Source organism: Athalia rosae, chromosome 7 (assembly GCF_917208135.1).
Source record: "Athalia rosae chromosome 7, iyAthRosa1.1, whole genome shotgun sequence".
NCBI classification, from domain to species: domain Eukaryota; kingdom Metazoa; phylum Arthropoda; class Insecta; order Hymenoptera; family Athaliidae; genus Athalia; species Athalia rosae.
This window is the reverse complement of record NC_064032.1, coordinates 3880918-3953006: the sequence shown is the minus strand read 5'-3', so window position 1 is coordinate 3953006 and position 72089 is coordinate 3880918. Positions and strand designations below refer to the sequence as shown.

At 46.5% G+C, this 72089-nt stretch overlaps 2 protein-coding genes across 2 annotated transcripts; both read left to right on the top strand.

Moving 5' to 3' along the window:
• Positions 1-30459: 30459 nt before the first annotated feature.
• LOC125501741 (proline-rich protein HaeIII subfamily 1-like) lies at positions 30460-52395 on the top strand. The gene is made up of 2 exons (XM_048658335.1): positions 30460-30739; positions 51728-52395. The coding sequence occupies exons 1-2, from the start codon at positions 30460-30462 to the stop codon at positions 52393-52395; spliced, it is 948 nt and encodes a 315-aa protein (XP_048514292.1).
• An 8884-nt stretch (positions 52396-61279) lies between these two features.
• Positions 61280-63484, top strand: LOC105694009 (zinc finger protein Noc-like). The gene is made up of 2 exons (XM_012414344.3): positions 61280-61802; positions 61913-63484. The coding sequence occupies exons 1-2, from the start codon at positions 61716-61718 to the stop codon at positions 63449-63451; spliced, it is 1626 nt and encodes a 541-aa protein (XP_012269767.2). The 5' UTR covers positions 61280-61715; the 3' UTR covers positions 63452-63484.
• Positions 63485-72089: the final 8605 nt, after the last annotated feature.

Below are 72089 nucleotides of genomic sequence, written 5' to 3'. Positions count from 1 at the left end.
CTTCGTCACGCCGTTTATTGTTCGCCTGCAATAATAATCGAGGAGGCACCGCTGCTTTTCCGCCTTTAGCACATTGCCGCAAAACTCGTGCAACGCGAAACCCCCGACGAAAATTAGGCGGATAGAGAACGCGAACGTGGAAAACAGCTAGAACGATCCCTTCGACCTCCGTTTTCGCCCGTTCGCGCGCACAATTCGCCGACTTGATTTACCGACCTTTGCCCGCCCCCCCCCCCCCGGCGAAAGCCGCGGGGCCGCAAACGCCACAACCATATCTTCGCGGTGCCGTAGAATTTTACCCCCGCGACAACAAAAATATATATATATATATATATAAACGCGATACCCTGTTACCGCCGTCAAAGGATCGTACCTTACCGTGTGCGAAGGCGACTCTCTCGTCCTCCTCACACTCCATCATTTTTCTCTATCTTGTTGTTTTTGTTTTTTTGTTTGTTTTCTTTTTTTTGAGCAACATTTTTTGAAATTCTTCCCTTATTTTCCGTATTTTTCGACAAGCCGAAAAGAGGGGAATGCGGTAACCGATCAGAAGGCAGTGAAAAAATGGACAATTTAGAAGGCGATGTCGAGATAAATTCGACGATTAAACTTCCACCGTGTATACAGCTGGGTGTATGTATATTATAGACGTGTGTCTGTGATCGGCAGCTGGGCGTACGTTGGCTGTAACCCCGTCGTCGTTGCCGTGGAACGACGGTCGTCGTACGATTAGAATCTAATTTAACGAGGACCTTTCATCTCGCGATCCAATATCCATTCGCTCCGGTGCCCTTATTCAATCCCTTTGGCCCTCGGCATGCTGTGTTGGCTATACACGTATTATTAACGGCTGCAGTTTCGACGTTGGAAACACTCGTCTTCGTACCATACAGGATAGACCGCGAAGCGGAATGATCGATCGACCATTGATTAACGCGCCGATCGATCGGATCCCTCCGTCTTTATTCGTCCTCCGAAAGACTGCCTACTACGATCCCCCCCCCCCCCCCCTTAAAAATTACGTACGGAACGAGGACACTACTGCGCATTTTCTTTGTATCGAAAAAAATAATTATTTTGTTTTTTTCGAAAATTCCCGTTCGCGCGACCGACGAACGTCGAACGAAATTACAACGAAGGAGTCTTGCGCGTCTCCTAGATTCCTTTTTTTTTTTTTTTCCTTGTTTTTTTTTTTTTGGATTCGTTCGCATTACGATGTTTACGAGAATGCGGGAATCGTGTAGCGAGGACCTTAACGGGGAGGGTGGGTGGTGGTGGTGGGTGGGTGGATGGGTCGGTACGAGGTCCCGGGGACCTTCTTTTTCAAGCCATAGAGAGGATCATAAACCGTCCCGTATAGGAGCACCCCGATGTCTCATACAACGGATATACGTACACCGTATATAAGGTTTTACCTTCTGAACCTTTTCGCCGATGTTTTTCTCACCTTTTTCCTCCCCTCCCCTTCCCCCCACCGTGCCGTCGCTAAACGGGAATCACGAGGTAATAATTTACTCGGGGCGCGTTTCTATTCTATTTTATCCTGATACGAAAAGACGCGGTGGTAAAAAGGGCTTCTATATCGATGACAAAGTTGAAATTACGAGGCAACGGTGCGAAAAGCTTTTTCTACAAAAAACTGTTCGGATCGTGCAACGTAGTTGTGGGGTAACACTACGTAAAATCGCGGGGTTTATTATTTCCTCCTTATTAAAGGAAGGATATCGAACGCGTCGGGGTGAAAGGAAAAAAAAAAAAAAAAAGAAAAAAAAGTTCGATGCGTGTCAAAGCGCGACGAAATTATTGTGGTGACAGAAAATCAAGTTGGTAACAACAATGAGGATCAGAAGGATAAAGGACCGGCTAAGGCAGATGAAAAATACGACGAAGGTAGGTAGGTTGGTAGGTAGGTAGGTACGTATACTTAAACGGGGACGACCCGCGGATACAAAGAGGGCATGAACGCCGACGGGAGAGAAGAAGAGAAAAAAAAAAAAAAGACAAAATCAACCCTCCCGTGCATAATCTCTAGCTGGCTTATTCGTAAGAATAAGTTGAAGAATTACAAGCGGACAAAGCAGCTGTTTATATTCACCGTTTGGCTCGCGGTGGTTTACCGAAGAAACCGACGAAGCGCGAACGTAATCGAGAGAACCGAAACCGAGTAGATCGTTTCCGAGAGGTGGTGCGTCTGATCGAAAAATCCGTGGCGAAAGCTCACCGTAATATAATAAGGTAGCTCACGTTATGCCAGCTCGTTCCTCCGGGGTTTTTTTTTTTTATTTTGCTGACAAAAATTTTCCTTTCCTTCTTTTATTTTTATTTTTTTTTTTTTCTTCTCTCTCTCTCTCAATCGGTTCACCGGACCGCGAATAATCGAACGTCTGACGCCGAGTCCGCGTCGTTGAATACAACATAATGGTGATTTTATAACGGGTCGGGTGTCAATATTGTACATTACACCCCGAGAATATCCTATACGGGTACATACGTGTATACGGAGCGAACGCGTGGATGAATTATTTCCTCTGGGTTTTTTTTTTTCTTTTTGCTTTTTTTCTCTCAATCCGAAAAAGGGGGCGCGAATCATAGAGAGGGATAGAAGAGAGAGGGGCGTAGAAAAATCGGCTTCCCTATTATTATGAATTATTGCGTTCGTTGAAAACCTCGGTGGTAAAATATATATATATATATATATATCATTTCTGCGATATACATAATGCGCGCATTCGTTGGTCTCTTTTATTTTGCCACCGCGGGTTCGTGGATCGCGGGGACGTGCCGCTGGGCCGTCGAAAGGGGTCCTTTATACTCCGTCGCCGTGGAGACCCGGGGCCCCGTGTAATTCGTTCCCATTATTAGGGACGAGGCTGTTGCCAATAAATTTATTCGAGCGGTCCCAGAGACCAGCGGTACAATATATACCGAACCACCCGGTTTCATAGTGCTACTCAAGTCGACTGTGAAACTATTTGAAAACTAATATCCCGTCCGCGCGCGATTTATCCCGCTCGCTCTCGATTTTCGAAGGGTTGAAAAATGAAAAAATAAAAAATAAAGAAGAAAAAGAGAAAAATAGCACAAAGAAACTAACCGCGGGTGACCGAGGGCGAAACCCACCGTAGGGTCGACTTCTCGCGTGTTAAACAACCACCGAAATAAACCACCCTTTGAAAATCATCATCGCCGAACGACTGCGCGAGAGTAAAAAATTCGCCTCTCTCTCTCTCTCTCTCAGCTGGTTACCGTCCTCCGAAACAATCGACGAAAAAGCGTGATTTCTCGCTCGAACGCAACGCTTCAAAATAAACATAAACACGAGCGCGCCTAGATGCCAAAAAAAAAAAATCGGACTTCCGAAAGCTCGTCGACGGTGGCGGTAGTAGTTTCGTAAGGGTCTTCGACCGCCGCGGTTATCATCATCATTATTATTCTGTCGTTGATATTGTTGTTATTGAGTAGCGACCGACTACTACTACTCCTCCTCCTCCTCCTCCTCCTCGTCGTCTTCTCGGAGGCGATAATGCGACGTACAGTGTAGATACACAGTAGCCGGAGTTACGGGTTTATGTTTACCTTGTCGTTTAACGCGTCGGACTCCAAGTGGCTACCGTAATGGGCAGGGTTGGTTGCTGCTGCTGCTGCGCCGCCGCCCGTGTGCCCCGCATCGTGTGTGTTTAGGAGTGTGGCTTACAATATATCGCGATTCGAACCCTATGAAATACACGGGTTGAGAGAGAGAGAGGAACGCGGTATTAACGCTGCCGACCGCAAATGGAGTCGAACGACCAAACTTGATGAACGTTAACCAAGTTAACGCAACGCTAAGTGACCCTCCCCCCTCCCCCTCCCCCTCCCCCTCCCCTATTTTCGGAGGCCAACGACGAGCGGACCCCGACGCTCTCGCCCCCGCCACGTCGGACCCAATTTTTGAGAAAAAAAAAAAAAGAAAAATTTACTTCCAATCCTCGATTTGGCACCGAGCTTTTTCCTTCGTCCCCCGTCAGAAACTGCGTTCGGGAAAACGGAGTCGCTGGGAACGGGAGAATTTCCGAGTGAGAGATAAAAAAAAGTGGAAAACCGAATCGTTCGCCCATTGTAAAAGGTGTTCCATGTTTTGTATCACCGACACGGTGGGTGTCTGACGTTGGGTCGTGGAATCGGCGCCGGTTTTGGGCCCGGCGCCACCACGAAAATTAGCGGCCAGTTACGGGGCACCACGGTCGTGTATACCCTTCGCCGGGCTCTGGCGGGCCACCACCGTATTCCTATCCCCAGGGATAATGGGACGTGGAAATGGAAAAAAAGAAAAAATAGAAAAAAGAAAGAAAAGAAAACCGGGAGATCGGGGCGTACCTCGGTTGTTCGGGGCAGCCGTACAGATACAACAGCCGCGGACGCGCCCGAGCGTCAGCTTCTCTCTATTTATTAGGTGTAGAATTTCGGTTGAGGGGGATGAGAATCATCGTTGGCAATTAGAAGCGCCGTGGCGTACCGTTGTTTGTTCGGCGGTACCCACCTCGGTCGGAGTTCCTCAGAATGAACGGTTTCTGGCTTCCAGAGCGAACAACACGTCACGGTTGCTTCGGGAGATCGGGGATGCTGGATGGGACGCTGCGACCGTCGACGTCACCACCGTCGCGTCTTCGATTTAATTCAGAGTCCTTCCATTTCGTTCCTTCGTGTCGTCCGAAAAAAAAGTGGGCGATAATCGGTGACAAAACCTATTCGAATAACGACGACGACGACGACGATCCCGAACGATCTACGAATCTCGTACGATAAATTCGGTACGCCGACGAGTCCGCGGCTCCACGGGAAAAACGGTAAACGATCGGTATCTCTTCGAAACGACCCGACGCGACGTGGGGTACGAACTACTTCCCCGGGCTTCGTTATTCGTGAGAAATTTCCGATGACTTGTTTTTTTTTTTTTTTTTTTATCGAGCCGCCGGTAAACTCGACGATGTTCCTGTTCAATTTAACGGTATAACCGAATTCGTTCGTCACCACCGTCTTACATACCCCCCGTTCGAATTGAGTCAAGTTTTACTCGTTCTTTCGGATTTGAGAACGTTTTGTGACCTTAACTCTTAACGACGCGATACTCACCTCCGATAAAGTCCTCCGCACCGTCGAGTGGGTTTTTCGAACGACGATCACGTGGAAAAAAAAAAACCAGCTCTAAGCTCGCTTCGACGGCGAAGTAAAAATAAGGGGGTCTCTACGCGGTTACTGTGTGCACAAAGGGGGGAAGGGGGTAGGGGGGGAAATTTGAATAGAAATCGTACAGTATACGCACGGGGGGGGGACCGGTATTGAAGGAGATCGTAAACCGCCGGGGCACGTAAATTAACAAACTCCATCGTGGCATTAACATAGCGACAATGAGGCGATGACGATATAACGGCCTCGAGAATGCCCGTGTATAATTATTTTTTATGGTCTTACCTAACACCGCCTTAGAAGAATAAAAAAAAAAAGATAAAACGAAACAAACGTAGGAACGTCGCAGTAGTCGGTATAGTCCACATTTTTCTTCCTCTTCCGTGTTCGTTGCCGATTGGTTTTTTGAGGCCCACGAAAATTCGCCCTCGTCGGTATCTCGATTAGAGCGGTTCTCTTTTCATTCTCCTCTCTCTCTCCTCTCTCTCTCTCTCTCTTTTCTCTCGGTTAGCCCGATATCGACGAATTATTTCTAACGCAGGTGCGCGCGGTTTTACCCGCTCGCGGGACTATAACGTGAACGACAAAAGACCTTAACAAACTACGACGTCGTGAAGCGGTTTTTTAAGGTCCCCGTGCGTTCGATCACATCGGATTATCAATTAACAGTCGTAGCCACGTCGGACGTGCCTTTCATAGCCGTTCGGAGTGACGCGGATTTGTCGCGGTCGTAAACTAGAATTAAATTTCGTAAGACCTCGGGCGCACGTTCGTCCTGCACATGTCGCGCCTTTACTCATAGACCGGTGGAAGTAAAAAAAAAGAAAAAAAAAGCAAAGCGAAGCAAAGGTCGTTAAAAATTTTCGAGGTTCTGGGGGTGACTCGAATTATCGAGCGACGATAGACTCCGATAGACGGGCTACCTGTGCTTCTCGAACGATTTTTTTCCTCACTTAGAAATCGTGTCGATTTTTTCGAACGCTATACTCGAAGAGACAAAAAAAAAACAAACAGGAAATGCGATCGGAGGAAGGAACGGAAACGTTGGGCGAATTATTATTTCGGAGCGACGATAAAATTTGGCCGCGTTGTCGTTGAACACACGTTGTGATATTCGCGGTGTTTGTCGAAAGTGGATGTCGGGGTGAGGCGAAGAGGAGGGGGGTGAAGGGAGGGGGTGGGAGGGTGGGAAGGGGGGGGGGGCGTTGAGTACGACGAAGGGGGTGTGTGTGGTTAACGGTGATTTATCCCTGACAGGTTGTAGGCACTGTGGATGGATTATCGTTCTGATTGCAAAGTATGAAATAATTAGGGAGACGATCTACGACCATCAATCATTCCGTTGCGATGCCCGGTTGGCAGCCAACGAACGTTCCATTCATCATACTCACTCGACTCGACTCGACTCTACTCTACGCTCGCTCGCTCGCTCGCTCGCTGTTCTCCTCTACACGCTTTCCTGTTCGCTGCTGCCTTGACACGCACTCACTCAACTCTAGCTAGCTAGCTTCACTCGCTAACACTAGCGTCGTTCACCGGCTCACCGCTGCTTTTGTCCGGATACCACGTTTGAAGAATAAAAATAAAAAAAAAAAATGAAAATTGAAAAATGAAAAACAGAACTGAAAATAAAATAAAGAAGACGCACAACGCGCGCGCACACCTTGCGGGCATCGCGATTACGCCGATGGACTTGTACCTTTGTTACGCGATACGTTCCATGAAATATTATTGTTCACAGATGATAGACCTGTCCTTATCGAAGTTCGCCGCTACCGATCACAATTCGCCCCCCTGGTTTTCGGCTTTTCGAACTTTTTAATGAAAGTCTGTACTACTGACCCTCTCTCCATTGGTACTATACAATTCCATTGGAATAGAGGCACGTTGTATCGTTGCGAATCGATAAAAAAAAAAAAGAAAAAAAAAAACTTACATATCGTTCACCGTCGACGGAATTTCATGACGACTAATTGATCGACTGGTGTCTGGTACTGGAGAATTTTCTACATCGATCTTGTAGGGAATGAGTAAGTATCTTTGTGCAATGTAGAGATTTCCTCTCGATTTTTTTTTTCTTTTGAAAATTTGTAGCCGGTATTCAGTCGAAGACCATGAAACTAGGGTGTGAAATTGTTTTGTGCCCAAAAACGAGCGTTGAGAAGCCACACGCGTGCTGAGAGTTTTTTTTCTTACGATCTGCGAATTTGTCCTATCGAAATGTACCGATATTTTTGCTCCAGGAAGCAAAAAATTAGCGATAACTCGATCAATTTTATAGATAGATCAATTTCACTTGCGAATTCGGATTCCTGGGATCAAAATACTCAGGAATAGCATAGGAAACCCGAAAAAAAAAATGTTGATTTTTTACCCCAAAATTGAAAAAACCTCTGAATTTTTTTCGATTTTTGGGTCAAAAATGAAGTATTTTTGAAATCGATTGCAGGACACATTTTTAACGTAATTTGACCCCAGGAACACGAATCCGTTGGTCAAATTAAGCTAGGAATTTTTCCCATCGAGATATCTCAATTTTTCTGCTCCGAAAAATTCAAAAATTGGCGATAACTCGATCAATTTCGTAAAAAGATCAATTCGGCTTCCGACTTCAGATTCCTGAGATCAAAATAGTCAAGAATACGATAGAAAACCCCAGAAAAAAGGATGTCAAATTTTGAGAAAAATGTAAGACTCCAATCTCAGCGTTTCTTCGGCTAGTTAGAATAGGACTATATAAAACGCGTGTCGTACGGACTCGATTAAATTATCCACGGGGCGCACTTTGCTCCGTTCCAGTTATTTTCTCTCCAAGCGAATTTCACGGCTTCGAAAGTAATATTCGTTGTGCACGTTACACGTCGCAGGAGAGGGTTTTTCGGGTTTTCGAAATAGGGTAAAATTTCGTACCGAGAGAGAGAGAGAGAGAGAGCGGCAGGTAAAAGTCCTCCCTCCCTCCCTTCCTCCCGCCGTCGCTGCGTCGTCGCGGTCGTTTTCGAAAAACGTCTGTGAAAAATTTATATTTATTGCCGACATAAAACCCACAAATTTCTCTTTTTCTTCGTCTCATTCATTTTCGAACCCCCATTGTATTTGTTTGACAGGTTGTCCAAACACAGTAAATACCCAACTTTTAGTTTGACGATTCCTTTGTTCGGCGTACTTCGCGCCGGTGTATGGGTACCCAAATTTCCATTCGTTTGTACCTGATGTATACGCGCTTGCGGTCCCGATATAGTTGCCTTACTTCGGAACAAGTAACTGCAGTTCTTCCACCTTTGGTTTCCGCAACAATAAGCAGAGAAACCACCCCATAAATTGACGACGACCGCCGCCGCCGCCACCTCGATCTACGCGCTCAATTTTCTACAATGGTATTTTTCACCCGTAACAACTACCGACTCTGCGAGACGACGACAACCCCCCCCAATTCCAAAAAAGGTTTCGTTCGCAGGCCGCCCTCGGTCGTAAAATCGAAAGCAACTATTTTCATTCCCTTATTCTTATTTTGGCTACGGTACTTTTATTCTCACACCGTCACAACCTGGAACAAAAAGCTCAATAAATTGCATATCGCTTCGAATCTCGTACACGTCCACTTGTCGTGTTCGAAAATAAATTATCCAAAGTGTGGAATATTTTCATTGACTTTTTTTTTCTATTTTGCTTCGGACGGAAAATTCACGTTTTTTACCAATTTTTTTTCATTTTTTTTTTTTTTCGACTACACCACGTACGTAGTTTTTCCCCTCCGGTATAGACGAGAGAGAAACAAATTTCCATCTGTCCAATAAAAGGCGAGCAAATAAATTCCTAATCCCTTTATTACACTCCAAGGTTGTAAAGGTCTTATTTTATGGTGACCTTCCACCCCGCGTTGGAAAATATATACGCGTACCCATAGATACTCGTAGGTATAAAATAGAGTCCGTGAGTCCGAAGTATACTTTCGGCAATTGAAATATATACAATTACATTGTACATGTGACGATGATATCGGACACGGGGATTGGGGATTTTTTTTTTCAGAAAACGAAAAAGTAGTCGCGCTATTAGAAAAAAAAAACAAAAAAAAAAAAAAACGTGATACGAGCTGTAAAGTGTTTCCGACTGCCTAACGATCGTAAAATAAATGAGAATAGAGTAGAGGAGAAAATAGTTTTCCACACAGTATCGCTTTCGGAGGTTGAAAATTTCCTAATTTTATGCCCAACGAATTCCGGGCTCGATTACAAATAGATATATAAGATCGGTATCTCGACCGCGATCGTAATAGCTGGAGTCACTACTACTATATGTCTATAATACATTCGAAAGTTGAGCAATAGGGAATTAAATTCCCTCTCACGCCGTTGATATCGACGATAAAACGGAAAAATAAAAAAGTAACCAAAATAAAATAAAATAAAAAAAATGGCAGCGCTCGGCTGAGAACGAACGCACAGACGACGGACTCCCAAATCAATCTACCGGGTGCACGGAAAATTCTGGAACGAGTTTGAAAAATTTGAAAAAATCAAAAAAGAACAAAAAAACGAACGTTATCCCTCGTCGCACGATACGAGTAACGCCGAAGAAGACGAGTACACGGAGAAATTGAACGAGTGTGCGTTCGTATATGATACGTACAAGCGCACGTATTATTTTCTCGACCCGCTCAGCATTTATATTCCGCATGCAATATCCCGTGGATGCGGTTCGACGAATGCATATCGAAGTAGCAGCAGAAGCAGCAGAAGAGGAGAAACGAAATCGCCATTGGCATCGCGATAGTTTTGTCGTTTCGTTTGTTATATTCGTCTCATCGCGAACACGCGCACACACAGAGAGAGAGAGAGAGAGATTATTTCTCGGGGGTTTTATTTTATCGCGTTACAGGTAAAACGTGCGGTGGCCGTGAGTCGTGTCCGAAAGCTTTTCACGGACGACGGAATATAAGTTTCCGTGGAACGGAGGAAGGTAAGTAAAAATAAAAGGAAAGCGAAAAGAAAAAGAAGAAAAAAAAAAGAAAAAGAAAAAAAGGTAGAGAGAAAATCGAAACTACAAAATAAAAAGGAGATGGCCGTGGAGCGATAGCCGAAAAGATTTACAACCTCTGGAGTCCGTCCCCCGGGGTACCCTCCCTACTCGCCCCGTCTCAATTGAGGGACAAATTTATCTCGTCTCTCGTGCGGTCAGCTTCCTTACCTCAATCTTTGTTCCGGTTTAAATATAATATATTGCCCGAAACTAATGGGCGCTCCACTCGGAATATTATAAAGGTCCTTTATTTTTTTTTCTGGCGTGTCCACGGGATACACGCCCGAGAAATCCGGTATTCGAGTTCACGGTGAAGTCGAGAACCGCAAATTTTAGGGGCTCTTTCAGAAATCTTTCGTTTTCGTTCTCATTATCTTCTTACGACGCTCGAATTTCCCGGTGTCGTAAATTTTCCGATCGCGCGCGAAAGAATCGAAATCGAGGATCTGGAATGAGAAAAAAATCGGCGAACCTACGGAGTCGATATAGGGAAATCGGATGACGTTACTTTTTCTCACCAGACCATCCGGGGGAATTTACGATCGTCGGATGGGAAAAGAAGTATAAAGCGGAGTAGCGGTTGCAGTCGTCGTTGCGGTCGCGGCGCGAGTGAATCGCAATTATATTCCTGTCCGTCCCTCGGTGGCGGGGGGAAAGTAGGTACGGGAGGAAGAACGCGGGGTACGCGGTACGCGGTAAGGAAGGAGGAAGGGAGAATCAGAAGCAGAAGCAGAAGCAGAAAGCGAGCGCGGTTATACGGCGGAGAGAGAGCTTCATTTCTGATTCAGAGTCCGCAGACGCGTGTGGAGAATGATACATTATTTCCCATGTGAATGTTTCTTTACGACGTAATGGGCGATAAATAACATAAATTAATGCCTTATTCTAGACATGTCGGTTATTTATGCCTCGGAATAACTTTATCGCGCCGCGTGATTACCGACAGACACGCAGCCCCCTTCGCGTTTTGCCGCTTTTATTCCATCGCCCTCTCCTCCTCCTCCACCTCCTCCTCCTCATCCTCGTCCTCCTCTTCCTCCTCCCATCTTTTATCCTCCTCTTATTTTTATTCTCCAAATTATTTTACCTCTCTTTCGTCCGCCCCGTACGACGACCGTCGAAAAGCCACAGGTTTCCGCGCTCCGACCGCATCCGAAACTAAAACGATACAATTTTACATATTTTCAATTTCAGAAAAAAAAAAAAAACGATTTTTGAAAAAATTCGCGTACAAACGTCACTTGGGCACCGCGAACGGATGTGACGAGCGTATTCTCTTCCGGAGCGAAATGACCCGATGAAAGAAAAAAAAGAAATAAAAACAGAAATTGTAAAAATTCTTTCCAGATGGCGAAGAGAATGGAGGTCCGGTAGCGGCGGTCGGTCTGTCGGCAGCCAGGACGTCTCATTACCCACGGGATGGAAGGGGGATGAGAGCGGAGGCGATGTTTCTCGCCCCGGCAAGACACGAAGGGGGGAGACAGAGAAAAAGGAGACTAAAGAAAGAGCGGCAGAAAGGAAAGAGGATAAAATCGTGGGGTGGGAATCGGGAGGAGGGGGAGCGGAGGGGACGACCGAAGGGGAACTCGCGGACACGAAGTAACTCCTTGGTCGCACGGCATGTGGGACTGTAGAGTATGGGATTTAATACGTATGGTAGTCCGCGGCGCTCATTGCTGCCGGTTGGTGCTGTTGCAGTGAGTTATGGACTCGAGGAACCGATAGGACCGGAGCAACATTAATTGGGCCTATCGCCCGACTAACACATGTACGATACCGACGTTATAGGGTACGTTTGTCTTGTGGTGTGCGCCGCACCGCCGATGGATACATCACGAATTTATGTACCGGGCATTTAACGTAAAAGCTAGTCGCCACTTTTTATACCATCCTTTTTTTTTCTACCATTTTCGTATCGACGCACCCGTTCTCCTACAACCCGTGTGTGTGTACAACCAGCCGCATTTGCCCGGGCGAACGATTTTTTGGCGCAGAAAAAAATTTGACGCCAATTTTTAATTTCTTCTTTTTAGTTTTTTTTCACACCTTTCTCTCGTCAATTTTCACGTCGACTCGAACCGCAGCGAAATGGGGCTCTCTGTCGAGTTCAATTTTGAAAAATTTTTCGGAGGAGAGGGAATAATATTTTTTTCGGTGTAACTCCGGGTAAAATTTTGACATGCTTGTCGAAAGGTTGGGACGTGGAATTTTCGTCGAAATGCCCCATAGGCGTTATCGGAGTTGGATTACGGAAAGTCCGACGGGGTGTACAAATGTGCGGGTCCGCGGAGAGGGGGGGGGGTTAGCGGAGCGGAGGAAGGAGACCGAACGAATAAATGACTAAATAAAAATGTAATAAATTGAAACAACTCCTTTGCTTCATTAATCAACGATTAAGCCTTGCGAGTCCGTATACCGGGTGCTTCCTTTTATGAATAATGATGATACCACATCTCGTGACATCGCCATCAGTCACGACCTGCCCCGTCTATCTCCGCGCGACTATCTCTTCTCCTCGGTTCTCAGACACCGACATGTTTACATCTATCTCCGTCATCTTTTCAACGCGTTTGATTTATTTCGCAAGCATTATCACGTGACACCTTGACATTTCGTTTAAATGGATACTCCACGGTATATACACCTTAGCCAGTTCGCGTCATCATCGTCTCACTTACCTTATACCTACCCATCCATCCGTTCGGATTTTCACTTCCCGTATATATACATCTACGATTGCAGTCGAAATCTCGCAGCGAACGATAAATTTTCAATTTCGATTCATTGTTTTTCTCCTTCTTATTTTATCGTTTGAATAATTTTTTTTTTGTTTTAAAAAAAAAGAAAGATAGAAAACACAAAAAAGATTCCGTACGTCTGGAAAGGTTGAGTGCGAATACATGTAAAGTTTGCGAAGAGCGAAAATTGAAAAAAAAAAAAAAAAAATACTTCGCGCACATGGTCGGAATTTTTTTATCGGAGATTCCAATTAGCAGATGAAAAATGACCGGGGGCCGATGCTAATGAAACGAAAGAGAGTCAATGCGTGATTGTTTCGTGTGTGTGTATATATATATATGTACGTACTTTATTAGCGACGATGGTCGATAGAATCTACGAGATAAATCTAACGCGTTTTGAAATAAAATGAAAAAAAAATCTGACATTTCAGATTGACAGTGCTTATCAATCATATATTATATACGCTGTATTAGAGATTTTATTTTTCAATCTAGCTCTCAATGCCGCACAAGTGATATATCCACTTGAATCCATACTCGATAGATTATTAATGTAATCAACGCGAATGTGACTCACGATTAGTCATAATTTTTATTTATAAAGATTGTTCGAGCAATTACTTTTTTTTTTTCCTTCCTTTGGATATATTGCGATAACTTCGATATACGACGGTAACCGTACGTTACACGCGAAATTATCTCACCTGGTAAGAAAAAGTGTCTCGACCAATTTCGAGATTAAATCTTTCTCGAAAGCGAGCGGGCGACGGTTTTTTTTTTCTTTTATTTTCGTCATCTCGTTCGTTTTAACATGAAATCGAACATGACAACCGGCGCTCGTGTGTCAGAAAAATATTCGAAAGATCAAATCGCACACGACGTGTCTACAGATTGACCGGCAACTAATTTCCTTCTTTTTTTTTTTCGGCTTCACTCATTACATTCGTCACATTCATCTCGCATCCCGACGTTTCGCACGTCTTTTCTACGGAACGAATAATTTTTATGTGAAAAAAAAAAATAGACACAATTTACCCAGAAGAAACCTTTCGATTCAGAGATAGTACGGATACGCTATAAAAACTTTTGGGCGCGTCACGTGGGCGTATAATATTTATTTATAAGCACGTCTCCTTTATTTTATTTATTTAATATTTAATATTTCTGTGTTAATCCCCTCGATAAATCTGTCGTTATAAATAATAATAAAGATAAGTTACGGCCCGGTTACGGCAATGAGCTAATAAAAGCAATGGTCGGTGTGTGTATATATATATATAGGAGGAGTTAATACCGGGTGGATTAATGCTAATCAAGCATAAATTACGTTCACATTAGCCACAATGACGCTCATATTTTACGCTCACCGATTTTCTTTCAGCTAACAGCTCGCGCGTCCCGCTGGATTACTACACACGCACGTATCCCCCGAGTCGATTCTATCGTCTAATTTATTGGAAAAATTCGAAGATCGAAAAAAAAAGGATACACAATCCCCCCCTCCCCCTCTATGTATAAATTTAAGATCTGACTCGAAATCGCGTTCCCCAAAAATTGTCCCCGCGTCTAATCCCATATTTTATTGAATCCTCTGGTCCTTTTTTTTTTTTTTTTCTCTACCTCCTTCGGATCTCCGAGTTCCAAAAGTTTGTACGTGATAAAGTGACCGAAAAAAAAAAAAAAGAAATGAAAATATGTAAATAAAAAAATTAGAGGAAACGAGAATCCGACTCCCGTTTTATACGTCCTCGTCGTCGTACGGGGAGGTTCTATGAGCGGCGACGTTTAAACGCGACTAGATACTCCCGATGCCGACATACGGTGACCATATATTCGAGGATCAACTTGTCGAATGTATTACGAGGGCCCCCCCCCCCCCCCCCCTCCCCTATCTGTACCGGTTGTTGTAACACCCTCGCGGCTCCTGCGGCAGCATCGCCGAGCGGTAGAGAGCACCAAACTTATCTCGAATAGACGATCGCCACTCCCTACCGCACTCGCATAAGTTAACCACCGAAGCATAAATTCAATAAAAATTATCCCCGCGGAGACACACCTGTCTCACGTGTAGCAAATGACCGTCCGATTCACGGAGCGTTTACGGATTAATATTTTCTCTTATTATTCATCGTCTTCGGATGAGCGCGAGGAAGCGAGTCCGAGGATCGAAACGACGGGGTACGAGACGGGGAAAATGGGATGGAACGGAAAAGAACACCCGGTAGACGATAGAACGCGATCGCGGGCTCTCTGTTGTAATACAATTTTCGGGGGGTTCTCGCGGGACGTCGCTTATTTACTTAAGCCCGAGGCTAACGCGGAGCGGCTCGCCGCTGGACGTCGGGTCGGTGTCTTTCATCTGACCGCCCGCCGCACAAAGACCAGAGAGATAACCTCGGCCGTGATCCACGGCTTACGCTACTTCCCGGCCGCGAGAAAAAAAAAACAAGCCCGGAACGGAACGGAGCGCGACCGACGAGAACCGAAAATTCTGTCGGCTTCGCAGGCGTCGCGGAACTCCGACGGAAACGGACGGGACCCTTCGGATCCTCCAACCGGAACTAAAATTGGCGGAGGATTAAAATTTTTTCTCGTTCGAGATCGACGTCCTGATTTTTTTCTCCCTCTCTACGGGGTGAAACGGAAGGGAGTGGTTCGTTTGGACAGAAATCGTTTGGACAGAAGTCGTTTGGACAGAAGTCGTTTGGACAGAAGTCGTTTGGACAGAAATCGTTTGGACAGAAGTCGTTTGGATAGAAGTCGTTTGGACAGAAGTCGTTGCTCTAGAGAAAATTTTAGACAGAAGTCGTTTCTACAGAGGAAATTTTGGACAGAAGTTGTTTCAATAGAGAATATTTTGGACAGAAGTCGCTTCTATAGAGAAAATTTTGGACAGAAGTCGTTTCTATGGAGAAAATTTTGGACAGAAGTCGTGTTTATAGAGAAAATTTTAGACAGAAGTCGTTTCTATATGGACAGAAAATTTTCTCTATAGAAACGACTTCTGTCCAAACGAACTTCACTCAAACGGAACGAAGAGTGAACTCGATATTGCGGGGGTCAGTGAAAATTCCTCGGCGAAGTCTGTTTCCCCGTTTTACCGTCAGTCAATAATTCAAACAATTCGAGTATAACGGAGATTCGGCAAATACAGCGGTGCAGTCCGCGGTCGTTTAAAGCCGTAGCACTCGGAAATCGGTGGAATTTCGCAAAGTGGTTGCTCGCTACGCGCGGACCTTAGCATCCGATCTGCGGTGCGAGAAATTCCCTCCTCCCTTCCTCCTCCTACTAGCCGAGGAATTCCTCCGCGGAGTAGTGTACACGCGCTACCTCGAAGGAGTTTCCGACCAGATTACACGCGATCGCTGCCCGACCTTTGCGCCGCACGGATTCGCCCCAGCGTCGAGTCCTCCGCTGCGCTTTTCGGGGGTCCTTCCGAACGAATCAGATTCCAATTACGCGAGACAATTTTTCATCGCGAGCGGACCGGAAACGCGACATAGGGAGGGAAGACGGTTTTACAACATACTCCGAAACTATAACGCCGCGTCGCGTCGTTGTTTAAGTTAGCCGGCTGAAAGCGGGTAGCGCATTGTGTTTTCTGGAACGAATTCCTCCCGCGGTCGTCACTTCTGCCCGAGGAGAAGCGCGACGCGGTTACGAACACGACGACGGTGGCCAACGTCGTCACAGGAAACATTCGTTACGGCACACCTCGCGACTACTTTACGGAATCCGACGTAACGCACTCCGGTAACACTTCCGTACGAGGACTCGCTCGATAAACTACTGTAGGGAGGAAAAGAAGAAGGGGGGGGGGGGGGGGGAAAGGAGAGAAGAGGAGGAGCGGATCTTCGGATGGGTTTCATCCCCGGAGAAAAACGACAATTATTCGAAGTCCGGATTTCACGAGTCTGAAATCCGCTCGCTCGGAGTATGACGAACAAGTTTCATTCATCCAGATCGGACTCTCATTCACTCTGCCCTCCGGTTTTTTTTCCCTCCGTCCCGTTACGAAGTTTTTCAAGGATTCTTCTCTCATTGGCTTCTCCCAAACACGTGACGCCAGGCTGTCGGCAGGCGTGGATTTCGGGACATTAGCGGCTTCTTTGTTATATTCAAAAACGTAGCTTCGCCCAGCCCGGATCCTTAGGGGTGGCTGGAGCTCCGAAGGACCTCGTGCGGCTCTCGAAATTGATGGTTTGAGTTCGTTATTAAACATACGTATCCAGACACCGCTAACGGTCCCGAACAAACCGGCCAAGAAAAATCTCGAAAACACACCCCGTAATTTTCGGATCGCTGTACGCGTTTTGTCGCCGTTGTTCGAAAGGGTTTTACGGGGCAACGCGAGGACGTAACGGATAACGACGATCACGGGAGGGGGGTGGGGGGACGAAATACTTTTTTTCCATCTCCGTTCCGCGTTGGCGAGCTTTCGACGCTTGGCGAAGTTTAATGTCCGGCGCCACGTTATAAGCCGGGGGTAGAACGTGCAATAAACGCTCGTTCGTAGTAAATCAGGATAAAGAGCCATACCCCACCAGGTACGTCGTTGTAACCTAAGCGTAATGGCCCCACATTAGGCGAATAACTCACTTTTGGTAAAACGATCGGCGAACGCCATTTTTCCATCCCCGAAGATTTTCTCGGCACGATCGAAATTTCAGTTTTGAGGGAGGGAAGAATTTTTTTTTTTTCTTCTCCCCTCCTCCTCTGCTCGATTTTCCCCCGGAGGAGGAGGAGGGGGGGGGGGGGATGAGGATCCGGAAGACGGGAGCACCTCGTATACCTCAGGGGGGATGGTGGTGGTGGGTGGGCAGGGGGGAAGTTTGCGCGCTCGGTGAAAATAGTCGGGTGATATTTTCGCGCCTTTGGTATAACGCGCGGTGGTCGTATATCGTCGATTACGGCTTCCTTCCTATTTTTCCTCTCTCTCTCCGCTCTCTCTCTCCGCTCTCTCTCTCTTTCTCGCTCCCCGCCGTTTTCCCCTCGGTCGTGAGGCACCCCGATAGCTGTTTATTAAAAGTGTATAGCCTGCCGGGGAGAAGATAGTGGGAAAACAAGCATAAGAATGTAGAACCAAGGAATATATTTATAGCTGCCCCAGCTATTAAGATAATTTATCGGGGCCATTACTGAACAAACGAGGGCATTAATCTATTCTAGCTTCATAAAGTGAACTTCAACGGCGATTTTGTAGCCTCCGCGGGCGAAACGAGCACTTTCGAATAAAATAACTCTGATGGATCTTTTCCCCCTCCCTCCCCCCCCCTTATATACATCTACAAGGGGTGCATCGGATCGGGTGCCGAACTTGTGCACACACGTATATACACACACTCGTTTATATCGGTAAATAAAATTATCATCGCGTATAACACGGGCGACCCGAGCCGAGCCGAGCGAAAATAAGAAAATCGCGGAGTCCGTAATAAAAATGACGACCGTGACACGCGTTGAATTGCGGGCGTGTTCTGCGTTCGCTTCGCGTGCGTATAAGAAGCGACGAAATGACACGCCGGCGTTTCCGGTAACGTCCGCGGTATACCGTAACATCGAGCGATATTCGGATATATCGAACGATTTTTCATCGCGTCATTCGCTCTTTTTCTGTTTTTTTTTTTTTTTTCCCGGCGAGAAAGAATCCTCCGTATCGCGAAACGGCGTTGCGAAAAAGGTCTCACCTCGTAATGGCCGCGTCAGTTAAAGTCAAACAGGTAAATAGAGGTGGAAGATTTACGGGGCGTCGGGTCGAACGCACAATACGCTCGGTAACGCTGCAAATCGGCGTCCCTTATTCGTTCGCTCTTTCGTTGGCCGGGGTATACGTATACGTATACTTGTACACACGTATTATACACGCAGAGAGTATTACCCGGTAGAGCAGTTTTCAGCCTCCCGCAGGAACAGCGTGACCGGGAGGGCCGGAGCCCTCCCGACGTTCGTAGGACGACGCGTCGCGTTCCTTCCATCTCACCGTATACGACGTCGAACAACAATAAATTCGAGTAGGATTTACGAGCGACGATTCAACGAAGCGTGGCGTCTATTGTGGAAGCAAACCGACGACGAGTATCGCGCAGCGGGTGCAAAGATCACATAACCCACCCCCGAAGCTCGTGAGTTTCGTTTGCTGTACGGTCGCTTGCGAACTTTACCTACTTTCGCCAACGTTCGCCGCGCACCTCGTCGTCAGCCACCCGACGCTACGACGCTCCGACGGAGAACTCGAAGAGCGGAAAACGACGCTTTCTGAGCCGGCGTCGCGGACGTCGGGACGGCCCGCGGTCGTTAACGTCGCAACGGATTTCGTTTGAGAAACGGTCGACCGGTGCCGGTCCGTTCCGGGGACGCGGGGGACGCGGAAGGAGGAGGGCAGGGCGGCAAAATTAATCTCGTCCGAACCGCGAGGTATATAATATACGTCATCGAGCGGCGTTTCGTGTCGGTCGGTCGTGCTGTACCGCGACACCAGCCGTTACCTACGATTCCGGATTACGTCGTTCTTCGCGCTTTTTTCCTTCAACCTCCGGCTTTTCTCGGTCGTCCTTTTTTCGAACGAAATTTTCTACAGATTTCCGAGCAGAGGGGCGCCGCGGTCGGTCTTCGAGCGTCCTTGAGCCGGTGTCCGAAAGCTACGGGGTGTCCGAATAGGTAGGTTTTTCCCCCGGAAACCTCGGAGATAAATATTCTCGCGTTGTACACGCGAGCCGCGTTTCATTTTCGCCAGGACTTGAAAAACGTCACGCGCGCGCGTCCTCCCGACCCCGAGACTTGGGAGGTCTTTATACGTTGTACCGTTCTCTCGGTCGAAGGACGAGGTAGTTCGGTAAGTTTTTCGGTGACCTTGGGCGCCCTTCGAGCACACCTCCGAAAAAGTCAACGGGGGATGCTGCCGCCGCCGCCGCTGCGGCAAAAGGGGATTTCCATCTTCGCCACGTTGTCCACAATGAAACCGAAACCGTATAACGCCAAGACGAACGGCCCGAGGGGTTCCATTTCTATTTCAGTGTTGGGCGCGGGTAGTCCGGATGATTTATGCGGGGCAAGTGCGCGACGGGAGTCGCGCCCGTAAACTGTGGGATACACACCAGACACCGTCGGAAGAAGTCAGAAGAAGAATATCGCTTTCAGCGCGCCGTCGTACCACCGATTTCACGACGACGGTACTCTCCTCTCTCGCGCGCGCTCTTTTTCTTCTTCTCCTCTCCTCTTCCTCTCCTGCTTCCTACGGGTCGTCGCGAGCTTTTTCGAAAATTTCGAAAAAATCGGCGGCGTGTGGAAAATAAAATTGAAAAAAACGGCGAAGGACCTCGCGGCGGCGGCGGCGGCGGCGGCGGCGGCGGCATCGGGGGAATCGGGATCGCTCCAAATTACCTTCGATGAGTAGACGTTGCAACAAAGCCGTGTGTTTTGCTTCTTCACGGGGAGGCCATTTATCTTAGCGGGTGTACAATGGGGCCCCGGATTTGACACATCTATCAGCGCACAATGCGCCCGGCTGTTCGACCCCGTGCGCCCCCATTCTTTAGTTTACCGCCCCGCCTTTCCTGCGAGGTACGAGCGTACGCAACGCGTAGCTAGGTAGGTAGGTAGGTAGGTAGGTCGTCCCGCAGGAACGTGATGATGCTGCGGTAGCTCACCCCATCCGAGGTGGAACCGGTGAGTGAAATATATTTTACGGGGCACCGAACGACGATCGGTACCTACAAAACCTATAACAACCCTACGAAAGATTGAACACCGTGACCGATACACGCTGCCGGAGAATCTCTTCTTCTACCTCCTCCTCGTGTATACACACACACACGCACGCATGCACACGCACACCGGTAATTGCTGTTTTTCTACGTCACGTTGTGTCGTACCTCGGAGGTGGTGGTTTATCTGGAAAAAATTCGGGAGACGGACGAACCGCCGCGAACGTGTGAGTGAATCTATCACAATTAATTCCGGAGAAACCGAGCCGCGGAATATCGAGGCGGATAATTATTTTCATACCCAAGTCGAAGGTTTACCGTTTACCTCGCTCTTTCTACTACTTGAGCGAAAAATACATATCGGATACAAAATTACAAGGAGTTCTATTTTTTTTTTTTTTTTTCTTTCACAAGAGAGTCGTTTTTATACTTTCGATAATTTATCGGAGCGGTTATTATATTCCGGTCGTCGTTAGTCCCGCGGGTAATAAAACTTCGTGTAAAGGGAGTAACGAGTAGTTCGTGCTGCAGGCGACCCGAAGGCCGTCATCAGCTGCCGCGGTGCGGAGAAAAGTGAGAGGGAACTGCGTTAAATGAGAATAAAAGGAAAAGAAAAAGAAATCATCAGAAACAAAAAAGGGGAAAAAAAAAGGAGAAAGGCTCGGAGAAGGAGCGAGAAAGAAAAATGTGAGGAAGAGTGCGCCCGGTAGATACTCGGGACGGGTTAATGACGAGGCGTTAATTTCATGGCACGAGAGAAATATCTGCGGCCAGCCGAGCTAGTCACCCTGACTCCTGAGCCCGCGATGGGCGCCCATGCATCAGGGTGATGAACGATGTCTCGTGGGCCGTAGGACGACGCGAGGACGAGAGAGACAGAGAGAGAGAGAGAGAGAGAGAGAGAAAACAAAAAACAAGGAATATAACAAGGAGAACGAGGAGGAAAGAGAAAAGAGAGAGAGGAGAGGGGAAAAAAAAAAAAAAGCAACTGGCATCTGCACGCGATACGTGAATCAGTTCGATATCCTTCAACGCCGTCGGTTTGAAAAGTTCTCGTTTATTACCGCGAGGATCAGAACGACATTGGGTAAACTATGATAATTTCAAAGAGCGGGGGTGACTATCGCGTGCGACTGTATGGTTGGAAGAAAAAGAAAAAAGGAAAAATAGGAAAAAATAGAAAAATGGAGATACGTGTAATAAATAAATAAATATCTATTCAACCTTCCCATGGACATTACGATTGTTCAACGCACTGGCGAATAAATATAACACGTTTTTCTCTATTTCTATTTCCACCGGCCGTAGCGATCCGCTCGTGTTTGTTCGTCGATTATTATTCACCGTTGCTGAAAATCCCTATAAATCCGTACCCGTCGTTCAATTTATACGTGTTACACGTCGAACTATAGATAACGAGGATACAACGTTCTGTAAATATTGATAACCGCCGATAAGTCGAGCAAACTACAATTTTCTTTACACAATTTCCTTTTTTTTTTTTTTTCTTCGTTTTTAACAATTTTTATCGTTTTTTTTTTTTTTGCACTCGCGAACCAAGGATAAATCGTTAGCGAAAGAGGGAGAGGGGTGAAAAAAAAAACAGGAAAAAAAAATACATTTTTCAAATCGCCTCGTGATTGCACACACCGGTATTTCACTACTACCGTTTCAGCATTCCGTAGTGAAAAACAAAAAATAAGAAAAAGAAGAAAGAAAAAGAAAAAGAAGAAAAAAATGAAAATATAAAGAATTCCAAGTGAACGACAGGCAAACAAGATAAATCGTTGTGTGACACACTAATTTCATCGTCGTCTGACATTTTACCATGCGGGACGTAGAACGTACTTACACGTACGTACGTCGAGTGACCAAGTGACAGGCTAGATACGGTGAATCGTTGTTACACTTACTTAGACTTCGCTCGAGGAGACTTGCGTGCGAGTCACGTGAAATCACGCGCGAATAAAAAAAAATATATCGCGATTCCATTTTCAACGCTCTTCGCCGTGCACCCCGAAATCGCAGCTTTTTTTTTTCGGCTATATTTTCTCAACCCCCGAACCGGATCGGAGATAATTTCGTTTACGGAATATTTGAGTCGGATTCGGAGGACTTCTCGACTCCCGAGAAAGAATTTCGGGAGATTAGATACCGCGGTTGGTATTTTTTTTTTGTTTTTTTGTTTTTTTTTGGGAACGATGCGACGCGAGTGGTTAAAAATTAGCCACACGTTCGGAAGACCGGAAGCAGATGTCACATGGTTGTCTCTCGATAAAATAAGCAAAGTGAAAAAGCAACAAAAAAAAAAAATAAAAAAAAAAGAGAAAAATACTTTGACAACGATCGATTATTGTCGAGAGAACACCCCCACCCCCCGACGGCTACAGAGCCTTGGTAACTGAACAAACAAGTGTAAAAAAAAAAATGGAAAAAAAAATAAAAATGAAAAACACCAGAAAAGCTCTGGGAAAAAAGAGAAAATTGGAAAAAGAATATCGCGCGAACCGCACTCAGCGATTTTTAAACTCCGCGTCGCGGGATTATCTCCGGCTTAAGTACACGACGTTATAAATCAAGATAGCGAATTCATAGAGAGCGTAATGTGTGTAGTGCGACGTTTGCGCGATCAGCGATGTACGTCATAATTATTCCCAATAATGAATATTTAGAATCAGACGATCGTACAGCAACTGTAATTCCATAAACTCTTATTCCGGTACAACATGGAAAAAAAAAAAATTTCAAAATTGAAACAAAAAAAATAATTGAAATTATTGGACAAACTGTTCAAAAAATTAAAACGAGGAAAAAACAACAACAAAAAATAAAAAACAAAAAAATAGAGAAAGAAAAGCGCGATCGGTTGCCCCTACTGATCATCCGCGGATTAAAAGAGCTTTGTAATAATTGAGCGTAAAAAAAAAAATTCGCGTATGCCCATGTATGGGCAGTTTTCTTCTTATCTACGTTCCGTGTGCGTCCACGTGTGTTCCGCGCGGTTCGAGATAATTATCCGTCAATAATAACTATCGAGTATTGATAAATCTCGCGGTACGATTCGTCGAACAATGCCTCTCCGATGTCAAGTGTACAACCGGCTGTTATACGGGTACGTACGTAGGTATACGCGGAGTTATCTAATATCTGCAGCTATATCGTCTCGTATCTAAGATCTATACACTTGTAAGTAATAGCCGGATAAGTATTGCTGTGATTTTTTATTTTTTTATAATATTAATAACGCGTAGATCGCGATCCACCATCTCCGAGATCTGAATTACACAGATTTGGCGCGAGACTTTTATTGGTCGGTTTTTATAATTTCCAACCAGACGGCTACGATTTTCGAATAATCCAACAACCTCGCCCGAAGATCGACGAATTTTTTGCAAACAATATTCGTCTTTTCAAAAATTTGGGATAAAAGGAAGAAAAAAAAAATTCGAACGCGAATCGCTACGGGGCTCTCCTCTCCCCATACCCGGCGATATCGGATCAACCTCAGCGAATACGGTTGAATAAAATAATAGGAAATTCGTGGCGCGAATTGCACGGGAAATGACGTCGATAACAGAAACACCGATACGGCGGTACGGGTCGCGCACGGACGAGACCGGAGGGTAGGAAACGAGGGGCGAGAATGAGAAGGACGTCGTCGTCGCGGTCGGCGGTTGAGAGAGCGCGTTCGTTTCTCATCGTATATATATCCGCGTGTTATTGTCGGCGGAAGAAGTGCCAACGGGTAAAGAGCGAAGTTATCTGAGCGTGGCACGCCGCTGTTTACCGATTTATCGGGGTGGGGGGTGGGGGGGGAGGAGGGGGGGTGGGGGGCTAATAATTTATTGCGGTCGCTGGAAGCCAGACAATTTAATGGCTCGTGATCGATCGAAATGTCGAGATACCGGCGTAGATACCGGCGTAGATATGCGAAGATACGTCCGCCGCGGATTAGCCAGACGTCAAAATGGACTTTACGCAACTTATCGCGCTGCCGGCGCGACCGTATGCGAGCGCGCCACCGACGAACGGCTTTCGTTGGATTTTCCGAAAATAAAAAATAAAAAAAAATAAAAAATAAAAAAAAAATAAAGCAGCCAACGCCGCGTTTCGCCACTTTTTTTTGTATTTCTTCGTCCGGATCGCTTGACTCCGATAGTCTCCTTACCCCCCCTCGGATTAGGGAAATGATGAGAACAAGTGAAATGAGATAATACGAAACCCGCTGTAAATTTCGCCGCAAATCCGAGACGAAACCGATCGATCGATCGATCGATCGATCACTACGCCGAATAAGAGGCAACGATGACTTCTGTGACGCGATTAGATACACCGAACTTACTTGATCCGAGTGACGTCCGATTTTCGGGGAACCGGCTCTCGATGATCGTATTAATTTATTTGAACGAATCCTAGGGGGGGGTTGATAAACCAAAAAATTGTAAAAAAAATCAAACACCCTTTGACATCGTCCATTTATACCGAGGCGACGTATTAATCGCGGTGTACAAACATTCCGAACCCAAATCTTGGGTAATTCTGTTGTTTTTTTTTTTTCTTTCTCTCCACCGAAAAATAAATCAGAGAGGCAAAATTTACTGCAAATTTGTTCGGTAGAACGACGAAACCGCCGCGGACGCGATGAAATTAATTTCTTCTTTTTTTTTTTTTTTTTTTCTTTTTAACCATTTTCCTCGTTTTATCGGAGCGTTGACAGCCGTCCCGGCAGCTGGCTATAAATACGTATATTAACGCGTGCGGTTTCGTTGAAAAGCATCAGCGCGGCAGCAACTGCAGCAGCACCGGCACCAGCATCAGCAGCAGCAGCAGCAGCAACAACAACGCGACACGTAGTCGTTTCTGTTTATATAGCCGACATCGGAATGTTGTTCAAAGGCTCGACAGGATGTTTTGATAACAAACGAGCTGGAAGTACCGCGAGCCCTACGGCCATCCCCCTCGATTTTTTTTTTTTTCTCTTCTTTTTTACCATCCACGATTTTTCGTGGATATTCATTCCGCGGGGCAGTGCGACGCCGAAATGATTTAGTGCACCTATAATACTCATATGTATCGTCGGCCTTCGTTTTCTCGCATAGCGGAACGCTCGCGCAAACCGTGCGTACCGAGTGACGAAGCCTTTTGACGTCCGGCTCTCTTTTTTTTTTTTTCTAACGACTTTCCGATATTTTTTTCCGGTTTTCATATCTCGCGGATGGAAAATGAGCTCTCTCTCTCTCTCTCTCTCAAGAGCTTCACGCGAACGATGAAAATAAAGACTGCGGTAACCGAAAGATACACGTAATGGACTGTAGTAGGGAGAAACACATACCGAACAAGAATCGAGTCTAATTATCGGTGAGCCGGAGGAAGGGTGAAGGGAAGGTGAGGGGTGGGGGGGTGGAAAGAAGAAGCAATCGGTTCATGATCTTCGAGAATTTCATCGTACGGTCGGGTCGGTCGCTCGGTATAACCGCAGGCATCCGAGGCGATCCCGAAGGGACAAGATAACGGCGACTTCTGCCGCAGTCGCCGCCGCCGCCGCCGCCGTCGAGTTGCAGCAACGGAATGGGATGTAAGTATGGGAACACGAAGAACATAATGAAACCATTAGGCAGCGACGTCACGTAGAAGACTGGCTCTGCCGCCTGCGCACCATAGCCGCCTGGCCTGCCCGCCTGCCTGCCGAAGCCGAAGCCGAAGCCAAAGTTTTAAAAAGTCGCCGAGAGGCAAAAGGCGCGGTGCGCGCGTGTGTGCGCGTTTCTTCGTTTCTCTCCACTCCGCCCAACAAAGGCTGACATGTTTACGCACCGATACTGTCTGTCCCCCCCCGTTCGCCGGCTCACTTCACCTCCTCCTCTTATTTTCATCCACCGGCTTTTTATTCGGCTTCTTACTACCCGCTCCGTCGTCCGGCCGCGATCGCCGCCCCCCCACGTTCTTCTTCATCCCCGTATCCGAACCGCCTGAAATGCCCGACGACCGCGACGACCACGTCGAACGTCCTACTCCTCTCCGTACCCACTGCCCACCAACCCTACCTACCCACCTACCTACCTACCTACCTACCTACCTACCTACTGCGTATATAAATTAACGAGACGGTCCCGGCAATAAGTACCGGCCTTAAATAGTAAATAGAAAATTCCAGTAGCCGGGACGAGACGAGCCGTTGGACGCGCCGCGGAGATCAAAGGAGCGCCGCCGTAGCGAGCGAGAGATCGGTGATGCTGCTGCGGCTGCTGCGGCGGCGGCGGCGGCGAGATGGACCGGAGTCCGGTTGCCCCTCTCTCTGTATCCCCGCGCGCTCCCCCGTTTTCTCTTACAGCTCTGCACACGTCGGACGGTTCGAACGGGCATCGGTCGACCGAGGTAATAGATTGCCTACTACCGACTTTTATTATATACCGTAGAAAATGGAAGAAGAAGAAGAAGAAGAAGGAGGAGAAGGAGAAGAAAAAATAGTCGTCAGATTCGGAACGGGGGATCCAGGTCTATTGAGTAATATACCCCGCGCAACAAAGATCGAGCTCTCGTTCCTCGTGGGGATCCGATTCGACGCACCGCGGTACCGTGGAATTTTGAATATCAGACGCCCCTTCCCCCTTCCCCCTCCCCCCCTCTCGTCATCGCCCGGCTACCGGACATCGCCGATGACCACCACCGGCGGCAGGAAACGCCTCTGAAACTGATTTTTTTTCTTCAAAAAACTTTTGGCCTATTTTACAGAGTGGACAAAATTTCAGCGAAGGATATTCGATGCATATACACGGGTTCGTCGGGGACGCCGACGATTCCTCGGCAAAGATATTCGTGGTGGTTGTGGACTTTGTCGGTAGAAATTACCATTGAAACCAACGGCCGTACGGAAAGCGCGAGAAGAAGCGGCGAGCGATTTCGTAGCGATCCGGTACACAAGAGCGGCGGTGGAAGTAGCCGAGGACCCCCTCGGTATCGCGGAGAAATAATACCCGACGATGCGGGAATTGGTTGTAAGACGGACAAAAAAAGGGGGGGCTCGTAGATCTCAAGCGGTACGGTTGATGTGACGCGCGATCCACTTCCCCGCAGCAGCAAGCAGCAGCAAGCAGCAGCAGAGAAACTCTCCCTCCGAGTTGTGCTGCCGCTGCTTTTACAGCGCGCGATGCGACTCTTTCCTCCTACGGTGTATAATTTTTCCGATACTCGAGGACTCGCTTACGTACCTATACGTACGTACGTTACAGCTCCGTCTCCACTTCTCTCTCTGTACACACTCGACGTCCGACGGCCGAATGCCAGTCAGTCAAGAGGCCGTCATTAAGCGACCGCCAGATGCCTATCTATTCGGACTGACAACTCTCGAACGGTAGAACGAATGCCTCGGGAATCACCGCCGTGTAACCACCGCCGCCGCCGCCGCCGTCGTCTCTCTCTCTCTTTTCACCCGGCGGTATCGAATACGGGGGGTAAAAAAAAAAAAAGCGTTGACGAAAATCGATAAGTCACAATAGCGATTCTCGAGGATATCCGTTTCAACGTGTGGTGGATACGGGGACCGCTTTTCTCGGGATCCCGAATCACCCCTTCCCTCCCCCTCGGTAGAATCGCGGAAATACGAACGACGATCTTGCCGATATTTCACAGGCTACTGCGGGACTCCGGGGGTCACGTTCTGCAACGACCCATCGATCATCGTCGCGCGATATCAAAGAAATTGCTCCTCTCGACGTACGCGTAATTAGCGAATCCATTGGTTGCTTTTCCATCAGCCGTTAACGGACGTTGAGAGATCATCGTTATTTTATGGAAAAATTTTCCCTTCAGCACCGCCGTTCCATCGACATGTGGAATATTTGTCGTTAATCACGAAGGGGAGATCCGTCGATCGGTCGATCGAATTTAGAATCATAGCGGATCGGACGTCGAAGATCTGAGCGGTCTAAGTCTCGTAAAAAAAACCGCGTATCCGGACCCTCTTTTAGCGAATTCATTCCGCGAGACTCGCCGTTGCACATCTGTGTGTGTGTGTGTTTGTGTGCGTGTGTGTCTGTCCGTTCGTAACGCGACTTCGTTTGCCGAGTTGACGTTGAGTTACGCGTTTCCGAGTCAAACCGAGGGGGGCGAGGGGGGGGTTTATAAGCGAATCCGAACAAGATGAAAGCGTCCGCGTCCGACCGTCGGACAGTGAGACAATCGGTTGATTGCCGGCCGTCTATTCAACGGAGTCGAGATTTCAAGATATTCCATAAACGCGGTATATCGCGTCCGCCGTGTGTTCGGCAGTCGGTGCGCCCATCCGACGTCTATCACCGTCGACGGTATATACGCGAGTTGATCGTTCGTTCGTTCGTTCGTTCGTTCGAGAGTGAGAGAGAGAGAAAGAACGGCGCGGGAAAGGCGAGTCCCATCAATCCTCGGAGGACGTAGACGAACAGCCGTCGGGTTTTACGGCAAAGCGACCGCGCGTACGTCCAACGGTGGAAACGGTCGGCGACATCGTCTTGGCAGGCAGGCAGGCAGGCAGGCAGGCCACCACCGCCACTCGCCAACCGCTGAGCCGATCTTCTCCTTTGCGTCCGACTACGATACACTAATCCCGCATCGGGGGGGAGGGAGTAGTAGCGCATCGTAGTCGAGATTGCCGAGGACGAAGCAACGGTCGCTACGGAGTATAGCTGTGCAAGGGGGGCAGCCGACTTCCTCTCCGCAGCTCCGCTGATGTTCGTTCCACCTTACTTCGTCTTATTCGCGAGTCGTCGTCGCATCGTTCTGTGCGCTCCCGCCTTGGCAAGTAGGCATGTATCTGCGTCAGTCCGAGGGGTATATCAAAGGACCGCTACTCGCCTCCGCGGCCTTTGGAATTCCGAAGTTGTTAACATTTAACAATGATGCCCCATTTTTGTTTTCTTTTAATTTTTTTTCTTTAGATCCTCCTTCCCCTCCTTTTGGTCACTTTGTGCGGGAATATAGCCGGGAGCAGCGGCGAGGCGAGGACCGAATTTTTGTCCCTTCGACGCATTAAATAATTCAAAACGTTGTCCGGGCTCGCGATGAAAGGGACAAAAGACAAAAAAAAAAAAAAAAGGATGGAAAAATGGTTTAGCGGGCATCCCGCGAAAGGATCGTCTTCGAATTTGACCCGTTTTTGCCCGCCGTGTGACGACCGTATGCGTATATAAAATCTCCGAAGATTTACGTCAGTGTCGCGCTGACTCTTCTTGTTTTTTTTTTGTTTTTGTCCACCGGTGTACGAAACAGATTTTTATATTTCACGATCGGATAAACTCGTTGCCCTTCTCACAATCGACCCTCTGAGGTGTTTCGAAGAAATTTTCATTCGCCATAGCGTCTCTCAGACGCGGAGAGAGTAATCTGGGGAATTTTATCGCAATTTTCTTCCTTATTGTTGCGGAACGGCGGAAGAAACTGCGGAAACTCACAGTAGCTCTCTCTGGGTTGAAATTCGCTACTCTTGCACCGCGACGTCTTTACGGTGTAAATTCATCTCTATAAAACTGTCTCGGAAATATACGCGGAGCGTTACAACGTTACGCGTAACACCCGCGAAAATTCCGTGAGCTACGAATCCAAGTTATCCGTTGCGCGTTGAACAACCGGATTTGCGGCACAAGTACAATCGTAATATTCCAAAGGTTTATCACTCAGCTTCACATTAGTCGCAGGAAACCCCCTGAAAATATTTCACGCACACCCATACGTAGGTACGTCACGAGTTGAGACGTATATACGCCAAAGGGTTTTCTTTGTTCGAAAAGAAGGATGAGGAAGAATTAGGAGCGGATCGTTGGGACAGAATTCTTACTTCTGTCCAAACGAACCACCTGAAGATGGTTTGGACAGGATTCATACTTCTGTCCACCCTCAGGTGGATCTTCAAGACAATTCAGACTTCTGTCCACCCTCAGGTGGATCTTCAAGACAATTCAGACTTCTGTCCACCCTCAGGTGGATCTTCAAGACAATTCAGACTTCTGTCCACCCTCAGGTGGATCTTCAAGACAATTCAGACTTCTGTCCACCCTCAGGTGGATCTTCAAGACAATTCAGACTTCTGTCCACCCTCAGGTGGATCGTTGGGACAGAATTCAGACATCTGTCCACCCTCAGGTGGATCTTTAGGACAGGATTCATACTTCTGTCCAAATTAACCGCCTGAGGATCGTTTGGATAGAGTCCGTTTTCGCTGCACAAATCATATTCTGTCCAAACGATCCTCAGGCGGACAGAATTCCGACTTCTGTCCTAAAGACCCTCACTCGTAGTTCTGTCCTAACGATCCGTCGACAGAAGTTTTCTGTAGAAACGACTCCGAGTGAATTCTGTCCTAACGATTTCTGTCCTAACGACCCTCACTCAAAAAATTATACGGGATTTGTTTCATCCCTTATTCCGCGCCGGGGGTTGAAGAAATGTTGTTACTTCTATAAACGACGGAATTCAGTTTCTCAAAAAAATCAGTGCGATCACGTGTGCATAGTTTGTGTATCTGGAATCCGAGGCTGTCGGAGCATCCGGAGTCCAATTAAGGGGAAACATAGCTGACGCTAATTGGCAGCGAAATGATGTTCAATTAATCGTTCGGGGATGTATGAAGACGTCGTTAAGTGTAACGATCGAATCGACGATGATTTATAGCCTCCGAATAAAAATGATCCAATAACGCGCCTCTGCAAGTAATTCAAGCTCACTCGCGAGATTCGTGCGTTTCTTGACTAGATCGTTCAACTTTTTCAACGCGTGCCGAATACCCCAACCGATCGATCGCCAATCGAACGGCGAACTTGCGACGATAAATCATCGGATTTTCGAACGGGTTATTCGAGACACGCACACGTTCGAAATCAATTCATCCCGAAACGTGAGCGGCGTACGTTACAGAGGGGATGTGCGCGTTTCCGCGTGCGTTTTCTTTCCGCAGGCGTAGGGGTGGGGGGTGGTAACCGCGGCGGTAGAGCCGCGCCGTCGGAAACGGCGTCGTCGTTACGGAACAACGACGACGACAACAACGTCCGTACGTCCATCGGTTTTGAAGAAAACGCGAGCTAAATATAAAGCACACTAGCCGGCACGAAGTTGTAAAACCCCGCGAGTGAGTTCCGCGGGTTTTATATACACGCCATCTTGCACGGAAGAGTCATTTGCGTTAGTCCTGCCCACCGCGGAGGGCAGTTGAGCTCCGCCTCCCGTTACCGTTGCCGTTCTACGTACGTATAACCAGAACCATCTTTATTACCCGGAGGCAGTAACCGTAAAGTGAGCGAGAGGCTCTCCTCTCTAGGAGGTATACGCGATCAACGGGGAGTTTGTTCGCTCGCTCGCTCGCTCGCTCGTCCAGCGAGCTACTATACACCAGGAGTGGCGGCGGGTGTATCTCGCTTCGCTCGCTCGCTCCACGTGGGTTTAGCGTTGCACGCGGTTAGAAAGTGAAAGAAATACGAGAGGGGGAGGAGGAGGGAAAGTGAGAGGGGAGCGGAAGGGAGGGGGGGGGCGAGGGGCGAGGGGCGGTAGGGGGAGGACGGGCGAAGAATTATGGCATAAAGTGGAGGGGAACGACGTTGCCCGGGGCATAGTTTGTCTTTATAACGTCTGCGTGGCTGCGGTGGAGTTCAAACGAGCCGCTGATGGCTCAAAGTGGCTGCCCCGGGTATAAATCCCCGGCTTCGGGGGGCCCTTCGGAACCCCCCCCCGACCGTGTACGTACGCCCGGAGATCGAACGACTCCGCAGCGCGGAGGGCCGGCCGACCGACCGAATATCGCGCCGCGTCATCGCGGGGAACGGTGAATAGAAAGAAAAATAAGAAAAAAAAAAAAAAGACAAGAAACATATCGTCGTTATTAACTCGATGAATAACACCGAAAACCAAGCGAGCACCCCTCCCTCCCTCTTTCTCTTACAGGTCTTTTAATTAACACCGACTTGTAACGGGCGAGGGGTGGAAGGAAAAATAAGCGGAATGAAAGCCGAGTGGAAAAAGAAAAGAAGATGAAGCTCCGTTTTTATTCCCACGGCTTTTTGTCGGGGTGTAGAAAAAAAAGCGGGGCTCGCGACACCGGCCATTACAAGCTACTGGTTTTCCGGAAAACCTTCCGTAGAACCAGGCTTCTCGGCTCGACGAAGAACGGGGCGGCGTTGTTAGTCGAGAGAGAGAGAGAGAGAGAGAGAGGTCTGGGGGTTCGGGTGGCGCGAGGCAGTTTTGTAACGGAAGACATCCGACAAATGGGGTTGTTCCGTAGACGGGCAGGTTATCGCGGCCAGTCGTCGAGTGGCCAACCCCGCTAAATCACTCGTTTCTCACTTCCTACCCTTCGCCAACAGCAGCAGCAGCAGCAGCGCCGCCGGCAGGAAATTCGCTATAGACCCTCTAGCTTGCGGGTTGTCGAGAAATAAAAGAATTAACGCGAATGCCGACTCCCTGCATTCCGCAAGCTCGAAGTAGTCGTATTTATGACGCACTACTTTAACGGGGATAACGCGTACGCGCATACGTATTCTCCGCATATTTTACCCTTGAAAGAATCTCCCTCAAAAAGGGGTTGCGGTCATTTCTCGTTCCACTTCGGAAATAAGTAGGTGTATTACCTCTGTTCAAAAAATTCACGAATTATTCATTATCCGCTTTCTCATTTAGTTTTCCATATATATATATATAAATACACCTTTTCCAACGGAATGTGGATGGCACCGAGCTTGCGAGGTCTTCGAAGGATCGACGAGTCGATTGGATCGCGCAATTTCTTATCGGTTAAAAGTATCTGTCTCGAGAGTCGCCGGACACTCGCCGTTACGAAACACGGTACGGAGTGAGAGTTTTCCGCCTCCGCGAGATTAAAGAGGGTTCTTTTTATCCCGGACATTCGTGGGACGCCGGTGAGGTGGATGACTCCACTCCGAAATTAAAGTCAACCCTCTCCTCGTCGCGTAACGAAAAAAAAAAAAAAAAAAAAAAAACGAGATACTCGAGCGCGAGATCGGACGTCGCGTATAAAAACCGAAAGAGAATACAAGCGATACGAATCGTTGCGTCTGTCTCTCGTGATTAGGGGGTGGAAAATCTTTGGATGGTGTTCTTATTTTATTGGGGGGGTGATGAATATAAACGATACAACGTTATGTTCGTTTGTACGAGTCCCGGAGTGAATTAAAATTCGCTCTCTCGCTGCATAAATTGAACCTTTTCTCCCTCAACCCCCATCCCCCAACCCTCTCTTTTTTTTTATCCCCATCACAATTTGCATTAACGAGGGTGAAAGTCGAGCGTTAAAGTAGGTGGAAGAAATTTACAGGTTTCTTTCTACTTTCGAAGAGAGTCGAGACCTAATATTTCCCCCGAGCGAAGTGAATAGTAGGTAGGTAGATATACGTACGTACGGTAGAAAAATAAAGTGGAAAAAAGAAGTTAATCGAAAGATGAAAGCGTCGCGTGTACGCGGGGTATGGTGCGACGAAAGAATGTGATAAAAAATAAAAGTGCAGTAAACAAGAAACCGCCCCGAGGGGTGGGTGGCGGCGTGTGCGCGCCGTTGCTAGTTTCGCAAGGACGAACGGGACGACGTTCCGTGTGCACACGTAAAAGTGTATAGAGAATACGTAGCGCCCGAGACTCGGAAATGGGGTAGGGTCGTCGTCGGTGCGGTGCGGTGACAAAAGCATCTTGTTTACCGCGCAGACTGGCTATTAGCTATCGCGGCAGCGACGCAAAACTCCTCGCCGACTGCTGGGAGCAACCCCCCTTTCACCCACTTCCATCCACCCCCTCCGGGCTAAGAGTAGGAAAGGATATTGCCTCCCTTTGTGCTACAACGTCCTCGTTTCCCCCCTCGTTTATTTATCTTCGTCTGCTACCCCCTTCCACTCACTCTCTTTCCTCCGAGTTTCCACCCCCCCTCCCCTCCCTGCCCCTCCTCCTACCCTCCTCCTACCCTCCCGGCGCGACGACTTCGCGACCACCCCTTAGAAGCTTTTCGTTCCTTTCTCTTACCTCCCATCATTTTTTTCGAAGTGGGATGGAAATTGTTTGCCTCAAAGGCGAGCACCGCCAGACAGATTTGCGGTACCTTATCCTTCGATATTTTCAGCGCAAAAGTTACGCCGGACATTTTATCGCACGGCTCGGAGATATTCCGTGGTGGTCCGACGTTGGGGGTGGTTCGTTTTTTTTTTTTTGCTTTTTATTTTTCGCGACGGATCGTGGGGCTCGAGGATCGTACGAGAGTGCGGTCGGGGCGTTTGGGGGGAGGAGTACGGGGTGGGTCGGCTGTTTTTTATTTTTTTCTTCTCTCCTTCTTTTACTCCGCGGCAAAGTGATCGGGCGTTTATTCGGCTTGGCATAGCTCGCGGGGACAAAGTGCCCTTCTTCTTCTTCTTCTTCTTTCACATCCCCCGATATCCAATGCATTTCAAGTTCGACTGCCGGCAATTTATCCCGCACGCGGCGGTGTATAAGAGAGAGAAAATCCGGCTTCTTATTCCCCCTCCGCATACACATACACTCGGTGATCGCGAAAAAGCTACCCGAAAAGAAGCTGGGGAAAATGAATGATATATTTTTCGCTATAAAACACCCGCGATATACGTATGTATATATGTATAATACATTTCTCCGGGAATCCTTGGGACACGTCGACGCGCGCGGCAACGCAGTCTAACTTATCGTCGAATCCGCACCTCGAGATGGTCTCCCGTCGCTCTCCGTGAAAGTTCAAATTAATGGGCAGTATGTCAGCGGTGACTGAGACACAGCTTCTGCGATTTGTAAGTCAACCTCCTCAACCTCCTCCTCCTCCTTCTTCGCCGGGCGTTGAAAAGCGATGAATTTCGCGCGGTGCGCGACCCTCCGCCACCGCCGCGATATACCGAGAGGAGAACGACCGACGCGGACGAACGCGGGGCGTCAAGTTTCCGAAGCTTTCCCCAACGGCTCACCGGAATATAGCGAGAGACAAACGATCGTCCCCCCGCTAATTATCGTTATCTCGCTGGGGCGTCGCGCGCTCTTCCCGATTTTCTCTCTCTCGAGAGAGAGCCTTCGGTATTTCCCCCCGATCGGGAACACGCCCCGCAACGGCGAACACCCGGGGGTCATTTATTTGTCGTGCCCCGTGAAAAACCCGGGCGCAACTCGGCCGGGCATCGATGGAAAAGTTGAAAGAAGGATCAGCGGCAGAAACATCACCACCATCGCCACCGTCGTCGTCGACGTTCCCTCTACTACGTTAGTACGTGTGTGTGTAGGTATACAGGAGACGGCGGGAATACGGGACGGTAACGCCGGATCGGTATCGAGGCGATATATCTCGGGATTGCCTTCGCACTGGCGGATAGTCTGCATCGAGCCAACGATAGAGGAAAGGGGTGCCACCTTGATAAACGACGCCATAAATAACGGTAACGTCTCCACCGAAAACTCGAGCGAGTAAATGTATATCCACGTCCGCGTCCGCGTCCACATCGACGTTCGCCGATATTACGCGGTATATATACATTGCATACGTATACATATACGGGGGGAACGCGTACATATACAGAAAACGCGGAGAGTGGCGGAGAGGCGAGGGGTAGAAACGGGGGGAGGGATGGCTGAGGTAATTTAAGATGCTATTGAGATATTTATGGGATCATAAAGCGGAACTGGCTGCCTCTATCGTCGGCAGCCATGCCGGGTCGTTTGTTTATGGCCCTTTTCACCACCCCCCCACCGATACACGACCCGTTACGCTCTATGCGCTCACGCTTGCTCATGCAAAAATGGCGCGCACACACACACACGCGAAACGCGGCACCTTTCGTGTCGCGTTTTTTTTTTTACCGTGGAAGAGCGAGAAAAAAAAAAACAAACAATGTCCACAATTATCATCCCTTACGGATCGTTCGTTGGAACGTTGGAAAAAGCCCTTTGTGGATACCGAAAAGGTTCGACTGTGCCCAAATCGGGCTACCAGAAGTGGCGAACGTCGATTTAACTTCGGGAAGGAAACGAGGAGAGAGGGATTTTATGGGTGAGGGGCCCGCCGACGGAATCGGGACCCCGGAAAATTTCCTCAAAATCAGACGCCACGTCGAGATTCCGTTTCGGGTACCTATTCGTGGTCATGTGAGTAGCGGGCGCGTTACCGTCGGGGTGAAAAGTAATCTCGGAATAGAATCCTCTTCGTCGCGCCCATATCGCGACGATATACACACAGTGTTGCGGTCGGAGAGTCGTTACGGCACATACATTATATACGGGGGAGTGATCCGGCCGCTCGTAAAACGTGTCGAGACGTCCGACGAACACCTACTCATTAGCCGACCGTTCGTTGTGAAAAAAACCAAAAAAAAAAACCAAAAAACCGAAAAAAAAAAGCTTCGGGACTAGATTTTCCGTGGTAGAGGTTGTTCGGTTTTTTCGTCAACCGGAGGGCTGAGCCCGGATCACCCGGAGGCGGAAAAAAAAGGAGGGGGGAGGAGGAGGAGGAGGAGGAGGACGGGAGAAAGATTGTGGAATACGTGAGATTGAAGATCGTAGACGATAATAACGTGAGATGGAAGAACTCCCCGAGTAAAGATAAAGTCCCCCCCCTTAAATAGATGCGCCAGGTCTGAACTTGGTCAAAGTTTACGATTGCGCGGAGGTCGTAATTTTCTCGATTCTTCAGCGACCGCGCGCGGACTCGGGAGCGTGCGGGTCTTTTTTACAAGAGCTTCTCTTCTCGTCTCCGGGGTGCGCCGGCGTTTCTCTTTCGCTCGGGCTCACGACGGTTTTCATCGTTAGTTTATCCGGCTGCAACGGGGACCGAAAAATAAATTTTCCCCCTTTTTTCTTGCCTTGAATTTCTCTCTTCTCCTTCTCCTCTTCTCCTCTTCTCCTCTTCTCCTCCGGAATGTTCGAGAGCCGCGTCGCGTCACCCGCGGTGGCTACTAATTGAAACTCCGCTTGTGAGTCGGTGTCGGTTGGGGAAAATTACGCGCCGTTCGGAGTCGATGATATTTTAATTGAATAATCGATTCCCGACGCCCGGCCACCGGCTACCCTGCGCCACGCACTCACTCTTCGGTAATTGAATAATCAAAGTCTTCGCGCCGTGAGGGATGTTCGAAAAAAAAAAAACGGAGTCAACGTTACGCACGAAAACAAGCGTGTATCGATTGTACTTTGGAAAGCGTGGAAAAATGAAACAACAATTAACGACGATAATTGACGCGGGTTACAACGAACGACCGATTCGTTCGAGAGGAGCGTGAAAAAAATAACGATCCCCGATAATTCGGATATCCAGTTGCGATGAAACGAGAAAAAAATAAAATAAAATAAAATAAATAAATGAAATGAAATAAAAAAACAGAAAAGAAATACTCGGAAGGTATGACCCTACGCCACTTCTCTCTTTTTTTTACATCTCGCTCGTACCGTTCGCTTTTATCTTTAATCTCGGTATTACTTGTTTCTTATTGTACACGTATTGCGAAGCTCCCGGGGGGCTCTTCGCCGCTCTTCGTATAGTATAGCTGCTGCTATGCTCGCTCGCTCGTGTTGTACCCAACGCGTTTTTGCCACCCAACAACGGAGCCGCTTAACCGTTGTCAGCCTCCACGTTATATAGCGCGATAGAAATCTTCGCCTTGGCGACTATACCGGCGCGCCGTATAACTAATTGGCTACTGAATTACTAGAAGACATGCCTACCGCCGATGTATATTATATCGCTAAAGTTCCCACACACGCGCGCACACACGCGCAGGGAAAGCGCGAACACAGGCGTGAATTTGACGCTCCACACACGCACACGTGCGAAATATTTTACGGCGCAACACCGCCGGTGGTATACATCTAGCTACGGATCTTTTTTTCCCACCCGTACGGATATAATGTCCTTTGAAAGAAGTCATGATTCATCGCCTACGAGCCATAAACTCCTCTCGGTGTTGTATAGGTATGTATGTATATGAACGAGAAATACGCGAGCCAACTGCGGAGCATAGGCTGGTACCATTTACTCCGTTCTTCGCTGCCGCTGCTGCACATTCGCTAATGTTCTTATATACATATACAACACGTACGTATCTACGTCTCTGTTGCAACCTCTCGGTAGTTGTAATTATTAACCGAGGATCGTAAAATAATGTACCGCTTGCGAAATCATGAATGCCGATAGATTTACCAACCGTGCGGCGAACGAACGATTCTCGACGGTATTCGCGCGGGTCTTTCCCTCGTTTCGTTCGATTTTCTTTTCAGTTTTCCTCCGCATCCGGATCATTTGAATTTCGCCGTTGGCTTCGAAATTGAATTTTTCCTCGAACGGGATATGCGGCGAGGCACGTGAGCACACACGGCGTTAAAAGGCTTTAACGAGCATCGCTTCTCAGTCCTGGGGGCACCGAGGCCTCGATACTGGCGGGGCGAACCTAAGGGCAGGGCGAGTAAACAGGACGTGGCTTATCTCGTCACGAAAAATCTGCAGTAAAGACCCGGCGATATACGTATATGGAAATTTTTTTTGCCTCTTTTCTCTTCTCTCTGGTTCCTTTTTTTTTTTCTTTTTTTTTCTTTTGATTGTTTTTTTTTCGCCGCCCCTTCGCGTCGGAATTTTTTATACCAGCTGACTCTTACTCTTTCGCATAATATCTGCGGCGACACGTAACCCCGTACGGATTCGTCCCTATGACCCCCGCGCGCAGGGTCGACGATAAACGATTCTCTTCTCTTGCAAAAATCGCAAAGAGAACTGAAACGAGAGGAGAGAAAAAAAAAGGATCCGTTTCAACGTTCCGACGACGTTGGCGTGCGAAAATTGAACGTCGTTAAAAATCAAAGTACCCCGCAGTCGATCGATCAACCGAAATTGTAACGTCGAAGGAAACGTGCAAAAAAACAAAAAAAAAAAAAAGCATTTCTTCTCTCCAATTTTTGTATCACCGTCGATCGAACGATCTTTCTCCGCGGGGTGGTGGTGCGTTAACATCGTTATTAATACGAGATAAGGAGATACATCTGAGGGAAGATAACTCGTCCGGAGTTATCGAGGGGGGGGGAAGTAAACGGTGGGGGGAGGGGGAGGGGGAGAGAGGGGGAGGCAATTAGCCAAGCGACGTCTTCATCGCCGCGGTGTTGGTGTCGAGCTCCGTAGGATTGAAGGAGCCGAGGGGAAGGAGAGAAAACTTGACTCGATACGTGTCGGTTCGTTAAGAGATAATTAAGCGTCGCGAGCTAACCGTTTCCCGTAAAGATCGTTAATTGCCGAGCGACATGAAATAACGAGGTAAATGTTAATTGGGCTAGCAGTAAATAATACCGCCCGTATACATCATTATCGTTACTCCTACCGCGCACACGTACGCGATTCGTCGATGAGAAAAAATATGTAATCGAAATAAAAACGCGGTTATCAAAGTGAGGATATCATCGAAAAAAAATAATTTACAACCCGAACCGATGTGGAAAGGAAAGAAGAAAAAAACAACCAACTCTAATTTATAATTTCCACATGTGACTAATTGGGTTTTTTTTTTAGTCTAATCACAAGTTTTTTGACCGATCACCCGACATAAAAACTTGCGTGTGTTTTACGCGGTGTATATCAACGGGTGTAACGTTGTCGGCTCGTTCAGGGAATTTTATTTGAAAATTTATTATTCGTCACTTTTTCATTTTATTTGAAATTTTTTTCAAGCATACAACTTTCTAGAATCAGAGACTATTCAGTTATCTACATATCTCTATGTACGTACGTATCGTGCGCGTGTATTTATGATACGTGGAGATGACGATTAGAATGAAAATCATGGGGCGTTAATTGGCACCTGATAACCCGCGAGACGACCCAAAAGTTTTTGGTATAGGAGAGAAAAAAAAAAAAAAAACAAGACAAATCGACGGTATAAAAAAAACGCATTTGTATCCCACGAGGCGAGATGGAAATAAAAGAAATAAAATAAAACGAGCAAATAAAATAAATAAATGAATGAAATAAAGTAAATATACTCTCTAGAGTCGTTTTATGTACATATGCATACATGTAGTTTGGTCAATTTGTAAAGCAAGAGTGTTAAGTGCGTTAAGGGTCTAATTCCGGTCGGTATATACATACATATATATATAAATACATATGTGCATGTACATGAAGTGGGCATATATTTACCGTGAGTAAACTTCTTCGGAAAACATTACAACACCTGCCATTTTTTTTTTTCTCTCTCCTTTTCTCTTCTCCCAACGTTCACATACCTGTACGTAGGTACGTATGTATATGCATATGAAGACAACTTTACGATGAGCCTCCCTTGTCCATTTTTGAAAATATTTTCTCTTCTTTTCCCCCTCTTCGTTATCAAAAGAAAATTATTATTATCAAAGTTGAGCAAACGAATGTTTCATTTTTTTTTTTACGAATTCAAAAGGGCGCTCAAATGGCACGTAAAATTTTGGGAATCGTTTTCGGGTGACGGGGACAAGGTTTCTTTTTTTCTTTTTTTTTTTTTTCGTTTTGCCGTTGATGATTCATCTCGAATTTCAAGTGTAACCGACGTTCGAATCTTGCGAAAAACACTTGAGACTAATAATAGAATTTTGTTGTTACGATTCACGAAAATTAATCGTGCAATCTTTGACGTCATTCAGATAAAATCTACATGTACAACTAACGCGGATGATGATCTTTCGATAAATACCGCTCGTTGGTATTATTTGCACGCGGTGACAGGTTGCGAGTCATTTGAATTCTGAAAAACTAAAAAAAAAACAGATAAAAGGTAAGAGAAATTTTTTCCCTACCATTTTCAAAGAAATATTTTCAACTCGCGATTCACGTTGTTTCGCAAACGAGCGTATCGGCCGACGTATGGTGTGATGGATGAGGTATCATTTTTTTCTTCATTTGCGAACGATCATCGAGTTTTAATTTTACTCTCCTCCTCGCCTTCTCTCTGTCTCTCTCTCTTTTTTTTTTCAATTCTTACGCCTTATCGTATACCGCATCTTTCACGTGCACGACAAAAAGTCAGCAGATATTGCAACAGCTGATTGGCAGACTGACAAACTGCAGGTGAGTTTGAACACTTTAACGGTCGCACCTGTCCCCGCACCACGCGTCACAATTTCTCTCGCGTTAAACCGTGGGAGGAAAAAAACGGCCGTTTTTACTATCTCCCAATTTAGCCAATTTCGCGGAGTAAAAATTACCCAACAACTTCTTCTGACTTTTTCGTTTTTTTCCTTTTTTCTTCCTTCTTTTTCTTCTTCCAGTCGTTGGTCGGCGTGAAATTCTCCGGGATATATTTTCGGGCTAGAGGGATAATTTTTATCGAAATAGGTATTCTTCGACGACGGAAGACCTCGGCGAGAGAATTTGAAAAATTCTTAGTACATTTTTTCGTTTATCGAATTCGAAAATCGAGAGCCACTGCCGAAGCCACCTGTGCGGCGAAGAGTATAGCGGTAGGGGATATCCGAGACGTTTGGTATCCCTTCTATAAATCTGACAGATAATGACGACATGTTTATACTCTTCATTCGTATGCTAGGCGGGAGGAGCGGAGAGTCGCCCGGTCGTTTCAGGTCCCTGATCCTCGATTTCCACGATGCCCCTTTCGATCGTAAGGCAGCCCTCTCGGAGTAGCCGGGAGAGTCTCTCGCTGCCGCCGCCGCCGCCTCCGTTACCGCCGGTCATTCGGTTGTATTTTAAAATCCTTCGATTCCCGACACCCGGGAACGACTCGTGACACCGCGGACCACGGGACCTCCCCGAACGTTTCCTTTTGTCCGAGGACTTTCGAAATTTCCGAGCTACCGATTTTCATACCATTCAGAAAATGTGTGACGACGGATTTCGGCGTACGAAAATTACCGAGGGCAACCTTCGCTCGCATATTTTCGTTCGTTCCTCGTTCCCGTTTCACTTTTCCCCCCCGATTTTTGTAAGAAAATTTCGTAAAGATCGCCGGTGTCGTCGATCGAAAATACGAACATCGTCCCATTAACGCGATAATTTATGCGAACGCGGAGTGAATTTCATTACGGATAATATTTCACAATTTTCATCAGAAATTTTTCTTTAGGGTTATCGGCTCGCGTGACGAGTAATAAAACTCTCGATAATCTCAAATTGCATTGAGAGACGAGCGAAAGAAAAAAAAAACTTTGAAAAAAAAGAAAGGCTCGGCGTGGATATCGGTACAATATAGCTGCGAGTTAAATTTTCTTTCCGCATCTTCGGAAATTTAATAACCACACACGTACGTACGTACGTACCTTGAACACATCAACATCCCCGACAGCGAAGATCGTTTAATGAAACAAGTAGTTGATTATAATTTTTATTACCCAATAATTTCCCGATATCATATACCGTCCAGGTATATTGGATCCGACACTTCTAGCACCTCCATCGGACAGAAATAACCTGCTGCCGATGATGCGGCGGAAGGCAGTTATATCTTTTAAAAAAAAATTCAACCGAAGGCAAATGCGTGGCCGAGCTATACAAGGAATTATCATATTCAGTTTTATGGCTGTTAATAAAACGTAAATCTACGTTCTACCGATGGCTTCTCTTTTTTTTTTTCATTTTTTTTTTTTTTTTATTTTTTTTCAAACCAACGTTTAAAAAACCTATCTGACTTCTGATCGGATCGCGACAGCCTCGTATCTGCAGAGTAATACGTTATAATTTCGGCCGGATGAAATCATAAATCAAGATTCATAATTGAAAGTAAGAAAAGAAAAAAAAAAGAAAACAAGGAATAAATGAATAAATCGTTTGATCGATCGGCGATCAAGTTCGCGTAATATCTCGAGTGGTGATTCGCGCGACACGTGAGCGACGAAAAGGACGTCAGCGCAGCTGTTACGACAAAAGAAAATGACGGCCGATCGTCACTTCGAGACTTTGAAAAGGTCCAAAATACACCACGTCGAGTGTACGAGTTCAAAAATTGACAGGCGAGATGATCTCGAGTGCTCGCGTATTAAACGTCGAAAATTTTTTTTTTATTTCAATCGTACGTTCGATAAAAATACGATTAGATTATTCGCGATACTTTGAGTTTTGTGATCGGTAGATTTCGCGGCGATCTTCCGATCGCAGGATCGATTAACCGAGCGATACAACGCCGCTAATTATTTAACAGACTATTTATAGAGGACGTGATCCGACGACGACGATTTCTACGAATCGCGCGATAATAAAACTAGTGTCGATCTCGTATCGACGATGTTCCGTCTAATCATCGCGTCCACCTAATTGAATTTCTCAATAAATTTTAAAAGAGATTCTCCTGTCTCCGACGAACGTCTTCGAATTGGAAGAACTTACGTAAAAAAAACTCTTCAAAAATTTCGACATCCGATCGAGACGATTTTTTGATATTCGTGTCTACCAGTTTCTGGAATCGAATGGATATTATCTACGAGACGTAATATTTTCCGAAAAAATCGTCGAACAACGTGGTCGGAATTAGAGAATCGTGATGCGCGGCGATTTATGTGCAACCTGCGCGTAGTTACACACACGTACGTACACGGTGTTGGTATACCGTATTATAAACATTATAATATAAAGCGCAAACTTCACGGACAGTATAAAACAGCTTTATTATACAAAAACGTATGCAAATTATGTTATTTACGGTTATGGCCGCTAATTATATTGCGTGCTTATACAAAATGTCAACGAAGCAAAGCACCTCTATAAAATATCTTTCACTCTTTATGAGGCGAGGCGGTAACACAACGGTAGTATGTTCGTAACCGAAGTCTTTCCTCGCGGGGGGACAGACGTGTACCGTACCCTATACGTATTCAACGTATAAAAATGTTCGTTCCGCCGTCACGTGTGTTGCAACAACTCCTCGAGTCACACACGCGCGCACACACGTGTGTGTATTCCTACGAGAGTACATAAATATCCCGAACATACCTTCGTATCGTACTCAGATAGTTATTATACGCTATTCGTTTTTACTTTTACGATCAGAAACGAAACGGCGATGCGCGGCTTATATCGTCTCGTTTCTTCGCGGCGATGATACGTACCGTAAGTTACACAGGCAGAGGTATACATATCTATATATATATATATATATATATATATACATATGTATGTACTCGCGGTAAATATGTGTAAATAAAAAAGGAGAATATACACTCGCTCGTAAATAGGTGAATACTATGTGTTTTCGAAAAGTAATGAAATGAATAAAAAATTAACACATGTGTGTACACTCTCGAGGGAAGATGATGAAAAAAAAATAAAATAAATAAATAAATAAATTTATTCTCAAAAGACGTTTTATATATTACCTCTGTGTGCGTGTGTGTGCGTGTGTGTGGGACGCGAGGTTACGTATGTCGAGAAGACGACTTTTCTGTAATATATACGTCTATTAAAGCTCGATGACTTTTAAAGGCGCGGCACACTTGTTGTTTATCCAACATAGTATAATAATTTACAGTAGCGTAATCGCTGAAAGAGGAAAACATATTTTACACAACCTATACGCGAGCACGAATTTATGACTATTTTATTCCATTGTAAATTTCACAATCGAATTTTTCGTTGACATAGAAAAAAAATAAATAAAAAAAATTAACCGGAGATCTCACGATTTTTTTCATTCTCCTCCCCCCCAAAATCCCAAAAAAAATTGAAAAATCAAGATTTTTACTCTGATTGCGAGTAAAATTTACAACGTACGAATCCAAAGTAACTAAAATCAAATTTCCACACAACACATATATTATACATAGGTATACATATACGAACGCTACGTATTGCCGATCGGCGATCGATGGAATTCAAGTGGTCAACGTCGCGGCAATTGAGACGTCATGGGATGACGAAGCCGCGGCAATCGTGGTTTCGAAGAGGCTGTCAAGCGATCCGGGAAACCAATTAAGCCCGGCGATCCGATTCGGTAGAGAAGGAAAAAAAAAAAAAAAAACAACGAAGCTGGCGAACGAAAAAAAAAAAAGAGAAAAAAAAAGAAAATATCGCTCGCCTCCGTACGTGTGTACGCGCGAGAATTGGCCGGGAATGAAAGATCGATGAAGAAGAGAAGAGAAAAAAAAAAACGAAGAGGAGGAGCAGAGAGACAAAAAAAAAAAATAAATCAGAGCCGGAGAGCTGAGTGGGGCGCGCGATCAACCGCAGCATTACCGCGGAAACCGCTGCGCGGCGGTACATATTCAATTATAAAAATAAAAGATTATAAATGAGGGAAGATTTCGAGGCGCAGAAGCTGCCGCGGCCACGTCGCAAATTGCCGAAGCGAGCGATCAAACGAGTAAATAATACGCAGGTAGCCGCATCTTAAACAGCGGGATATCGGAGACGAACTTAAAAACTGTAAGATGCAAAATTAACTGCACTCGCATAAAGTGCATTTTTTACAACTCCGAGATGCGGGCATTGCGGCACCGCGCAACTGCGTACAGTATTTAACCGACACGAGAGAACGCACGCTACGCAACGGGAAAAACCGACGGGAAGAAATTATTCTCTTTCGGTTTCCAGCGCGGAATTTTTTTTTTTTTTTTCTTTTCAACAGACCTTCGGACTCTCGACGAATTTTATTTCAAAGTCCGACGAGCGTCGAGTCATTTTTTTTCTTCTCCTCTTTTTTTTTTTTTTTTTTTTCCAAAGGTACACAATTCGAACGAAGTTTGCTCGGAAAACAATTCGAACCAATAATAATTGAGCGATGTATAACAAGGCGAACTGATGATGTAAAAATGAAATAATAATGTCACCGTTTACTCGACTCTCATTGAAAATAACCGGATCGAAGAAAGAAAAAAAAGATAACGCTTCTCGCCTTGTGTTATATATATACGTATATGCATAACATTTGTGTTGTACATGTGAGTCACCCGATTCCGTGCCATATTCAACAGCTGATAGGTTCTCGATTATTTTTTTTCTTTTTCTCCGCTAGCGAAAGCAATTTAATTAAATTTTAAAAAATAAAAAATCCGAACAATTATTCCTTCGTCGACTCTATCTCTGTACGTAGTGTGAATGTACATAGTATACGTGTATCGTACATGCGAGAAACTTGACAATCTCTTGAATCATTTAATCCCGAGCACTCAATTTAAACCTCAATCACTATCAGATTGTATCTTTAATCGCGGTATAAGTAGTATGGGTGTGACACACGAGTTGGATAAGTTTGGTTAAATATAAAGAGCGAGCAGACAAGAAGAAAGAAGAAGAAAGAAGAAAAAGAAAAAAATATGGAATCTAAGTCCGTGGTCTCTAGTTCTTTTATTTCGAGATAACGACACGACAAGAGGGATCGTCGTCGTCGTCGTCATATCTGTAGAGTAGAGTAAAATTCGGCCGAGTATTTAGATTAGTCGAGTTTCCAAGGGATCTACGCTTGAATGGCACGACGATCATCGGCGAGGGATTATCGCCTCTAAAGTACCAGGCACCGTTGCGGAAACCGATCAATAACGATCATCGTCCGAATAAGCTCTCTCTCCGCAAGTGCGATATATATCCGTAGCGGACAGGGATCATCGTCGATTATACATGTTCTACGAGGGAAATTTTACAATCTTCCAATTAGCACACCGATTCACCGACTACTTTTCTTTTCTTTTCTTTTTTTTTCGACAATCCGTCTTTCGATTTCCATCGAGATCCATACCCCGAACATCGTGAGCTCGCGAAGGTTGGCCTTTCAGATTTCTTTCGAAGAAAATCGAAATTTTGCCTCACCGAATATCAGATATCCCAAAAAAAATCGCGCGCTCGTCGCGATGAGAATGCCGTTTACTTCTAGAGCGCAAACATATTTCTGTAACGAGGTCTTTCCGTTTTTCCTCGTGTCGGTAGAGCGCGGATGGGTAACATCGGTGAATAAATTTTGAATAATGAATAGCGTTTTCTCTGCGTACGGTTCTCGTTTAATGACAGAGAGAGAGACGGAGAGTGAGAGGGGGGGAGTAATCGATCAAATATATCCTAACGACACGTCAAATTCATGTTTATGTCACTGAATTATAATTGATGAGTTCCCATTAGCGCACGCGCGGTCATTACGTCGTTAGACGTAATAACGCAGATATCGAAATTCTTACGAAATTAAAAAAACTCAAAATTATACCCGAAACGATCGCGGCCTCTACGCCCTCGATCGCCGTCTCGAGCAATATCGACTGGAGACGAAGAGAAAAAAAAGAAAAAAAAAAAAATGTGGTGCACCAGACCTGGAACCAGCTGTAAAAACCTTCGTTGTTTATTTATTTATATTTTATCATCGATACAACTGTCCAAAGAATATAACGATCGTCGCTAATTACATATATACGGTCTCGTATGTCCCCATACTTTTAAAAATTTTTGACAGCTCAATTCACTCGCAGTGTAGTTGCGCGCGTTAGTTAAATTTTTCGTACAACGTTCATCGATAAAAGTCGATGCCGATTTTCGCGATGACGCAATCCAGAGATACATGAAAAAAAAAATCATTCAAATCGATGGAGGCGAATTTTTCTCGTATGTTTTTTTTTTTTCAAATCCATCCGCCCAGATTTTTTCAGGAATAGTACAAAGTACGTACGCACGTAGTGCCCCTATCCTCGCGTCGAATGTAGGCGTGACGGAATAAATGGACTTTCACGTGTATAAAATATAATAATACACGAAGTTCGGTAAATTGTAAGTTGGACGACTCACGCTGTGACTGACTGACTGACTGACGTGGTGAAACTGTGTATAAGCCGTATGTGCTCTACGTTATGTATAATATAGGTATGTATATAAACGTTGTATCGGGTCGCGAAGGTTCCTTGAACTAATTGCGAGGGGGTAATTACGCGAGGACTGTACATCAAAACACGTCGTTTCACCGTCGCTCCGAGAAATATGCTCGTAAAACGTTAAATCTAATTACGTAATTGCGCCTAGCGATGGATAAGCGGAGAAACCGAGCTCTCCGAGCGATATACAAGTATAGCAGCGCTGAGACGAAAAAGGCAGTCTCCAAAAACGGCGATTGACGAAATTTTTTCACCGAAAGCCGTTCATTTTTCATCCGACTGACGCGTGGTTCCGTTTTCTTTCGATTATTAACAAATCTCAGCCGGTACAGGGGAATAGCTGGTTTCCGAACGGCTGAATAATTTCTCGTCGGCTCGCTCTGACTTCCGAATGACAAACCGGACTGACTTACTGACCGTCTTGGAGTCACTTCGCTCTACGTTCTCGCCGCGTCGCTTACCTTGGACAGCTCATTCGACGAATATTATACGTAGATCCGTTTTGATTCTTCGACCTCGTCCGATCAGCCGTGACTCTGTGGCCCAACCGAGTTTCCATTCAACGTTCGATCCCACCCATGCCATCTCTGACAACGAACCTCGCGGTAATCGTCGTCCGAAAATCACCGTTACAATTATATCGCCCTCGTTATGATTGTTTCTTTTTTCACTCCAATCAACGACACATCCGCGAACCGCGCGACTATCGCATCCCGCATTTTTTCTCCATTTTTTTTTTTTTTTTTTCACCAAATAATCCGATCGCCGGGTAGAACTCGGCGGAATCGGTCAAGACGCGGCGTCAATAAACGGCGCATCGACCGAACGACGACAAAAAGTTTAATCAAACGTCTCAATGGAATATTTCGTAGACGATTCGGCGGTTCTATTACCTCGTCCCGTTCGATTCGAGTCGATTAGAGACGGATGGGTCATTGTGTCGAGCGTCGCAGTGGAAGCGAAGGGCGTATAGAATAACTTGACGGGCGTATCAAGCGCCCGGTGAGACCTTTTTTCCCGCGATAGGGAGGGGGAGGGCGGAGGGCGGAGGGATGGAGGGGAGGGTCGGGTCTTTTGTCCATTAACGGCACGAAGGAGCGCGGTTTGATGTCGTGGGGCGCGAACGATCGGCGCTCCTTCAATCGGTTCGTTCGATCCACGAAGAAAAAGCTTGTCGAAAAGCAGCCGTATCATCATCGCATGCCGCCGCCGGGGGTGGTGGTGGTGGTGGTTGTGGTTGTGGTTGCGGCGGTGGAGAAAAAGGAGGAACTCGAGGAGGGCTGGAAAGCCCGTGCTTTCGGACTAAGGATACTCATATCGTGTGTCGTGCGCATTGTTCTCGGGGCGAAATCTCACGTTTACACGGCTGAGATCGTCGCGTCGTAACGGAATAAGTTATTCCAGGCGCGCGCGCGCTCGCGCGCTTACATTCGGGACTCCCTATTACACGGGGTTCGTACAACAACGGTCGCGGCGAAACGAACGGGTTGAGTAAACGATTATCGTCAACTTCCTGTCGGCTTCGAGAAGAAAAACCCCCTCGGGTAACACGTACGCGACTACTCGCTCGCTCGCTCGCTCGCGCGTCGCCGCTACAAGTTTCGAGGAAAAACGCGATGCAGCAACGTTTTATTGCCGCTTTTGGGTCTTATCGCGAGCCGATCCATGGCCGATGGTCGGGCCCCGCGATACGTACGCGGTGACCCTCAAAAATTTACGACTCCTCATGTGTCGCGGTTTTTTGTCTGTTTTCTTTTTTAAATTTATCACCGAAGACGCGCAGGTTTTGTCAATCAAGTTAGCGCAGTCAGTAATAAAGGAGACTCCCGGTTATCCGCTACCCTTGGTCGGAAAGTAAGCGCTGTAAATGATCCAGGGGTGATGGGGCGGGGGAAAGAAATTCGTGCTACGCATTAATAAAAAAATTAATACAATGCTGTTTACCGGTGTAACGAAGCGTGGGATTTTTTTTTTTTTCGTACTTTCCGATTCGAAAAGACCGGGGCGAGACGGAATTTGCCTTGCTAATTGAATAGTTGTAACATTGAAAGACCGGATGTGTTGTACGCGGTGACGGACAATCACGTTTTTTTTGTTCTTCTTTTTTCTTTCTCTCTCTCTCTCACTCTTCGCTCAAACGCCGAAGGTAATTTGAGCATTTTGTTATACACGAGTTACCGCGATTAGCATAACGATATTGTATACATATATTCAACCTCGTTGCGAACGACGGTGCGACTGATTCGCTTAAATTTTTCAATGAAAATAAACAAACGCAGGAATAAAAATGAGCGAGCGATGGTTGAAGTATCGCCAGAGATCGCGGACAATGAGTAACAACCGTGTTTCAAAAACTATCCATATCCACCTCTGCATACGGATATAAAACTGGGTACGTATATACGGAGCGCGTCTGGGACACCGGAAACGGTAACGCTTTTTATCTTCAAGTGGTCACGTCCTTTATTGTCGCCGCGGTTCGATACCTCGAGTTCCCCTCGCGCACCTGCGTGAAGCCCGGCAATTACGAATTTTCGCTCGTCGGAATTAGAGGATATCGTTTAATTGAATGTAATATATAAATAAGCACGTGAAAACGATGATGCGAGATCTGAAGGGGGGTTAATCAATTTTAATTGCGTCTCCATTAGCGAATCGCGGAGACGTCCGAAGGCCGGTTAACAACGCCAATTCCGTCGGATGAGTGGCGCGGTCAGTTTTAGTGTAAGACGGGCGAGAAGCGTGGTCATTAGCGATAAGGATCGCACACGCGGTCGGTCGCGCCGTTGAATCGGACGTGTGTAGTTGTAACGGTGCGGAGTCGTCCAACGCGAGAGTTGGTCGAGTGGCGCAGGTTCCCCGACCGCAACGCGGTCGTGTCCACTCCGAAGACAAATGGACCCCGGGGCTTGACAGCTCACCCATTTGCCCGGGAAGTTGTAATTATAAGGTGCGCAGGGTCTACCGAGAGGCAGGAAATGGTCTCCGCGATTACCCCCGTACCCCCGTACCCCCGTACCCCCCGGGATAACGTCACCGCACCGTATAAATATAACGTCTCCGCCAATTAGTCCGAACTTCCTACTTACGGTTACGCGGATAGATACGTATTCCGGATTAGCCAGGACGAAGGATTCAGGTACGTTTTACGACCGAATCGAAGAAAGAAAATTGTAGCGATAGTTGCACGGAGTTCGGGTTTCGAGTGACGGTCGTTAGGACAGAAATCGTTAGGACAGAATTCACTCGAAGTCGTTTCTATAGAAAACTTCTGTTGATGGATCGTTAAGACAGAACTAAGAGCGAGGGTCGTTAGGACAGAATTCCTACTTCTGTCCTAACGATCCTCAGGCGGTTCGTTTGGACAGAAGTCTGAATTCTGTACTAACGATCCACCTGAGGGTGGACAGAAGTCTGAATTCTGTCCTAAGAATCCACCTGAGGGTGGACAGAAGTCTGAATTCTGTCCTAAGGATCCACCTGAGGGTGGACAGAAGTATGAATTCTGTCTTAAGGATCCACCTGACGGTGGACAGAAGTCTGAATTCTGTCTTGAGGATCCACCTGACGGTGGACAGAAGTATGAATTCTGTCCTAAAGATCCACCTGAGGGTGGACAGAAGTCTAAATTCTGTCCTAAGGATCCACCTGAGGGTGGACAGAAGTCTGAATTCTGTCCTAAAGATCCACCTGAGGGTGGACAGAAGTCTGAATTCTGTCTTAAGGATCCACCTGACGGTGGACAGAAGTCTGAATTCTGTCTTGAGGATCCACCTGACGGTGGACAGAAGTATGAATTCTGTCCTAAAGATCCACCTGAGGGTGGACAGAAGTCTAAATTCTGTCCTAAGGATCCACCTGAGGGTGGACAGAAATCTGAATTCTGTCTTAAGGATCCACCTGAGGGTGGACAGAAGTCTGAATTCTGTCCTAACGATCCACCCGAGGGTGGACAGGATTCATACTTCTGTCCAAACGATCCATCGTCAGAAATTTTCCGTAGAAACGACTCAGAGTGAATTCTGTCCCAACGATTTCTGTCCTAACGATCCGCTCCCAGGGTTCCCTATAGTTATTTTTTCGCAAAACTGGATTCCGTCTAATTTTCTTGTCGGCTTGGATCTTTCGCCGGTCGCTAAGTATAAAGTATTCCTCGAGTTTTTTCGCTCTTAGAAATTTGTTCCGGTCCGCCAGCCGCGCAAATTAGCTTTGCGATTCAATGAAAGATGGTTTAAGTAGTCTTCAAGCGAGGCGCGTTGACGGCCGGTATTCTCAGTAGTGAAATTGATGAGCGGTGACGTTACATGAAATTAGCCGTTATGACACGCGTCGTCTATTTCGGTCAAAGGATCTCGCTGTGCTGAGTAAAAAACAAAAAAATACGGCGAAAGCTTCCAACATCCGACGTAATAAAAGGACGTAAACTTCGCCGCAACGGAATCGGTACAGATAGTCTTCTCATGTCGGATATCGCGCGTAGCGCGATGCAACTAATTTTGGAACACCTCGCCCTACCGCGTGCTCTGGAAACCGAACGACGTAAATATAAAAAAACCTTTTGAATTTCTCCGCGTCGGAGAATAGGAAAGCGTCGTCGTCGGACGTGCGGAGGGGAGGGGGGGAGGGATGGCGTACAGCGGAGTGCCCGTCGCGCTCCCCGAATTCGTCCTGAATTTATCGCTGCACTTAACTTTTCGTCTGGTATTATACGGCGCTCTCACGCGAGTACTCCAACGCTCGCTTCGGAATCGTCCTATCGGGGAATTTCAGCGTCGCGGGTCGGACTGCTTAACCAAATGAAATTTTCCGGCTACCAAAAAAAACTTCGAATTTTCCAACTACCTTCGCTCCTTCGGTTTTATTTTCAACGACCTCCTCTTTGTTTCCCCCGTTGCGCCACGGAGTCTTTAGCGTCGGTCGGAGACCGAGCACCGCCCGTCCGTCCGTCCGTCCCTCCGTCTTTCCGTCCGTCTTCCTGTCCGATTGAGTAAACAACGAACAACAAGGGACAAATGGACAGTCCCGAGTGGCTGGCAAACAGACTCGAGTTTTCTGATAGGATGACAGCGCCGGTGACAGTGACGACGACGACGACGACGACGACGACTACGACTACACCGTCCGCCCGCGAGTATATCTCTACACGGAGATAGAAATGTGTGTGTGTGTGTTCGTTTATGTGTATGTATACGTGTACGAAGGTGTGTTGTACAGCCCCGACGCACACGAAATCGAAAATCCCGTCGCTCACACAGTTTTACTCGGCCAAGCCAAACGCTGTTCCTCCTTCTCCTCTTCTCCCCCTCATCCCCGAGACGCGGAGACCGGTCTCGTTCCTAATCTGTCGGATTAAGCGGTCACCACGAGTTGACAGATTGGAATACTTCACGTATGAAGTGTTCTTATACGGACACGGGTATACCGTACGCGGTAATCGTCTGTTCGAAACGAGAGTCGCGAAATTTATTTTTTTTCAATCACGTCGCGAGATTCCCGGCAGAAAACGAGGGGGAAAAATCCCCATTCGTTTCGCCATCGACGATTCGGCGATCGGAATTCTCTTTACGTACTTCGACTCGGATGTATAATTTTTCTTCCCCCAGTTTCTCCGTCGCTTTTCAACGTGGATATACGTAATATTACACCCCTGCGGTGTACAACGCGGGATGTTTGAGTGGCGGGCGTCGCGTCGAAAGCAGACGGGCGAGTGACGGAACGTCGCGACGCTCTTCCCGCAAGAATGACGAGGGCGTCGCCTCCGGTTTCACCGAGGATTCTACGATATAATGGCTACCGAACTTGACAGAGAGATATATATATGTATACACCATTACGACTACGGACGGTAACTTCCCAACCCCAGTTCCGAAACGATTACCTCATACACCACCCGTCGAACCGATATCTCCTTTCCCAAATTGAACGAACGACGCTCCTTCATTGAAAAACCGTAAAAATTAACTCAAACGAAAACAACAAAAATCTCCACTGATCGCAATTATCCTCATTACATGTCGTCGTTACAGGACGTTTCAACGTTGGTAAAATTTTCACAATTCTAACGCGTTCGTAACGACGGGATTAAATATTTGTAACGATGATTTCTGGTTATAACGTTGCATTTCGGGGGTTGTCATTACGAACTTGCGGAAGAGGGGAGTGTGGGGAGGGGGGAGGGATGATGAGAGGGGGGGGAGGGGGGCGATGGGTTGTTTCCGATTGAGTTAAGCTCCGATAATTAGCGGTCACGGTGCGCCTATGCAGACCGGACTAATGACAGGGCGCCAGTGGTAATTGCGTTAAGAGGACGTGGAGTAAAATTAGGCGGAGGCGCTTATAGAAATATACAGCGAGCGACGCCGCCGTGCGTTATAAAGATTCGGGATGGGCTAACGTGTAGCCGACTGAAAAAGAAAAAAAAAAAAAAAAAGGAATTGAAATAAAATAAAATAGAAAAAAAAGAAAAGAAAAGGCCAAAGACGATGCGCGGCCTTAAACTTTAATAATAAACGTCAGACCGACGGACAGGTATAATAATCTCCTACTCTTCTTATATATATACACTAGAAACGACCGATGGCGCCGGATATTTAAGTGGACAACGATCCACTCCGGGTCGAATAAATACGACGCGAAAAAAAAAAAAAAAAAAAAAAAAAGGTAACACAAAATGGCTCCGCTCGTCCTCGAAATGGTTTTTCAATTTTTCAGTCAGGCACGACGAAAAAGTAATGGGAAAATATGCGCGGATGCAGGGGAGAGAGAGGGGGGGGGGGGTGGGGAGGATCTGACCGTCGCGGGTTATGGTTCTCAAGATCGTACGTACGTTAAAAAATATTTGAAAGAAAATAAAAATGCATAAAAAATGCCAGTCGTGCCCCGCAAGTTCTCCGTTACTCTCCCCCGGTTCGTCCTCCCTCTCTCTCTCTCTCTCTCTCTCTCTCTCTACCTCGGTTAGTTTATAGCCGACAGGTTTGCGTGTTTCGTGGTAGGCATTATTTTTCCTCCTAAACTCCGTTATAGTACCTACCGGGAGGCAGGAACAATGGAGAGATTAAAACGTGAAATACGAGCTCCAAAGGGGACGCGCCGCGGAGGAGCAACGCGAGCGAAGAGCGAGCGAACTTCTGACGGCGTAAGGTTTTAAAACCGTGTGCAGGACCGAACGCGCGAGAGGTTGCGCGAAAAAGAAAAAAATAAATAAAAAAATAAATAAATAAATAAATAAAAGTACCGCGAAGCTACGTCCCTCGTAAGAGGGTGGCCCGAAATCGAAATTTTTACGCAATTCGACATCGTTGATCTCCGCTTGTGATCCGAACACGTCATATTTCACACCCTGACCGCCGACTCGAGTTTCCGGTCCGCATCCGGCGAACGATTATTTTCGTCGTCGAGATACGAATTGTCCTTGTTGGCCCCCCCTTTCTAACGGTTCGCTGGAAACTCGACACCGGATTAATACCACGGTTTCGCGCTATGAATTTAGAAGATGAAAAAAGAAGAAGAAGAAGAAGAAGAAAAAAAACAAGGAGGAAGTAGACGGAGTGGAATTTCGTCTCTCTCTCCCTCTCCCTCTCTCTCTCCGACCAATCAATACACGGCTCGTCGAAGGTATAAATTTAAATGATGCATTTGTCATCGAGAAAGGGGGCATTAATCATTGTACATATTCTCGAGGCAGACGTAAAGGTATGCCGGGTGTATATATACCTACACCTATTTATCTTTCGCCCGATATCAATCTATCCCATTGTCCACCTAGTTGCGCGAGGCCGAGCCACCGAGCGCAACCGCGGCTCACGTCGAAACGAGCCGAACGCAACTTTTACAACAATAGCGATCGACGGAAAATTGACGCGATCCCCGGTGATCGATCGATCCAGACCGATGCACGCGTTACGACGACCGATTGCGCGCTCGCGAGAAATAGAAAATTAAACCGTAACACGATATCTACTCGAATCCCCCGCGAATAACGCGACTCACCTCGAAAATGACACGGACCCCCCTCGATAACGACGCAGACGTCCGAAAAAACCGAAAAACCAAAAAAAAAAGGAAAAAAAAAATGTCAAAGAAACTTTTTCGCCTTTATTAAACATCCGGTTGCGGGGATATTTTTTTTTTTTTCCCTCCCCGATTCCTCTTTCTTCCCTCTCCCGATAAGTCTGCAATATAAAAACACGTAGCATTTCCGAACGACGACGCCTCGAGCAGCCATCAGGTTAATGTGGTCAGCCTGCGGTAAATCTTGAGGCATGACTGTTATTAAAATAATAACAGGTTAACACGCGCGCGCGCTCGTATTATATGTATATATATATAGATATATACCCGGTGTGGCAATAATCTTCGTACCGGGTATAATCATCACCCGTACGTGTGTAGGTTTGACGTGTCCTCTTCGGGTGTAGCGTGTGCTAGCCGTCCGTGCGACGAAAGTATACATGTATGCATTTATGTATATATACGTATGTATGTAATACCGCGCACACGTGTGCACCTAGGTATATACGGGTATACCGAGGTACGTGACGTAGGCAGCTAGGCGAGGACTTGACTGCCTCATGTTTAAATCAGCGATAAAGAGAAGCCCCGGTGACATATGTCACTGTCGCTGCCAGCCGGCTACACAATCAATATATTCGCTTGCCTGCCTGACTGCCTGACTGCCTGACTGCCGGAGCCCGCCCGCCTTTCAAACCTGCAAGCTCTCTTTCTTCTCACACGAACACACACGCACGCACACACGAACACGCACACACGCGCGGATCGAACACGACACGTCCGCATTAATACAGTGTGGAAAATTGTCTAGACTATACACAGCCTCCCCTGTATACGTTCGCCTGTAACGTATTCAATACGTGACTTCGTATTCAACAAATACAAAGCCACCGCGAACTCCTTTTTTTTTCTTTTTCCTTTTTTCTTTTTCTTTTTTTTCTTTACGAACAGAGAGACATGCATATAATACGTGTTCGCTCTTCCCCACCCGGTATATGGGGATGCGCGTTCATATTCGATATCGAATGAATATATTACCCTGCGCGTATTGAAAAATCAACCGCGAATGTCCCGTGTATTCAAAATGTATATGCCCACTTCGTAATTAAACCCCGTTCGAAAGAAAAAGGGAGGGAGAGGGAATCGTTTTTTGTGTCGCATCCCGAAATTCTCGCTGACTGACTGACTTGAGGAGGAAAAGCTCGCGACGATCGGAGGGGTTTACGAGGTGTAATCCCGTTGAATTTATCGTTCACGCGTGTGTACATGATACAATGTGTAACACAGAGTCGTACAAGTAATATTCGCGGGAAAGGTATGGAGTGAAAGTTTTTCGAACTTACGACTCTGTGCGCCCCGCTCCGTCTTTACTCGTCAATTTTTTTCTTCTTCGAGTAGGTTGCACGGGTATTTTAAAAAAAACAAAAAAAAAAAAAAAAAAAACTCGGCGATAATTTACGGCCTTCGGTTTATCACCGTTGCCGGAATAGGAGGGGGGAAAAAAAGATGAGGATAAAAGATCGGTGAGGGGAAGAGGGTTATAAAATACACGTTAATTACTCGGGCTAATTAAATTCAGAAGTACGCTTAATCGAGACTTGAAAGAAAAGAAAAAAAAAAAACCAACATTATTACGATATTAACATAATTGGAGGCTGTAAAAATATTTTTGGAAATATAACGAGATTTGTAAACGCGCTCGAATACGTGTTACTCCACTCGTGCAGGTAGAATTTTGTACTTTAACACCGTGCCGGGTAGATTTATTTATTTTTTTTTTTTTTGAGAACGTTCGTCCCAAAAATGTCGCCGAGGTTCGCAGAGACCCGAGAGAAACGTAAAAGTCAGAGACGGAGAGAGAGAGAGAGAGAGAGATGAGAGAGAAAATGGGTTAGCATCTCCACGTGAGCATGTAAATTTTCTACAGAGAACGAGAGGAGGAAGATATATCGGAGAAGGGGAGGAGCGAGAGAGGGGGAAAAAAAATGAAGGAAGAGAAAGAGAAATGTTGGTATGATTTATTAGGAGCCGCAAATTCTACTTTTCTCTTCGTCTCTCTCTCTCTCTCTCTCTCCCTCTCTCTCGTTTTCTCTCTTCATTCTACACCGTACTACACAGAGCCCCGCTAACCGCGGTCTCGGGTTCATCCATCTTTTGCCATCTTTTTACCTTTCACGGCTCAACGAACAGCGCCGCGCAGCCAACCCTGGGCACCGTCGTCCTGTTTCGTGCCATCTCTCAAAGTGACTGACTGCTTCCTCTATTATTCGCTTGTCAGCATTTTTACACTTTTATCCAGTCCCACGTCGCTCCTACTGTCGTCTACGCCGATCTCTCCCTCTTTCTCCCTTTATCTTTCATCCCCCCCCCCTGCACCGCCGCTCTCCCCGCATCCCCTCTTACCTCCCCCCCGATACCCCTCGAAAACGAAACGTTGTCCCACGAATCGAAAGTACTCTTCTTCGTTTTTTTTTTTTTGTTTACTTCGTAACTGAGAATTTCGATTTACCGATGTATCGCATGAGTATAATAAGTTTTACAACGGGGTTGAATTCGGTATTTTAGTGGGGGAAAATTTTACGTTCAGAATTTTGTGCATGTGAAAAATAGAGAGAGAGAGAGAGAGAGAGAATCGTAGATTTTTACAACACCGAAGTACATCGTGTGACGCGATTTTACGGATTTTATTTTCCAATCATGTTTAGGGAAATTAGCAAATTATGGCAGTGAAGTTATATCCATTGTGATATTTGACGTTATTCAAAGGTTTTTTGTTTTACGACTGCGGTATCGTTGAAATAAAGTATATTGCGGTGCGTTCATTCGAAGCGAACGAGAAGAACAAGGGAAAATTCTCTACCGTACAATACGCGGCTAGGGTATTGTACGATCTATAACGTCGACCGAGTGACCGCGAGAAGGCAAAAGTAGAAACACGTTTTAAAAGCAAACCCCTCGGCACCGAAGTAGGTAGAAAACTCAAAGGCTCGGGGGGGGGGGGGGGGGGGCCCCCGTAACTGTCCCCGTACTAATCCTGACTGACAATGGGCCGCAAAATTATTACCCAGTCAAAACAAACTGAACTCTGAGGAGGACCTCACGCTGTGAAAATAAAAGAAGAAAGGGGACGAAAACCCCTCGATGCCGAATAACCTGTTTCTAATTTCGTACACTCTATTAAAAATAAGGACAGTCCGTTTTTATTATTATTATTGCATCGAACGTACACCCATTCGAAAATGAAGAAATAAAGTAGTTCGAACCATCCAAATGAAATTCATCCTTGTACTACCGTAACTGTGTTGTATACATATATACATTCCGCAGAGAGACTTCAACGCCCGAGCGATGATGATTTTTCAAATCCACATGGCGACGGATCCCACGTCCGTTTCTTTGTACTAACAATTGAAGTCAACGTTGATATTTGTTCGCTCGATTTCGTTCGTTCGTTTCTCCCGAATCCGATTCGAGGGGTGGATCGGGCGTGCCCGGGGCTATGGGAGAGGGTGGTGTAAACGATAAGGTTTGATTATTACCCGGAAATATGGTCGGGCGCGGTTTTTTTTCAACAAGTGTAATTAATTTTCACCCCGGCCTAGACACCTTGTTTACAGTCGTGTCGCTGTCAATAGAGCGCCCCGCACAGCCTTTGTCGGCAAGGAAACTGACGTTTATAGCAGTCTTCTCAAAATGTGGCCCTGCCAGCGGCGACTTCAAAGCCACGTTATATTAGCTGTAAACTCATCCGTCAGCGTCAGGGTGCCGAGGAGGAGGCTGGCGGCCAGGGAGTCGACTCGGTTAAATATATATGTATACATACATACGTATATATATATATGGTAACATCGGTTCGGTGTTGCCCGGAATACCGGCGCCGAGGAAACCATTTTCACTGGACATAAGAGAGAGAGAGAGAGCCGAAAACGAGGAGTCATCGACTTTGCCGGACGTCGAGGCGCGACGCGAAATTGAAAATTTTCAAAATCCCGGCCGGCCAAATCAACCCTTAAAAGCTTAAAAATTCTGAGACCAGCTTTCGCCATTTTGTTCGCGCGAGCGGATCAACGATACAATCGCCAAAAAATGAGAGGAACGCGAGGACGAGTTGGGTAGTTCGACGCTATTGTCAATTAAAGAAAACCGATCTCTATTTCGAGAAAATTTTCGGCAAACGGATCGTAAGTGGCTGTCATTCGTTGTACGTCGTGGGGTCGCCCGTCGAGCAATCAATCACTCGACGTGTCTAACGTGTTGCACTCCTCCCTTTCCTTTCGACCCCTCCGGTTCGCGTTGATTTCTCGTAGCCTCCCTCACGTCACCCCATTACGTTTCTATTTTGAAAGCTGCTTATTAAGCGGGAACGAGAGGAAGAAGACGGACAGGTTTCACGGTATAAAATATCGGGTTGCTGCGGCGCCGCCGACACCGACGCAGTCCCCGTATACTCCGGGTTTTCGCGGGGTGCGGGGATTCGGGTGTTCGGATTCCGGGTTTGGGGGCTCGGTCTGGGGGGAGGAGGGGAGGAGCGGCGGAGGGGCGAGAGGGGAGGAGGCTGTAAAAGCGGTGAAATATCAAAGTCGGGATGGGAGCTGTCATCGTCGGGCTAACATCATGGGTGGCGTGTTGAATTAGAATGCCTCATCTCCCTCTCTACGCCGGCTTCCTCAAATTTCCCCTCTCGCGACCTCTTCCCCTTCCCCGCCGCCACCTCAGCCCCGACGAACGAACGAACCTCACCTCACCTCACTCGCTCACCTCCCCTACCCTCCCGCGCAACCCCCTGCCCCGACGAACCGGGCTCAGCTACCCGAAAAAGTGGGGAGGGTTCAGAGGGATTCCGAAACGGGGGAGGGGATCCGATAGACGGCGTTGGTATCGTGCGACAGTCCAGAACCACCGAAGCTTGCGGAAGCTCCTCACTTCTTCACCGGATCTCGTTCTACTCACGACCTCCCGTGTTCAGTTTTTGTGTGAATTTTTTTTCCCTTCCCGACGAAATCGAATCTACGCCGTCGATGGAAAAAGAAAAGTTTCAACGCGGATAAATCGTCGTCGAAAATTTAAAAAAAAAAAAAAACTTTCGAAACGATTCCAAATGTAAGATTCACTTACGCGGAGTTTTTTCACAGTTTTCGATACGAATCGAAGGAATTCAATGATCGTTAATCGACGCGAATGAGTGAATACTTGTTGTTTTTTTTTTTTTTTGACAATCAATAATCCGTTTTGTGTGACTTCGTAAGATATATATATATATATATAGTTTGAAAGAAAATTTTGTTCTGTGTGTTTGGTGGTGTTAAAGTAAATAATAGAGTAAAGACAAATGGTTGTGCTGGAAGAAAGCGGTATGTTGACCTCCGGACATAATCAGTATCTCCAACCGGATTATCTATCCCCACTACCCACAACGGTTAGTAAATAATCATCTTCTCTTCCGTCGAAATGACGAACACCGAGATTCAATCGATGATGATCGAAAAAAATTTCTAAACCGTTCGTTTTTTTTCCTCTATGTTACAGCTGGACGCTAAAAAGAGCCCGCTGGCTCTCCTGGCCCAGACATGCAGCCAAATAGGAGCGGATTCACCGACAAAACCGATGATTTCTCCGCTGGAGAAACCGTCGAAGGGTATTTCCGCTTCGAACACCAGATCTCCGCCAGTCGCTAAAATGGAAAGGACGCGTAGCAGTCCCCAGGAATCTAAACCACTCGGTTTCAAACCGTACGAGACTAACGTCGTTACCAAAAAATCGTCATCTTCGTCGTCGTCTTCGTCGTCGTCGTCGTCGTTGTCCGACGACAATTGCAGACCCGGATCAAAAACGAGTGTGCACAGTGCAAGTGGACAGGATAACAGTGGTAACATTGGTGTTTGTGAAAGTATGATAAACAGCGTGGATAAGAAAAATTCATCGTCTTCGTCGTCGTCGTCGTCGTCGTCCAGTTCCGGAAGCGGAACACCGATAGGACGGAAGTCCGCCTCACCTTGCCACGGCGGCGGCGACCGAAAAACTCCCGCCGGATCGCACGATCATCGCGACAAAACCAACTCACCCAACAACAACAACAACAACAGTACTAACAACAACAACAACAACAACAACTCGACCGGCGCGAGTCCCATAATACGTTCCGGAATGGAAATATTAACGGGACACCAGAAGGAAGCTTCGAATTCGCTCCAGAGTTACAAACAGCAGCACAACGGTGCATCGAGTCTATCGGGTTTCGGCGGAGGCGGCGGTGGCGGCAATCCGCTGTGTTGTCCGCCCGGACTGGCGGAGAATCCTGCGTTCAGGCCACCATTCGGTGGCGCATCGCCATTTTCCCATCATCACGCCGCGGCGGCGGCTTTGCTCGGTTATCCGAGTCCGTCGCCGGCAACGGGTGGCAGTCCATACCTGAGTTACACCAGGGTAAAAACACCGGCCGGCGGCGAGGCTCTGGTACCGGTTTGCAAGGATCCCTATTGCACCGGTTGCCCCTACAGCATGCACAACGCTCAAATGATGATGGGCGCCGCATCGTGTCCGAGCGGTTGCACGCAATGCGATCACCAGAAGTACGGTTTGGCGATGGCCCTGTCCAGTTTGGGTCCTATGCCGCCGCCCCCGTCGCTCTCCTACCAAACGGCGGCGTCCTCCTTGTCCAACAACGGCAGACCGATAATATGCAATTGGATTGCCGGCGAGTCGTACTGCGGCAAACGTTTCTCAACGTCCGACGAACTGCTGCAACATCTGAGGAGTCACACGAATCTCGGCGGCGGTCCGGATCCCGGTTCGTCGTCGACCGCCACTTTGATGAACCCTCCTCACGCTCACCCTCTACTGTCGCCGTCGGCCGCCCTTCATCGCGCGGCGGCGGCCGCCGCCGCCTATCCGGCGCCTTCTCTCAGTCCTCTGAGCGCGAGGTATCATCCTTACGGGAAACCGCCGTCGGGACCGCTTCCAGCATCCCTCGCCGCGTCACCTTACAGCGCTTTCAATGCCCTGGGACCGTATTACTCGCCGTACGCGATCTACGGACAAAGACTGGGCGCCGCCGTACATCAGTGATTCGTTGACTGAGTGATTGTTTTACGATAAAAAGAAAAAATTGAAAAAAAATAAAAAAAATTAAACACGATTAAATTGAATTAAATTAATGATCTAACGATCGATTGACCCGGAAGGAGGAGAAAAAAAAAAAAAATAAAAAATAATTATTGAAATATTCGTTGGACGAAGAAACGAAACGGAATTTTGGACTGAAATTTTTGGGAGTGTTTCGAAAAAAGAGAAAAAAAAAAATAAAACGTAATCAATCAAAAAAATCAATGAATAAACCCGATCGATTATGTTATAAAGAAAAAAAAAAAAAAGTATGTACTGTATATAAAATAACGAAAACTTGTTCGCAGAATGTATAAAATTGAATAATTATTATTATAAATATCTTATCTATTAATATTATTATCATTAAAAAATTCGTATAAATCATATGTTGTTATCATTATTATTGCTATTATTATTATTATGGTTGTTATCATTATCGCACCGATATTTTTGCACGACGATGATCGGTGGGGGGGCGGTAATTCAAGAGTATATACGTACCTACCCGAAAAAACCATCGCGAAAAGGTGTAGAAGAAGAGAGGATAATTGCTATGCGTGTTCGCGTGGATGTGTGCTATGGATCGATGCTGTTTTGAAATTTGAAAGAGACAGAAATGAATGAACGAAGGACGACTGGGATTCTGTGTCCGCACGACCGAAGAACGAGAAACGCGAATGATCGATCGATCGTTAAAATCGCTCGTATCGTTGGCGTCGGTTTTTTTTCTTTCTTATTTTCGAATGTTTTTTCATCTGAACTTTTGTTTCACGCACATGAAATTGATGAATGAATTTTGAAAATAGATCGAAAAAAAAGGAAGAATCGTTCATTACGCCGTCGCTCTACCGTTGACGATAATAATGACGACGACGACGACGATGATGATATTACGAGTGGTGCTGTTTGTTGTAAGATTACGAGGACCGCAGACGTCTAATAATAGTATATGATGATAATAATAATGATAATGTAATACATAAATAGATACATATAAATATAATATTGCGTGTTTACTCTCTACACATATTTTGACAAGTGCGAAACGTAAATAAGAAAACTTCACCGTTACTTTCGAAAATGAAATTTCGAGAAAAATTTCAGTTGTTTAATCGAGCCACCCGCTGCTGCATATAACACGTGTCACATAATATTCAGCTATACACGTGCGCACACACGCGCACACACACACACATCATAAATTACATACATAGTTGTGATCCAGAAGATAACTCGATTCGTATAAATCATATCGATAACGCGGAAAAATAATAATCAATACGTAATTAATTCTCGCTTTGATCCAATTGACAAAAAAGAAAAAAGAAAGCAAACAAAAAAAAAAAATTCGTCATCTCTTTTCATCGACTCAAAAATTAATTCAAAAAAATTCTCTCGCATGCATAACGAATGACTGTGGATATCATTATTGTTGTTGTTGTTATTATTATTATTATTATTATTATTATTGTTTTTCGTTTTCTCCATTTCTCTAAATAAGTGTGACTGCGAAATTGAAATAATAATTAAATATTATTAGTTGTAACGATACATAATTTATGTATAGTATAATAAAATTGTATAAACTTTGTATATGCACGTGTGTGTGTATATGCATGCGTGTTCCGTGTGTGTGTGTATATATACACGCGCGTATATCAGTGTGTAAATATATATAAAAAAAAAGCGAGGAAAAAAAAAGAAAATAAAGAAAATTCTGTATGTATGTATCATTATGTCTGCGTAAAAAGAGGACAAGTAGTGTGCGTAATTAAACTGCGTTCAATGTCCATAATATAACTGTGATATTATATTATTCCTTGAGAGTTATAAATGAAATAAAGAATAATAAAGAAAAAAAAAAAAAAAAAATCAAAAACACGTCGCAATTATTTAAAACTACGAAAAAAAAAAAAAAAAAAAACTTTACCGAAAGTTTATCCAACCCCTGAATTCGTCTGTTCAGCTTTTCGTCGTATTACGAAAAAATTCTTCAACGTCCGACACGCGAGATCGCAATGTGTTGCAAGCTGCATAATCGATAATCAATCGGATCGATGACAACCAGTGTATTAGGTGACAAAGTTTTCCGGGTGATGACAATGAAAATAATAGTATCCCACGTAGCAATGCGCGAGAGCAGAGACGATCGTACGGTATCAATAATGGTAAGAATGAGAAAGAGACGCGTCAACGTTACACTCATGCGCTACGGACGTACATGATATATATATATATATATGTATATCGTCGAGTTTCCACGCGGCTTTAATAAACATGTTTGTAGAATTATACGGAACACGCGAGGTCTAAATCAACCCGTCACTTGCCATTATTACGAACCTTTATATATATCGAACCCTCCTCTCTTTACCTTCTGACAACCGCTGGTTGTTCGCCGTCAACCCTAAGGGCAGAATTACAAAACTTTCGTAACCATCAACCTTCCCCACCTTGATCTACCTTCGGTATTTTTTTTTTTTTTTTTATTCATTTATACCCATTTCTTTTTTTTTCTCTTTTCTTTCGTACTCCTCTCTTCTCCTCATCCCGAATACCATGTATATATACAACCGCCGAGTGGAGTGTAACAACGTTCGCGTGTTGGTAATGGCTACGAATCCATCTCGCGTGCGTTCTTCGGAGGCGTAAAAGGTGGAGGAGAAGAAGAATCGTAACTGGAAACGTGTGCATGCATATACGAGTCGCTCCCGTTGCAAACGCGGTTATTCGAGTGCACGGGAGAGACTACTACTACCGGCGGCGGCGGCGGCGGTGCGTTTCTGCGGCCCGTTTACACCGTTGAGTCGGGTGCCTCTCGTTCGCATCCGTCTCTGTACCTACGTATCCAGAGTAACGTTCGAGAGTTCCCCTTGGTTTTTTTTTTCTGTTTTTTCTCTCGTCGACCGTGCGGAGTTCTGGCCTCGCCTCGTTTCGCTTCGCTTCGTTTCGCCGCCGGGTATATAATACGGAGAAAATTTATTTCTTTCATTACGAAGCGAAGCGCCCTACGGGCCTCTCGGATATCAGCGGCTGCAAGGCGGAACGCATAAATCTGGTGCCGAAGCCGTTGCCCCGTTGCCCCGTTGCCCCGTTGCCGAAGTCGAAACGACGTCGCCCCGAGGCCCATTTTTTCCCTCGTGTCTGTCGGGTTAGAGAAATGAAATCTCGCTTGTACGCGCGCAATATACACGTATAGAGTTTTGTTAAAGGGAGGGTGCGGAGGAGGAGGAGGAGGAGGAGGCAGGGGCGAAAAATAAGAAACGAGAGAAGAAGCGTGCTGCAGGTGGAGAGGACGACGGGGGTGGTAAAAGAAGTGGGAAAACGTAGAGAGAGAGAGAGAGAGAGAGAGAGAGAGAGGGAGAGAGAGAAAATACCCTCGACAGCGTAGGACGCTGAGCGGCACCCTCTGCGGGCGCTCAGCTGGCTCGGCGTGGCCGAGTGAAATATTCGGTGATTTTACGTCGGGATATAAATGGGTCCCCATATTTCGCCAGACCATTCGTCAGATTGGAATTCCTGTTATTTCATGCCATTACCTACGCCGCTGAATCTCAATTAGTAACGTGTCAGCTCCAACCGCGACCTCCCCTCTTTCCGTTTCCAACGAATTCATCCCTCCCTCCCTTTCTTTATTTCTTTATTTCCTTCCCTCTTTCTTTCGCCGACAGCTTCTATTTTCCATTAGTTTTTCCTATACCCCTCCCTCCTCCTGTATTTCCACCGTCTCTCTTCATTCTTCGTTTTCTCTACACAGACGCGCCGCGCCTACTACATTTTCGCTAGATAATTTGCTGAGTCTCTTCGGGCACACGCGCGACTCCCTCGATCATTGATCTCCGATAATTTATCGACGCGAGTTCGAACGAGGTGAAATTATTACCGCCGTCAAAACGTTGCGGTAAATTTTGAAATAAACACGATAATAAGCGCAACAATCGTAGCTCCGTATAATTTCAGTAATAAACGGAGGTGGAAGGATGAGAAGAACAGAAAAGAAAAGAAAAAGGAAAGAAAAAGAAAAAAGAAGAAAAAACGTAGAAGAGAAATAACAAAGAAGGGGTGATCGAACTACAGCCGTCAAATATATCGACTGACGTGAAACAGGCGATATAAATTCGCGTGGCGATGGCTTTTTCTTTTCCAAAGTTTTTTTTTTTTTTTTTTTCTTTTTCTCTCTCTCCCTTTTTCTCTCTTTCTCTCTCTGGACGCTTCGGCCCCGGCTATAGCGTGTTACTCTCGTGGAAATAATATCGTGAAAAATGACGCGCAGTATAGAAATGATTATTAACGACGCCGTTTATTACGAGAAATTTAGCTCAATTCGAAAGAGAAAGAGAGAAGGGAAAAAGAGTGATTTATTATCCCCCCGAGCGACCCTATTTCTCATCGACATATATCTCTCTACCTACCTACCTACCTCCGCACCGAGGAGGGGTTGAATCATATCACCCTGTATTATTCACCCCTAGTTACTCGTTTCCCTTCAGGTGTGTAATTCGTACTTATGAAAAGTTAATAAATCCTACCCCCTCCCTGGTTACATACGTAACATTATTTCCTTTTTTTCTTTTTTTTCTTCTTCTATTCACTTCGTGCCGTTTTCTTACATCGAAGAAAATTTCGGGGGGAGGGGGATAGTAATCTACGATCGGGGGGGGCTCATGAATAGACCAAAATTACCGATGATCAAGAGGTGTAGTTAGTCCGAAAAGATTCGCCTCGATCGTTCGGTGAAATATATTACGTGTACGTTGAAAAAAAAAAAAGAAAGAAAAGAGAAAAAAAAAAAAAAAAGGGAATCGAGCCGACGTCTCGTTATTAACGACGTTTATATTATTTATCGTTGATACGAGCGAATGAAATATGAAATAACATATAGACGTCCGTGGATCGTTAGTAAAACCACTCCGCGAAGTCAGAGTAATATGATTGGCCCCGTAAGCGACGTGGCCTGTCAGCCGAAGAACATGGGCAAGCCAGGCAGGCGCTATCGTCACGCGGCCCACTCTTGGAAGTCGCACTACCATTCCCACCTATTATACGCACACACACACGCGTATACAACTCGCGCGTGTGCGTGTATCCGTCGTTGTACATCTCTTACCCACACGCACGCAGACGAACACACACACAGTTTCGCGTACACAATGTAGCACATCAATAACAGCCCGCAGATATAAAAGCGGCCCCCATACATCGCGGGGCTGACGTATCGTTTGTAATAAAACACAAAGAGACCCTTCAGTGTCTCTTCTCCTTCTACTTCCCCGTCCTCATCTTCATCCTCATTCTCGTTCGATTCTCTTTCTCTGTTTTCCTTTCTCTTTCTCTTTTTCTCTCCTTCTCGGCTTCGGCATCATCTGCACACGTAGCGTCGCGTGACTCGAGTTCCCTCTGGTTTCTTCGTACCTTCTTCTCTTTCGGTCGGACCGGCTGTACACACGAATCAACGGGTGAAAGAAGGAGTCCTCGTCGTTACGGCGCACGTGAATTTCAAATTTTCAAATTTTCAAATTCTACGAGCGCTGTAGGATCAGCCTTCCGAGAATTAGCGGCACCCGAAGATCCATTTCTCATTAGATCATCTCTGAGATCGATCCTTGAAAGATGTCTCACTACTTTTTTTTTTTTTTCTTTTTTTTTTTCACTCGCCAGGATATTCCAACGACGGTCCTTCGATCGAACGGTTTCGAGGGAGGCGAGGGACACGCCGCGAAGAGGGTGAGAGGAGGAGGACGAGCCGACAGCTGTTCGTGGCCGGTATTCCGGACGGGTCAGGAAGTTCGGCGGGATCCTGCTTCTCGGACTCCCGGGGTGCACCACCCCCCTCCGTGTCCTCCGTGTCCTCTACGGTGTATTGTGGAAGCCCACACGCGGCGAAACCCGCGTGACATATTACGCCTTCTCGTTACCACCATTCACAACTTTTTCTCCTTGGACAATAAAAAGGGAAACCGGGCTATAATCATCCCTCATATTCTGCGAATTCGTATTATACTCCTCACGGATACACGACGTTTCTAACAAACTGCGGGGCATAAATTACCTTATTTTCGGGTCACCGCGAAACGAGAGGAGGTCCCGGAGAAGAGGAAGAAAGAAAATGAAAATGAGAAAAAAAGAAAAAAAGAAGAAGAAGAAAAAAAAAAAACAAACAAAGAATCGGACGAGAGCAAAAGAAAAGAAAAGAAAAGGAAAAAGAAAAATTTGTCAGTGAAGATGGCGGAGGGATGATGCACTTCTGCAGGGTAATACGGTCGTTCGTTAACCGGTGTACGGCGACCGGAAGAACGGGGGTGTGGGTTCCGAAGGTGGCGTATATAACGTGGTGTAACGTCGGAACGTGGGTCGCGACGTGTCGGATGATGAATTAGCCAAAGTGACCTCTTGCACCGCCGAAAATCTCTCTCTTACTCGGCAAACTCCGGTCGCGGGAAGAGGAGGAGGATGAGGACGAGGACGAGGAGGAGGAAGAGGCCGCGTAGGCAGAACCGTGGCCGGGATCGGGAGAGCGGAGAGCGGAGAGCGGTTTCCACGGTGACGTCGACGCCGATGATGGATCGCCGAGCGTCGCGGCGCCATTCATCACCTTCATCTATCACGCTCCCGTCACCCCTTCAGCTCGCTTTAGAAAGCAAGCCTTCGGCGGGCTATCTACCCGCTTCGGAAAGTGATTAATGTCGAGGAAAGCTCGCGCGTACGTTCGCCCTGTTATTTGCTCGATGGCCTCTCCTCCTCCTCCCCTCCCCTCCTTCCCTCCTCCCCTCCTCTCTCCTCGTCCTCCTCGTCTTCTTCTCGCCGACTCCGTGTACACGTTTCGGCCACCGAGTGTGTGTCCACGGGGCACGCGGTCGCTACCGAAAGCATTCGCATACCCCTTTCTTCTTCTTCTTTCCCCCCTCTTCCCGCGGAGTAACGACGCTCACGTATCTCCGATGCACTTCCACACACGCTCGATTTACCATTAAAACATGTATGCCCACATGTTAATGTTGTCCATACATCAAGTCCGCGTGTTTCTCTTCCTGCTCCCGGAGTACCAGGTATACGTACATACATATACACACGTATGTATGTACATACATCTGCCGCGGTACGTGCAAAACCAGGTTTCATCGGTTACGACCATATAACGCGTTCGGCCATATCTCGTTATTAGTTGCACGTCTAGTTACGGACAAGCGAACGCCGAAACAGAAAAAAAAAAAGAAAAAAACTCGACGACGGAAGTTCTCGTCGAAACGCGGACGTACGGACGGACGTACGTTACATTCGCGGTTAAAACGTACGCGACGTCGTCGAATCCTTACACGCAAACGTACGTTCGAGATTCATCTCGTCGTCTTGAATTCAGCAGCCACCCGTCCCGGCTATTGCCGAGTATTTAGTTACGGATTTATCAAACCTTAAGGTTTTTTTTATTTATTTATTTTATTTATTTATTTCATTTTTTTTTTGTTTTTCTTTTCGTCAGGTAGGTTTTCAAAGTCGTCTCTTTCGCACAAACGCGCCAATGTTAAAATATCACCGTAGCCGTCCGTCCGTCCGTCCGTCGTTCCAAGGATGGAAATACAGGTTTCCTCCTCCTCCTCCGCGTTGGTCCTTGGTCGAATAACGAGCCTCGGGAGTGTCAGTGTCGCTCAAACGAAGGATACGGCACTTGGATCTTTTCTCGCCGACGACGACGACGTTCCGACGTCGGGGTCCTAACGTCCGCTTCGTTTTCCGAAGGAAAGAAACGCGCCATCGACGTCGCTGAATTAATATCGCGGTAAAAGAAATAAATATAAATAAATAAATTAAAAAAAAAAAATGAAATGAAAAGAAAAGAAATAAACGAAGCGACCCAACGCGGTCATATACATACATGCCTCGTTCGTAATTACGTTAAATTATTGGAGCGGGAACTAAGGAGCGTCGGGTTATCTCTCAATCTAGACGACTACAAAGGAACGGAGCCGACGGAGTAATTGTGATTGGTGTAACGGATCCAGTCAACTAGCGACCGAGGGAGAGCAGAAGACGTAGGGGAATAACAGACGTACCGACAGCGCTACTCGGTGAAACCGAACGAGACGAAGACGAAGACGAAGATGAAGAGGAGGAAGAAGTAGAAGAAGAAGAAGAAGAAGAAGCGGCCGAGATCGCATAGCGACGGAGTTCGTCTCGTTGCGGGAGTCGTCCGGAGATATGTTTAAAAAGTATCCATGCGGTATACCCCGACCCGTTGGCTTCTCAACTTCTGACGTTAGGAACGCTAACCCTGACGTGCATCGCGTAATACACCGACCGGCTGGTCCGCGTAGTCGTTGCGGAGAAGCAGGCAGTCAGGCAGCGGCGGTAATCTCTTCCGCGGTATAATACGCGCTCGGTTAAAATCCGCCGGTACGGACGGACCACGTCTATTAATGATAATTAATGTTTTCAGGAGATTGATCTACGCGTCGTTATACTTATATGTGTATACATATATATATATACACCCGAGCCAACCTCCTCCGGCTTCTAGTTCACCGCCGACTCAGAGCCGTTGCAGCGGGACGTCCTTCCGTCTGATTTATGAGCAACGCCTGACTCTCGCACTTCGTTAGTAGGC

Bases quoted from the DNA above. Each gene is read 5' to 3' on its own strand.
- LOC125501741 (XM_048658335.1), top strand. From the start codon at position 30,460: ATGGTTTGGACAGGATTCATACTTCTGTCCACCCTCAGGTGGATCTTC. The intron at 30,740-51,727 runs GTGGATCTTTAG...AACGATCCTCAG, and splicing joins AGACATCTGTCCACCCTCAG to GCGGTTCGTTTGGACAGAAG.
- LOC105694009 (XM_012414344.3), top strand. From the start codon at position 61,716: ATGGTTGTGCTGGAAGAAAGCGGTATGTTGACCTCCGGACATAATCAG. The intron at 61,803-61,912 runs GTTAGTAAATAA...TCTATGTTACAG, and splicing joins TATCCCCACTACCCACAACG to CTGGACGCTAAAAAGAGCCC.